This window comes from Rhinatrema bivittatum, chromosome 7 (assembly GCF_901001135.1).
Source record: "Rhinatrema bivittatum chromosome 7, aRhiBiv1.1, whole genome shotgun sequence".
Taxonomy (NCBI): domain Eukaryota; kingdom Metazoa; phylum Chordata; class Amphibia; order Gymnophiona; family Rhinatrematidae; genus Rhinatrema; species Rhinatrema bivittatum.
The window spans coordinates 164,105,496-164,177,584 of NC_042621.1; the positions used below are offsets into that span (position 1 = coordinate 164,105,496).

General features: G+C 43.1%; 1 protein-coding gene across 2 annotated transcripts; it reads left to right on the forward strand.

Moving 5' to 3' along the window:
• The first annotated feature begins 5,371 nt into the window (after positions 1 to 5,371).
• Positions 5,372 to 53,083, forward strand: RASGEF1A (RasGEF domain family member 1A). 2 transcript variants are annotated; one of them, XM_029609469.1, is made up of 13 exons: positions 5,372 to 5,647; positions 15,140 to 15,319; positions 24,605 to 24,733; positions 31,911 to 32,048; positions 35,753 to 35,974; positions 37,278 to 37,352; positions 40,008 to 40,100; positions 43,324 to 43,426; positions 43,829 to 43,908; positions 47,030 to 47,221; positions 48,476 to 48,599; positions 50,925 to 50,997; positions 51,679 to 53,083. In XM_029609469.1, the coding sequence occupies exons 1-13, from the start codon at positions 5,624 to 5,626 to the stop codon at positions 51,701 to 51,703; spliced, it is 1,458 nt and encodes a 485-aa protein (XP_029465329.1). In that variant the 5' UTR covers positions 5,372 to 5,623; the 3' UTR covers positions 51,704 to 53,083. The 2 variants fall into 2 exon arrangements, with proteins under 2 accessions (XP_029465329.1, XP_029465330.1); XM_029609470.1 differs by lacking the exon at positions 5,372 to 5,647 and adding an exon at positions 8,625 to 8,774.
• The last annotated feature ends 19,006 nt before the right edge of the window (positions 53,084 to 72,089 follow it).

The following is a 72,089-nucleotide window of genomic DNA, read 5'->3' on the forward strand; positions in this document are numbered from 1 at the left end:
CATCTCTTCTCTTTACGCGAGTAGCCACACTTCAAAATTTGAGCAGCGCCGTCCTTTCTGGGTCCCCAAGGCCCGCAGCATGCTGTCAAGCTTGCTGGGCTTCATTTTTCTCCCTCTCTTTGCAGGTGGGTGTAAGTGTGGTCACTCGTTGCTGCTGTATGCGGAGACGGTGATTGCTCGGCCATCATTCTGGAGTTGGGATGCTAAATGTACGCCTTGCTTGGCTTTCAGTGGTGTTCTCCCAGTTTACGAAGTGCTTTATGGAAATTGCTGACTTTTGGTTGCATATGTAATCCTGTGCACTATGCGAATATTTTGAAATAATTTCAGATTTGTGTTCTATTAGTTGTTGCTTTTGAAGTTAAGTAAACTATCGAAAATGGCATCATGTGTCTTGAGTTTTTTGTAAGGGCCTGTCCACCCTCTCTTAACCCTTTCTTTTTGCCCCTTCACCCCCCTATCACCCCATACATTCTCTCCTTCCCCCTCAAATCCTCACTAGGTCCTCTCCTCATTAACCCCTTCCTCCCTTCCCCCATGCATGCCTCGATCATCTCCTTTCCCCCCACCCCCTACTCCCCTCACTAGGTCTCCCCTGATAAAGCCCCCTTTCCAATCTCTGAATGATTTGTCCCTTTCTCCCTTCTTCTGACCCTGCTACTTTTGCGGCAATTTCGTGGGCGCAGGACATAAGCGCATATAGGTCCAATGCACGCAAGGTAGCTGGATATTGTCTTTTGTGCAATGGTTGAGGAAAGGGTTGAGGAAAGTAAGGGTCTTCCCAACCTTTTTTTTAACAATATGTTCTACTTACCGAGGCACCTAGAGGGCGCAAGACGTAAGCGCTAAAGTTCAGTGTTCAGTAGATAGTATACAGTGTTATGTGCGAATATATGTGCACGCATCAACCACATATAGCTGCGTGCACAACACTGCTCGCGCACATGGGTTGCGAGGCCCGCTTCAGGAACACACAACTTCCGGACCTGCAAGGGCATTGATCAGAAAAATGCCTCCTCTTGCAAGGCAACCCAGTTTCACCACCAGGGACATCCATCAGCTGGCGGCCCTGGTGGGTGGAAAATGAAGAGAGGCTGTACTTTGACCCGGGAGAGCGGAGGAATCTCCAGAGGAATAAAGATGCCTGGTGAGCGCTGTGTGCGCCGTGTTTCATCTCAGTGCCTCTTACCTGTGCAAAGTAAGTAGATTGGGGAGGAGTGGGATGGGGTAGCTGGGCAGGAGAGGGTCAGAGAGGGTGGAGATGGTCTGGCAATGCTGGGAGGGGGTTTATTGGGGAGGGGGTAAATGGAGGGGTGGAAAGGGTCAGGTGCTCATCTTTTTTGCCCCTATAAATCGAGGACCTGCAGAAGAAGGCCGGGAAGCTGTGCTTCAAGAGGAGGTGACTGATGGACTGGCTGCGTGCTCAGCAGGATGGGGCTGGAGGTAAGATATTCCACAGGAAAACAAGGAATTGTCTCCATCTATGACCCTCTCTCCATTCACTACCCCCAGCCCTGCCACACCCGGGTCCTCGCCTTCCCCTTACACTAACCCATTTTCACACATCTCTCTGTCACAGACTCATCTCTCCTGAAGTTGCTAGGGAAAGACGCCCTCTAGCCTTCCTGTCGTGCTTTGAGGGACTTTACTCCCACCCCAACAAGCATTTCCGTCTAAACATCACAGCTCTTGTCCAATAGCAGTCACTGTCAACCTATCACACATTCCTTCACCTTCCCCTCCACCAAACTGCATGCATTTCACCTCAAAACTCTGAATGTCAGTTCACCAAGCAGCCTGGCAGCCAGCACCTTGGTGACAGCACAGTCCCGTGCCTAACAAGACTCCCCTTTGTCTTCATCTCTCCCCCTCAAAAGGCAACTTCTTGAGGCTCCTCCCTCGCCCCGCGTATCACACTCTGCAGCGTGCGTGCACCCAACAGAGCGGACGGTGGCGGCAACGCCCCAGCCTCAGCCCCCGCAGAAGCAGCAACCGAAGCCACCACTGGGGAGAAGCAAGATGCTCCTCCCCCACCCCCTCCACTACCAAGGGAAGAAGCAGTGGTGGTCCTGCCCCACCACCCCCCCAAGAGGCGGTGCGCCTCTTGGGGGGGTGGTGGGGCAGGGCCTCCTCCTCAGTTTGCCCAGGGAGTTAGAGATGCATCAACCCAGACTGGCCAGGCTTTGTCGGTGAAGGGAGGCCTGCATCCCCCCTCTGCTTCTTCATCCCCCTCCCCCCCCCCCCCACCACAGCAGCCGGATTTTACGCTGTGGTGCAGCAGACGGCAGAGATGCAGAGAGCAACACGGGTCTAGATTAGGAGGGTGCTGAGGTTGTTGGATGCCCACAGTCAGGCAACACAGCCCCAGATACTGGCAGCCAGGTTCCACCCATCCTGAGTGCCCTCCTAATAAGTCTGGGTTTTCAGGTGTCCCTATCTACCTGGGTTCTTTTTTATTATTTGTGACTTCTTTGCTCCCTAGTTTTCCCTTTCCCATCCCAATTTTTTTTTTTTTTTTTTTTTTTACAAAGTCGTGTTTTCAAAAAATTTGTATATAGTTTAAAAAATAATTGCTTTGAAAATAAAACCATTTGTCTGTGTGTTACTGTGTGCTGTTTACTTTTTCGATGCGGTCAATAATCAAATGTCAATAACTTGTTTTCACATGTGCCTCATTCTATCGAATTTCAGGAGTACGTGGCACAAACAAGGGAATGAGCAGCCATGACTTGCAGCCATACTGAGCATCATCTGTAAAAAAAATAAAAAATAAATAATTTCTATTGTTATCCAAAATGAAAACTACTTTACAGAAAGTTCCCAGCCTTTATCACCCACCCCTGCAAGTTGACAAGTGTAGCAGATCCGTAGTCACATTGGCACCCATCTACCAGACAGTAGGGGATGGGCATTCATTTGAAACCAAATAGGAAATACTGACAATATTTCCTATTTCATTTCATTTTGGAATTTAAAAAAACATTGAGAAAAAAGCACAAAATTTCATGATGTTTTTTCTGTCTTTTTTTTTATATATATGAAAATGCTACATTAAAAAAAACAAAACCCTCTAACCCACCCCACACCTTCCCTTTTAGTAGAATATTGAGTGCCCCTCACCAGCTGAAAACCCTAGCCCACTCTCCTGAGCCCCCCCAGGATTCACCAATATTGTCCTGCAAATCCCACTCCTGGGACCGCAGCTGCCATTAGTCAAAATGGCACGGGCCAACCATTGCCCCTATCATGTGACAGGGGCTTGCAGGGGAGGGTATCCAAAGCAGAACAGTACATGCTTTCTGCTGCATGGGAGCAAAAACGCCTACTGATCTGCTACACATGTCAGCCGCAGAGCTGAGTTCCAGATTAGTCAGCGCTTAGGCACCCATGTACCAGAAAGCATGAACTATTTTGCCTTTGGTACCCTCTCTTGCAAGCTTACTTTTAACTAATATTTTGGTAGTGTTATAACCCACCCCTAACTACAGAGAGCTGATTACAACTTTAAAAATGTGTTTTGTATGGACTTTCGTATGTAACTTACCAAGCAACCAGCTTTTGCCATATTTCCTGTCCGTGAAATTTTGTGCCAGTGCTGAGGGATTTTTATTTGCACCTTACAAACAGCTCGAATGTTCAGGGAGTGGAAATGCTTCCTTTTCCAGTATGCCATTTCTTTCCCAGGTGGGAGGGTGAGAGTGACATGGGTGCAAGCAATTGAACCCATTACATTCGGCATGCCAGCTATGTCAAGGAACGCGCGCGTCATCTCCTGTCACGCCATACGCTGCTATGGGTACTTGATATACTGCCTGAGCCATTTCATCATGGCCCTCAGTAGCTAGCTGAAATGCCTGGAGTACACTGACTGCTCCATGCCAGCCACCACAGCCACTGAAATGAGAAAATGCAGGGCTCCAAGAAGCTTAACCAGGACCGGAATGGAACATCTATGCTCTGTCAGAGGATCTAGGTCCTCTCTGATTTCTTCATACAGATTGAGAATAGCTCTGGAGCTCAGTCTATAGCATGCACTACATCCGTCTCTGGCATCTCCAGCAGTGTTGTCCTCAGGCATTATATCCGCTGCCTGCATGCCCTTCTGTAAGCAGCTTGAGCCAAGACCACCTGCTCCTCCTGGGCTTTCCTCTCTTCCTCAGCAAAAAACTGCCTTCTGTCAACCTGTTCCCTCTCCGACCTCTCTCTTCTGCCATGTTGTAAGGCTTCTACCGCTGTTATTCTTCTGCTGTCAAGCAAAATGTACCAGAGCATCAGGAAAAAATGCATGTAATCCATGATTACACCAGAGCTGCATGGACATACAACCACACCAATGCAAGCAATGGAGTAAAATGACCTCTAGTGTTGGTGCTTCCACTTAACTCCTGCCCTGATCCAAAGGCTAAGAAACCTGCTTTAAAAAACCCACACTAACCGTTCTCCCTGCTAGCGCGGCTCCCTGCACTGCCTATCAATAGGTAACTGCCTCTTTTCCATGCCATTTGCATGCACTCATGCAAAACCAGGTGCCAGTTTATAAGCTGGTATGTGCAAATCATTTTTTTGCACTGACACATTATATACACTTGTACCATCGACACGGTAAACTGCATGCCAATACATGTGACAAGCTAAGCGCAGTTTATTACATTGGTCCCGTTGTCTACACTGGGAAGCATGGGGCTGGAAGAGGAAGAAGAAGGCTGTTTTCTGTGGACTGATTCAGTGACACAGGATCTAACTTAGCAAAGCTATGTTAAAATATCCTCAGAGTACCCTACACTCCCAAAATTTGTCAAACAAATTGTGAAGTCTCATCTGCACCGTAGTTTCTTCTCTTGTTCTTCTCTCCTGTGCTTGATTCTCTGGCACTATAACTATCACCATTACCTTAGTTTTCTACTATCTTTCCTTTTTCTGTTCCTTGGAGGGTCCGTTTTTTATGTTCAAAGTGCTTTGGGCATCTGTTACAAAAAAAAAAAAAAAAAAGAAAAGAAAAAGATGTTTTGCAACAACAGAAAGTCAAAGAAAAGTATGAATTATTTTTTTTTGCTTCAAATTGTTTTCTGATCATCCTTTGCTTAGTCCCAACCCCCTCAGCGAAAGAAGTAAAAAAAAATAAATTAAAATAACCACTTCCTTGCACAAGTCTTGTGCGGTAGCCTGAGCCTACACAGTCCCCCTCTCTCTCTCTCTCTCGCTCTCTTCTAGCTGTCAAGGAGCATCAGTTCCGGGGGGAGGGGCCGCCGCCCGGCCGAACCTGCTTCGCGGCTTTCACGTCCAAAAAAGGGAAAAGGGCGGAGCTCGGAGAGGGAGGGGGGGGGCAGGGGGCGGGGTTCGCGGCTTATTTACTTTACAGAGAAAAGGAAAAGCTGCCAACGAGACTTGGTTTGAATCCTGAGCCGAGAAGCGCCAGCCGGAGATTGACGTAAATCAGGGCCGTGGGAGCCCGGGGGGGGGGCTTTGTTTTCGCTCAGGCTCTGGAGTTGCCTCAGATCTGGCTTTGGCGGGAATGAGAGCTGCAGCCAGAGGATTTTCGCTGTCACTGGGGGAGTGAAAGCTTTTAGCGGCAGCGTGAGCACACGGCAGCCTTCGGCATCCTGCGGACCGTCCGCGCCTCTTTATGTACATAGTGCAGACAATGAGGGTGAGGAATTTCTGCGCCTTGGCTACTTACCTTGATGGCTTTGCATTGAGAAGGAAATAATGCTGAAAGTGTGTGTGTGTGTGTGTGCATGGGCAAGCGACAAGGAGCCTTGAAGCGCAAACATGTTGTTTAAAACGGCGGAGCCCACCCTAGAAGAAAACCGAAAGAATAGCATTTAAGTGACTTTATTACAAAGATTGAGCTTGGATTGAAGGGGATTTTAATGTTCATTTCAGCTTCCGAGCAAGCGGATGGGATTTTTTTTTTAGGAAACTTCAGCGAAGTGTCTGTTACCAGTCGGTGGGGTGCGTGTCTTGGGCATTGCGGATCTAGGAGAGCGTATTTGCTGGTTTCGCGGGGGTGACTGTGTTTGGATATCAGATGCACGGCAGCTCATCTCACCTGTCCCACAGGGAGGGAGAGGGAGGGGAGACCTCAGGTGTATTTTGCACCTTTCGAACCCAGGCGTGATCATTTCCCCCCCACCCAGGTTATACTTCTCGGGGGAGCCGCAGGTCAGACGCCTTGGAACTGGACCTGTAATTTACTCCTGAAAAAGACAGAATCCATTCGAGCTCGGCGGTAATGATAACTCAGATCCCCCCAGCCCAGACATCAAGCGAGTGCTTACATCACGAGCAGCTTTAGAGATTAATGTCTTTCCCCCCACAGCAGATAACTTCCTTTCTCACAGCACTTCCTTCTACTGCCAATAGCGACTGGCATTACAAGCGGGAGGCAGCGTTGTGGGGCAAAGGGGGCCTGTCAGATCGCTTCCTTGGAGTAAAGTGTCGGGGGACTGAGGGGCTGATAACCCAGTACAGTAACAAACACAAATCCTCTCTTACACCAAAGCGAGATTGGCAAACAGGAACAAAAAGGTCATAGATCCATTTTTCGGCGAAGGAAAGTTTCCCCCTCCGATTTGTAAAGTATAGCAGTTAGTTGCTGCGTATTTGTTTCCTTTCAGTGTCTTATCGTGTAATTGTGTTAGCTGTATGACAGGATGGAATAGAAAGTGAACAATTTTTTTTTTTTTTAAAGGAATGATTGGGAGGGGGGGAGGCTGTGCGCGTTTGTTGCACGGGGAAGTTGCTTACAATGAAGTTTGCTCTCTCCTTGTGGAGGAAGCAGGTGTGAAGGAAGGCTGAGGGATGTCAGATGAGTCACCCAATAAGTCCTGCTGCTCAAAGGATTATAAAAACAGGTGTTTTTGTTGAGGAGGTGCTCAGGATAGGAACTTCAGGATCCACGACCATTAAGTTGAATGTGGCTGGTTCCTGCTGCTCAGAGGCGATAGGGTTACTTGCGGTCAGTTTGCAGGAGAGCACATTATCTTTCCCTGGCTGGGAAATTCGATCCCCTACAGTCACCTCTTCCCGGCAACACTGCCTTGGGAGAACCCGATCTTGTCAGATCTTGGAAGCTAGGGCCTGGGCACTGAGAAAGCATTGTGGAAGACCAGCTGTTGTGATGCCAAACCACCACCACCACCGTACTCTGCCAGCAGGGTCGGTCACCGTGGCGGGGACCACGATAGCCCAAGACTGTGACCAATAAAATACTCTCTCCGCTACAGTCATCTCTATTTGCCTAATAAAAGTTTTAGAGGAGAGACTTCCCATTCGCACTCTCCAAAATCTAGAGATCTAGAGACAAAAGGAATACAGACTGGGTTTAAAAAAAAAAATAGGTCAAGTTGATGGGCTGTGAGAGAAAGGCAGGCCAAAGTATTTATTGTTGTAAGTCCTCATTGCCATCCTGATAAGACAGTGCCTATTTTCCAGTGGTTCGAGCCTGACTGCATGCTCTTTAAGGCAGGACAGACAGAACGCATCACTGTAAAGTTTGCATCCGTACCTCCCCCCCGAAATAAAAGGCTTCTGCTTGTGTGCTTCGGGCGAATGACACACTTTGTAAACTGCATCCCTGGGAAGTGCCGTTCGTTGTTATGTTGTGTGTGTGTTTTTGTAATTCCTGCGGCACTGATTCAGATTGCATTTGGTATGCATGATTATACATCCCGTGATTAGATATAGAATGTTGTCATGTGAAGAAGTGAAATGTAATTCACCGCTGTTGTTTTTGAAATCATATTGTGCAACCCAATGGTAATTCAACAGCTACAATGAGTTACTTTCATTAGAAGGTGTTTTTTTTGTTTTGTTTTTCAAAAAATGCATAATTTTGATAGTATCCATCCTGTAATGCCTGATCTTTAGCCAAGTAAGAGGTTGCTTCTTCTGACTTGACAATGTGTGCGCCTTCTCTCCTGACAGGAAGGTTTTACTTACATCTTGTCCCCATAAATACCTGGAGACAGGATAATGTGCTCGATGGAAGTTGAGTCTGACCCAGTATGTTTTCTAAATGTTTAGCAAAAAATATTAAGTAGTGTTTCTGTAGAGGATAAGATTTCCATTAATTCCCGACAGCTTTTGTGCAAAGCCGGGGCTCGACAGAAAACACAATTACAACTGAAATGTGATCTTCATATTGTTATGGAAACCCCGCACTATTCTAGAATGCGTAGGGATATTTAGAGACCACCATATTTAAAAACTGGCACGTATCTCCTAAAATGAAATTTGTAAAGTCTGGGATCTATTTATAAGACTTGCCTCACCCACTATGTAGATTTTTGTACTGGACCAGACCTGCTTGGGGTGCCATAATCTATAGGGAGCATGGATGTGGGTATAGGAAAGAGACATTGCATTCACATCTGCTGATACACTAGCTGGAATTCTGGTGGAAATATCTCTGGCTGCTCTGACTTTGCCACTGAGAGGCAAACGGGCTGATGTGTGGTCCTGCTCCTGCTGTGCAGTGAAAGGTCCTTGCGCTCAGAAGCCTGTTGTAATCTTATTGAATCTCTGCCAGGTAAACAAGTGCAGGGGGAGGAGCCCAGGGAGTGTGTGGAGTCTCTTTACAACACAAATGAAACCTCAAGTAGTATGTTATCCAGCACAGGTGACTGAGCAGACAGCCCTGCCTCTTCTGTGGGCTGCTGACCGCTGTTAGTGGCAGAAGTGGACTGCAGGTAGCTCTCCCCTACAGACAGGCCGATGCAGAAAGGTGCCTTCAGGCCAACGCACAGATTTGCCTGCATGGGAATACTCATTTTGTGAGTATTAACCTTATTGCTGATTCAAGGAGTCTTATACTCACAAAATGAGAGTGCTACGTACTACTTAGTGCCCTCGCATGGAAAACCCATGCAAATGAGGGCATTAAGCAGCACTCCCCAATACAGAGAGGTGCATTGGTCTTAGTGCTGGAATCTTAACTCCAGGGTCAGAGATGGAGTTAAGTTTTCAGTGCTGCTTAAAACCCTCTAAAAAAAAGGACAATGTCTGGACTTTACCAGGCTTACCGCTGCCACTTAACTAGATAAATATGGACTTATCTGCCTGAGTGGCGGTGGCTGCAGCGATGCCCCGACTAACAGGACTGTGAGAGATGCTGCACTCTCCCCCTTTCCTGAGTTAAAATGTATTTGCATGGCATTAGCTTACAGCATCTGGAGTAAAAAAAAAAAAAATAATAATAATCTGGACGTTAAAAATGTGCGCTGAAAACCAGTGCAGAGTTTCTTAATGCCCAGATTACTGCATCATAGAGATAGCACCACAGGGAGCTGGCAGCAATCTGACTGACATGTTTAGTCTACATATATAGCCATGAGGGGATTGAAAGGCATGGCTCCAAGGGCTGCATTTTGCCCAACTTTGAGGGCTGATGTAATAAGATGTGAGTACAAAACTGTGTGCTGAACTGCAGTGCACGTGTTCTTTACCCCTGCGCTAAAAAAACGTTAGCTAATAGTAAGCTAATGCATCTACAGGCCGATGCAACATCAGCACACATTAAAATGGGCGCTCATGATTGAACGCCTGCTCCAGTGACACTCACCGATCCACCTCTTTGGGCTGCCGCGGTAAAAAGGAGGCGCTAGGGGAAATTGTGCACCTCCTCGGCAGCGGGCACCCAGGAGAGGTGGCTGTCAACAGGTTAGGAAAACGGACGCTCATTAATTGAGCGTCCCTCTTCCTAACCTGACTGCCGGCACCCTTTTTAAAAAAAAAAAATTTATGGGACATTTCAAATTTTTTAGTTCCTCTGACTTAATATCACCATGATATTAATATCACCACGATATTAAGTCAGAGGATGTACAGAAAAGCAGTATTTTCTGCTTCTCTGTACACTTTTTGGGCTTCTCCAAAATTAACTCTTGCTTGGGGCAGGCGTTAATTATGGCGAGTAAAAATGTGCATGTCAGGCGCACATTTTTTTTTTTTTTGCATTAAGGGGAATAGATAATGATGAGCACTATTACCTACGCGTGTGTTTTGGACGCATCGGGACTTGTTTTGCATCGGGGGGGTTATGGACACGCATCCCATCGCGCGTTGAGTTGTGAGCTGCGGCCAGCACACGGTACTGCATCAGCCTGCTGAAGTTTACAAAAAAAGGGCTCTAACTCAAAAACGTGCTTTGTATGCATTAACCATGTTTTCGGAACATAAAGCATGATCTGTGCAGAAAGCATGTTTTTTTTTTTGATGCATAAACATGATTGATGTGCAGAAATCCCGAGTCCAGGACCCCCCCCACACCACCCACACTCCAGGTTCAGCCCCGTAGACTAACCCTAGCCCCCCAGCAATGTGGGTTAAGTGTACTCCACCTCTGACTGGTAGTTAATTTCCCAGCAGTAAGAAAACATGAGTTAAACCTGGGCACATCTGTGCATTGGGAGTAATGGCTAATCCCTTGATTACCATGGGGTTTGCATGAAGCAGTATTAATCTGTGCACACAGTTTTTTGGGGGTTTTTTGTATGCAAGGCTAATCTGGTTGCATTGGGAGTAAAGGTGCACATGCACGTAGGTGAGCACACCTTTATTACATCGGGACCTCGGTTATGTAAAATGTCATCATAACCAGCCTCGAAAACAAGAATTCTGGAGGGAAGAGCTGGGTGTTCCTTCTGCAGAACAAATGACGTCTCAGAGCAGACTTTCCCTAGAGGGGACTGGCAAGGTACCATTCTGTTTGCTTGTAGTTCTGAGCTGCAAATAGCAACAAACTGTTTTGTTTTCTAAGGGCGAACCTGAGTTGCAGCCTTGGCCTTTGTTTTAAACAGTAGTTGGTAGGGATAATCTCCATGTTATGTCAGCTGGTTAAAAAAAAAAAAAAAAGATCTGTTCCTTGACTTCTCTGTAGGTTTGCTATTGCAGGAATTTCATATTAAAAGCCAAATAAAAAATTGTTGCTTCCCAAAACTGGATAGAATGTAGCACAGGATTGAATTGGTACTGTAACAATGCCCTGATGTTAACTGATTGAAATATTCAACCTGATAAATATTCTGTCTGGAAGAAAAGCCATGAGCTTTACCCCAGGAGATGTTAGCTACGAACAAGTCTCCTCTCTGTGAGAAATTATCAATTTATTATAAACTAAATTGGAATTGTGCCCTGGGCTCCCAGCCGAATTGTTTTATCACTGGAATAAATGTGACTTTACTATTCAGAATTTTCATCTCTACTGCTTCTCTTAAAAAAAACAAAAATGACAAAATCACTCAAACTCCGGTAAGATGTCATTCAGGCCCGATTTAGTAAGCCCCCCTCCCTCCAGGATAATGCTTTTTCTGGATTGCAGATCCTCTTTGCTTTACCCCTGGCCTTCAGTTCCAGACCCAGTATTGATGGGGGATTATTGAAGATCTCCTAGTCTTCATGCCATGGACAGAAAAGGTTCTAGCTTGGAGAGGCATCCCAACTGAATGCAGCAGCACAGCACCCATTACTCAGCAAAGAGATAACGAGGTTCCACGTTACTTAAGACCAAGACGAGTCCGGCTAGTTCCTAAAATTACAACATGTACTAGAAGTTGGTTTCCCTTCAGGATTATATTTAGCACTCACATCATTCAGTGAGAGAGATTAGCACATCGTTATTCATTCTTCTCTTCTGAGCACACATTCCTCAGATGGGTACAGACACAAACCCAGTTATATAATGGGGTTCACCAAATAATGTACTTTGATGAGCAGTCCCTTACTTGCCTTGTCAGGACAGGTGGAGCCTCCAAGCAGTTTTGTGGTGACTGGGAACCCATTCTGTTTCCCTGTAGCTTTCGGATGTACAGTATAGAGCAACCTAATGCTTTTCTTTTCTTCACGTCTACATTGCATTATATATATTTTTTTTTGCATGTAGTCTTCAACACTGATTTGCTGTCAGTTGGGAGGTATGACTGCTGGCTGAAAGAAAGTGCCTGAGTTTAATGTGTTCCTTAAGCTTCTCGCTTTGGTTTGCAGTTTCGTTACTTTACCCGTCGGTGTTTACTAGCCCCTTCAGTTGTGGAAACAGAGTGCATTCCAGAAGTGATGCATCTTGACTCTTGTAGGCGACAAAAGGGGGCAGCATTACACATCAGGCACCAGCCTACCAAATGTGCATGTGGGCATTCGTTTCAGAGAAAAGCACTCAGCGGTTGCCAGCAAGAAGGACTGGAAATAACAAAATGGACAGTTTAGTAAGCCAGCCCTTTTTCCTTCGAGACCTGATGGGAAAGCAAGCTCTTTCTTGGTTTCACAGTGTCTCGTAACTGTTATCCTGGTACATTTTACAGTTATGATGCTTGTTCAGCTGGATTACGGTCGCTGAATGAGAGAGCTAACTTTCTAAATGTCTGTTGAAGCTCCTTTAGAAAACATAAGATTTGCCTTGCATGTCTCTGCATTAATTCAGTCCTGGAAAGCTGGAGCGGGGAGCAAGTAGTCTTTTTACTTCTTACCTGTTACTGTGCTGGCTCCATCCCTAACCCTGCCCCTTACAAAAAGGGTTCCAGGACTTTTAACAGAAATACTTCAGGGCCTCAGTAGTTGGCTAACTACAGTATTAGTTACATCACCCGATAGCCATTCAGACACCTAATTCAATTAGTCAGTTTACTAAAGTCATTTTCAAATTTATGACGGCACCTTACCAAATCAAAGATATTTCTACAACAGTGTATTGTAGCCCTGATCTTGTAATTTTGCTTGCTCTTTTCAAGTCATGTCCTCGGTACTGTTCAATAAGTCCCTGGGGGCCCTAAGAGGCCAGATGCCAGGGCAGTAGCCTTGCTAATTTTGGTAGCTATTTACAGGGCCAGTGCATGGGTATTAGCACCCCTAGGTAAATCATCAGCTTTGTATAATGCCCCCTCCCCCCCCCCCAAAAAAAAAAAAGCTATAATTATCCCATCAATACCCTTCCCAGAATGATCTTGTAAAAACACATAATTTGACTTCCTACTTTTAAATATTTAAAATGTATATTTATTTATAAATGTGTGTATATATAGAGAGAGATAATGAAGTTCAAATTCAGCCATTCAACCGCTGGCAAGTTAGGAAAGCTATTTGGATGATATTATCCAGCAAATCTAGCCAGGATATTCAGTTGTGCAGGCATGCTGATGAATGTACCTGGCTATCTTAAAGTTAGCCAGATAAGTTTATCTGGCAAACTTTAGGTTTGTTCTTTGCTTTAACTAAAGTTATCTGACTACTTTAGCTGGATAACACTGAGCATCGGGGCTATTCATCTAACTTAGCAGAATAACAGCGCTTCATCCCAGAATGCCCTTAGACCATCCCTGACTAGCCAAATAGCTTCTTATCCTGCAAAAAGTTATCTGCCTATGTCAGGAGTGTCAGATTGGCAGGATTTTTAAATCATAGCATTTGTCTGGCTAAATGCCAAACTCAACTCGACATGTTTCAGAAATCAAGTCACAATGTCTGAATATGTCATCTGTGATTTATGGGATAGATTGCAAAAAAAAAAATAAAAAAAATCAAGAAATGTATACATTTTTAAATGAAAAGAAATCCATACCTGATTGGCTGAAAGGATGTTAGTGTATATTGTGTGTCTGTGGGTGTGCATAACCCTTCCTCATCCCTCTGCCAGATAGCCAAGTTTATTTGAATTGTTGACTTCAGGCAGATGGGGAAGGAGATAGCATTCACCTTCTCCTTGTGCAATCCCTAGCTGTCAACCTCTTGCTCACATCCTCAGCATTCACCCACTTTCATGCAACCTACCCGAGTATTGGCCTCTTCCCCCATCTCTCCTCACTTTTACCCCTCTCATACTGCCCAGATTTGTATTCCCTTATCACCAGAGGCTAGATTGGGGAACAGAGTAGGTTCTTTTCTTCTCTGTTGTCTGCTGCAGGCTCACCCTCTCCCTTCCTGTTCCCTACACAGGACAGGGGGAGAGGAAAACTGACACAGAGAGGGGCTGAATTAGGGAGCAGAGTAGCTCTTTTTAAATCTGCTCTGTGCTCTGCCCACTTCAGTCACACCCTTTCCCATCTAGCCACGTGGGCAACCCCCCTGCTTCTCAGCTGCTGTGGTGGCCCATGGCAGCCTGGCTCTGTGTCTTTCCAACTTTCTTGCAGCACTGTCTTAGAGCAAGCTGAACTGAAGTAGCCCCTAAACCGTTTCATTTCAGACCTTGTTCTGATACAGTGGCTTGTCTATATTTCCTTGAACATACAACATAGACTGCATCTGGCAGTACAGGATGTGTGTTAGTCTAAAAGTTTGTAATTATTTGGTACCGCACATTCCCCTTGGTGCATTTATGCGACAATCATGCAGTCACTTCTGGGGCCAAGATCAAATGCACTAGCTTGTGTGCTGCATGCTGACAGCTGCTGAGATGGAAAAATAAAATGAATTTCCTATTCGTAGATTGATAAACTGAGGCCTAGGGAGATAGGGACTCGTTGAAGGTCTCATATAGTTGGTGAAGAAAGTGGGATAGGAAACCAGGAATCCTTAATCCATGCTCTGTACTCAGCTTCTTTTTTCTTGATTGTAATATTATACAGTACGATAAATCAGGATGTAGATCACTCATTTGCCTTTATTGCCTTCTACATGACCGTGTTATTGCTAGAAGTCACTCTCCCAAAAAAATATGCGATACTACAAAACACCAAACATGCTAAATAAAAAGTTTGCCATATTATTCCATAGCTTTTTCCCATTCCAATCATTGTCATTAATATATGAACAACTTTTAAGAGCCACACATCTTAACAAGTGATCGCGTGCTTTAACTAGCAGAAGTGCTATGTTTTGCATCACAATTCTCATTCTTAGGACTGAGCAATCTCTTACAAGCACAAGAGACCCTAAAGAGGCAGCACATCATGGTTATGCAGGACAAGATGTAAAAAAACCATCTCAAAACAGGTTTATATAAGCTGTATGGCTTATAGAAAATGTGCATTTTCTGTACTTTACACAAATACTCAATGCCTTATTGATATATAATACTTCAGAATTCCGAGTCTGTGAGAAATTGTCTCGGAATGGTGATTTTACTAAAATACACAATCCCATCGTGGTGCACTGAAAAATTCAAACTTTTGTACAGGAGTTATCTAACAATATCTTCATCTCTTTACTACAGGAAACTATGCCCCAGACTCCAATATTTCCCAGCATGCTTGGTTCCAGTTGTAGTGGCCAGGTGCAGCCAGATATGGGGGAGAGATGTGGCGACCTGGTTTATCAGGATGGGAGTCTGGTCTCTGGATCATTGGAGGCATTAATCGAGCGCCTTGTGCCAACTGTGGACTATTATCCAGATGTAAGTAACCTATTTGTTAGCCCACTGCTGTAAAACAAAATCAGCACATGCATTATTGTCTACGTTTAGATCCTTTAAATTTGTGATAAATGATACCGAATTAGATTCATAATGTGTGCACAGTCATTCTGCGCAAACTGGTGTGATAACACCTAACCTAAATCCAGCAATGTTTACTCTTTCAGTTCAGTTCCTGTTAGATTTTCTGAATATGAAGCAATGAGAAATGGTCTCAGTAGTGTTTCTGGAAGCTGCTGTTTCCTAATGCAGCCCAGATTAGTTATTAACTGTTTTCTATCCTTGGTAAGTAGATCAGGTCAGCTATAATTCTGATACGTGTTTTATGTATCCTTTAGTCAGACTGACCCAAAAGACAAAGAGTTTAATCAAATTAATCTCCCTTGGCGCTCTCTTGACTGGTTACCGCTGGCTATAGTCCTGGTTTCTGCAATAACATTTTGTACAGAGGCAATATTTTCTGATCACAGTTTTGCTCTTCAGAGCTACAAGCTACCTCAGGTGATAAAACTAAGGCTTGGTCTTTATTTTAGGCAAGGACAGAATTTGATGTATGATATTTGGCTATCTCTCCTTATTTTCTGGACGTTGGATCTTTGAAGTAACAATTAAACGTCTTGTTTTCGGTGAGGTCAAAAATACTGTATTTTTAATATAGGCTTAGCAGCCTAATGCTGCTGATCTTCACTGAAACTTCTGCAGGGCCAGAGTGGTGTAGTGGTTGGATTGAAATTGCATTAGGGATTCTTTTAGCTTTAGGTTCACATCCAACCCAGAGCAGCCGGGATCAAAAGGGTTTTTAAACCGGGGGGGGGGGGGGGGGGCAACCTTCTGCCCCAGCGGCAGTGCTGTGCGTTAGATTCCCAGGTCAGCTCTTTCACCCCCCTGGCTATCTCCCCCTCCCCCCCAGGCCCAGCCGGGATGCTGCAGAGGCAGCGCTCGTAGCCCCCTGGAGGGGGTGCATCGGCAACACCCAGTGACGTGATTTAGGTCCCGTGATCGCAGGGTTCTGAAAGGAGCCCCCGCTGAATGGCGCCCGACTGAGGAGAGTCACTGCAGTGACTTGATTAAAGCAAGCAGGGAGGGGATATGGCGGGAATATATCCAAGTAGTTGTGAGTGAAGGTTCATGGCGCCTTGATTCCAATTGGCCTGGAAGCCCAAAGAAGCAGCTCCTCCCACCCTGAAAAAGCTCTTCAACAACTGATAGAACCATGGCCCCCCTGACTTTAAAAAAAACAACTCAAAACATGGCTATTTAGCCAAGCTTTTCCCCATGCGGATGATCATTCCTCCGTTTAAAGACTGAAATATCCTGACCACTCCAAATAATCATCTCTCCTCTTTTGTATATCCGCTCTCCCTCACCCTCCTAAGACATCTGTTATCTCTCATAACCGATCTCCTTTAATGCCCCTGACCAGGGCACTCCTACATTCGGTCTGGACTTTTTACAGCTCCTTTCCAGAGTTGACGACAGCTCAATGTATGCCCCAATTTCATTTATAAATATTTATTATTTGTTTGTTTGCTATTATTGTCTGTTAATTTATTGTTATCATCTAATGTTTATCGTTATGACGCTTCTCTTGAATGTTGTTTTAACAATTTGTATTTAACCCAGATTTTATCTTATTGGACCCAAGTTCCATTTTATCCCCTGTTCCATGTAATGCTCTCATGCAACTTCCATTTTTCATGTAAACCGACGTGATATGTACCTGGTACATGAACGCCGGTATAGAAAAATTCAAAAAGAAAGAAAGAAAGAAAGAAATATTTTGTGGTCAGCAGTTTTAGCCTGAGGAGATTTGGACTGATACCACGTTTATAATCAGTGGCAGCATCACATCACAATAGATATTGATAGTGGAGAGAGAGAAGCCAAGGATCGATCAGGAAGCGAGGCTGAAAGACCTTTCCCTCTTTAGTTCCAGTTACTCCAGAAAAGATTTGTAGCACCGCTGGCAGGGGGAAGGCTCATTGTTCATCAAATCGACAGGCTCGAGAAAGTGCTGCTGTCGACATTCCTGTTCTGTTATTTATTTTATTGTATCTTTATAAGAATCTTATAGACTCCTGCCTCAAATAAATTGTTCGGTGCGGGTAACAGGAATCGTGCGCAGTGTACATAAAAACTCTCAAATGTTCTTTAAAACCTAAAAGCATTGCATCTTCGGTTCATCTGTCCAGTGAGCTGCTGATGAGTTGGTGGATTTTATGCGAGCCGAAGCCGGGAGATGTGTGCGTGTCTTGGGCCGGCGGGCGCCGCGCGGATTTAAGAGAGAGCGTATCTCCCGGTACGTGCACAAATCCAAAAGTTAAAGGGGTGGGGCATGGTCTGGGTGGGGCGAGGGCTTGTCGGGGAAAGACCAAGCGATGTGCACGTTATTACTTGGGTGCGCAAACACACGCTGGGGGTCCCCAGTGTGTAACTTTGCTTCTGCTATTGCTGGCGTGCAAAAATTAAAAAAAAAAAAATCAGGGCTCATCCGTAGGGAATGTGATTCGGCCGAACCTTTCGGTTTGGCCTTCGTTTATTGGCCAAACCGAAATCGGTTCAGGCCGATTTTTTTTTTTTTTTCAGCCGCCCCGATTTTCGGGGTTAGCGCGCGCTTCGTTTTTCGGGGTGGCCCAACCAGGACGAATGCACATCCCTACTCGTCAGTGGGGTTTTAAGGGTCTGGTCTAATGGGGGAGAAGGCAGCCTTTAAAACTAGGAGGGTTAGGAAGTCTTCTCCCTACACTGAGCGAACTGGGAAATGGCCCGCACCCCTTATAAAATTCCCCCCACATACGCGGTAGACGCGGCATTTGCGCGCGTCTATATAGAATTGAGCGCACGTGTATGTGTGTACAGCTGATTTTTATATGTGCTTTTGTTATAAAATCACCCTGTTCATGTGTGCACACACACGCGGGTCTTAACATTTTATCTCAAGGGCTTCCGCGCTGCGAACTTCTTTACCGGCGTAAATTTCAAAATATCTGGAGGTATTCAGCCTCTGTCATTTTTCTCATGTTCCTGAAAAACATTTTGTGGTGGCTTAGGGTGGGGATATTTGACTCTGTCTGCATTCACTTACTCCCATATACATATTGCAGCTCTCCAACAGAGACCATGCTAGCGTTTTAAGTAGTAGGAGAGTTGTTCCCCTTGTTAAGTTCAGGACATTACAGTTGCTTTATGTTTTTGACAACTAAGTTGAAAACATTTTCAAGTCTTCCATTTTATGAATCTGTTTTCCCATCCGGTATGCAGCTGGAATAACCACACTTGGCATCATTTTGTTTGTATCTGGTGCCATCTCTTTTGCATCTTAAATTGCCATTTCAAAGCACTTTCAGACTTGTATTTCTCTTTGGTTTTTTTTCTTCAGTTAAAATTATTTTTTGAGATACAACCTGCTGAATTTAATACTAATTTACAAAAATATCCTGGTATTCTCTTTTGACTGGATGAAGAGTATTGCTCCCAAAAGCTAGTCAAGAAATGTATTAAGTTAGTCCAATAAAAACAGATTACCTTATCTTTTTTTGTTGGCCTTTATTTCTGTGTGTTGAAGTGAACTGATACAGCAAGCCCTCACCTTTATCCAAATTGCCCTGAAATAGACTAAAGCAAAACGTCTCCACAGCCATTTAGAGCCACGGATCATGAAATGCCAACCAATAATACCCATAGAAGCCTACGTCCAGCCATGGGTGGTGCCCCTGGATTGGAAGCAATCAGATTTTGGATTTGGTCTGATTGGGTTTTTTTGACAGCTGACACTGCATGCAAGCTTCTGTTGACACAAACTGAGCCTACAAATCCAAATTGCTCTGAAATGAGAACTACCAAAAGAGAAAAAGTAATCAAACATTTCTTATTAACCCTGAGTTTTGTGGTTATACCATTCTAACAGCTCAGGACATTGCTTCTCTCAATCACTGCCTGCCTGTATCAGTGAGTCTCCATCATTCAGTAACCAAATCTCTGCTTGTCGCATTGCTGCAACTGCAGTTTTTAAAAAGAAGTTAGTGTGTATTTGGTATGGAAAGGCTGTCATTTGAACATATATAAACTAGGACTCTAAAAGCAACTTGGAGGCACAGCCTTGTGGTTAGTGCCCTGGTTATAACCCAAGGAAACCAGTGTTCAGATCCCTCTGCTGGAAAATAAATCAAATGCGAACGATATGCAGATTAAGTAGCTCCTATTTTCCTAGGAATGTGTTTAGAGAGACTGCGTCTGTGAGAGGCATTTGCACCCAACAAGCACAATGCCCTCCTTTCAATGTTGTGAGCTTCCATGTTTATAAAGAGATCTCCGCCTTACCACCAACTGTCCGGTAAAGAGGAATTTCAGCGTCTCCTGGCCGTGGAAGGGAAATTCCAGTCCCTGTCCCTCTTGGATCGGCACATGCACACAACGACCTTGGCTTGCCTTCTGTTTGGGGGACAAGCACGCGCTGAGGGCCTTTCTCAAGCTCTTGTTTATCCAGGCATGCAGGCTTGTTTCTTTCCATGGACAATGCCTTGCTGGAGACGGCGCTTCTGGAGGTTAGGAATGGAATGTACCCTTCTGCTGCTATCGTGTCTGAGTAAGCGTTCCAGTAAATATTCCCCAAGCAGGAAGATCCAGCGTTGAGCAGCTGAAGCACGAGGAGCCCCTCTCCTCTCACCCCCAAACATTCCTTTCTTCCTGTTTTTTTTTTTCTTAAGACGCTGCATTCTTGTGCTGTAAATTAAGTCTTCTGCCTTTAGTTTTTGATCTTTTTTTCTAAAGATGCTGCTTAGCAACCATTTTAAGCACGAAAGCTATTCACCACCTCCTTTTTCTCTTGTAATGCACAAACCTTTTTTTTTTTATGTTGGGATAAGTCAAAATGCTGAGATTTGTTTTCCTTTGCTTCCCAGCACCCAACAACTGATTTTGTCAGATGCACAGTGGATGGGCCCCAACTCAGCATCATCTACAGAAGTTTCGGTACTTTTATTGTTTGTTTTTGAACATTTTCCTCTTGTGGTTGCATATTTCAGTCTTAAAATGGAGATGGTGGTTGTGGCCCACTCTAAGAACCTTTTTTTTGCTACAAATAAAATCCTGCTGGTGCCCCCTTCTTCATGTCTCAGTGAAATGTTTCTGGTGCACACGTGACGTACTGTACTTCCAAAGGAGATATGGCTATCACGCATGCAGCTCATCTGAATTTCCAGAAGGGAACATTCACGTACCAAGCAAAGATCTTTCGCCCATGAACTGGAAGAAGATTATGTGAGAATTACTTTTTAATAGAGTACCAGCCATAAGAAGCTGAATTATCTCATACGCAAAAGAGCGTGACTTAGCCCAATTGGGGGAAGGATGTTAAAGGCAATATGGGACAGCTGACGATGCAACCCTCTGGTACTTGCCTAATAGATAAATGCAGTTTTGTTATTGTCTCTCACCCAGTCAACCTCCACTCACATAGTACCTGTACCTATCTCAGGATAAAAATAATTCAGATACATGAGTAAATTATTCTGAAAAGGCCTTCTGGTTCTGTGTTTAATAAACCCAAAGATCTTGAAACAAAACAATGTTTATCACATGTTGTTGTGCCGTCACTCATCTAGTGGGATGTGTTAGAATGTCAAAGCATTGGGAGATACTTGACTTGTTTTCTGAGTTTCTAACCACAGACATTTATTCTGACATGGCCGATTCAAGGGTACAAAAGCTACACAGTGAGAGGTGGATTATGAGGAAATTCAACCATGCATGTGTTCTACAACAACAAACCACTTTCTCAGGCTGGGATTCTGGATTGTCAGCACTGATGTCAGGCTGAAGGGGTTTTTTTGTTTTTTTTATCCAGCAGTTGTCTGTGTTGCTTTTCAGAGCACTTTTGAGTGGCAACTGGGAACTTGCCTGGCTGCAGTTGACTGTGCATTCTTGTCAGTGAAAGGCATTGTGGCTTTGTTCCCTCAAAAAATGGTGTAAAAGTTATGGTTCATGTCCTGCCAGCAAATTATGCGTCTGAGTTTCCGTAATGGATTGCTAGAACAGCAGCACCACTTGCAGATGTTTTGGTGGGAATATGCTTGGGTAAAGTAATCAAGCTGTGGTTACTCTATCTCTTTCTGCTCCTATGCAGGGTGTGTAGGTTTTCTTCAGTAATTGGGTTTCAAAGTTGATGGTTCAAATAAACTTGAATGAAAAAATTAAAAATAATTAGAGCCCACTCTTTGGTTGGAATTTTAAATCTACAGGCAGCTACAAACTGTATGTTTGCTGACTGCGTTACCAGCAATTAAAGCAGAATTGTATATTGCTTCAATTTCAACTTGGGGGAAATCCATTTTGAATGTAGTGCTATTTAATTTCCCTAGCATAGCTCCAGTGTCGGCTGGGGAATATCGTAGGAATCTCTTTGCACAATAGTACTTCGAGCCTGTCCAGTTTTTGCTGTGCCTTTAACCTGGCTATGCTTTCAAAAGCTCCTAGTTATAACCTTTCTAGCTTAAGAAGCTCAGGTCTTTCTAATTACACGCACAATAAATGTGACCCAAACTACTAGGCAATGGGCAGGGCTTAGACTGTGCCAAACACAGAAAACGGTTTATCAAGAAAAAAGCAAGCTCCTGCATCTGCTTCATCATAGGCTCAGCAGGAGGCACCCGAAGAAGATGCAAAACATACTTTATCCTTCTGAGGGCGTTCAGTGCCGGTTTGGCACGATGAAGGAGCACCGGTAGAGGATATTTCGGCACAGTCGGATTTCTTAATCTGTTAAATTAAAGTCTTCTGTAAGAGAGAGTTTTAAACTTTGAAAAATTAGTAAAGGCCAGACTACTTAAAGATGGAAAAGCCCTCGTGCAACTTTCCATAGATGTGAAACCAGTTTTGTGTGTAGTTTGACAAAGCTGAAGGTGGTTTGTTTTTCAGTATTAAACCTGATTTGGTGAAAACATTTCAGGGGGACTATAGGGATCCATATTCAATCACTGTCCACATAGCAGAGTCACTGCCTGATTCACTAAGGCTTTTCTCCCATTCTGTATCTGTGGGAAAATACCTTGATGAGTCAGGCCCTTAGCCAGATAAATGTATCTTGCTAACTTTGGAGGTATATTCAATAATGCAGCCACACTACTGAATATAGTTGGCTGTCTTAAATTAGCCGAAGAACTTTTATATGACCAATCTTAGGACAGGTTATCCAGCTAACTCTGAATATCGGAGTTAGTTATCTGGCTAACGTAAATCACCCCCAAGAATGCCCCTAAGTTATCCAGATAATATGTATCCGGATAAGTGCCCAAATATTTATTTAGCCAGATAACTTAGTGAGTTATCTGTCTAAATGCCTCGGAAAAAGGACCTCATGTTATCTCCCTTTTCCCTGTCTACTGCTCTCCAACCTGCTGATGAGGAGCAGAACAGAAATAACAGGGGAGGTCAGTACAGACCTTTATCCCCCATCTGCTTTTCTTCCTTAATTTCAAAAGCCGAAGAGCCACGCCATTCACAGCTCTTGAGGGGCTAGGGGAGTCTCAGCCACCAGCTTCTGCATACGAGCAACACCTAGTGGCAAGGTTCAAGGTTCTGACCCAGGGCTGCCGCTGCTGCGCTGACTGGACTACTAAATAGAAGGGGGAAAGGGCTAAACATGAGGGGAAATCCTGGGTAGTTGCAAATGAACGCTCTCGGTGCTGTAGGCCCTACTAGAGGCCAGGACACACTGAGATGGAAACTCAAATGAGCAGCTGGAAACCACTGGAACAACTCCCCCATGCCTGCCCTCTCCCCCCAAAAAACAATGCTGCTTATTATTGGACAGATTTTGGCAGCCTATCATGAGGACGTGCAGTGTCTAAAAATGCATTTTTCTTTACCTCGCAGCAATTACATCCAAGTGTTAAGAGTCTCCTTTAAGAGGCCCTTTGCCTTTTGACCTAAAAGGAATGATAAGGTTTTCACCAAATAGTGTGAAGCAAATGTCAAACAGCAGATAAAGCGGTGTGGAAGGTTTGTGCCGGAATTATTTGGAGCTGGAAGGTGCTGTGTTTTTAGGAGACCATGCAGGGCCCCGAGCTGGAAACATGCAGTATGTGCTGCGTATACTTTAGGAAACAGAAAACAGAAGTTGGTAAACCCACCCCACACAGAGGGAAAAGAGAAAATGTTGCAGGACCTAATTGGTATCACATGGAAGTTAACGGCAGCCAAGAGACATGGCCCAGATTGTGGGAAAAAGCATGGAAAGCAAAGCCCTAGTGAAAGAGAGAAACTGCTGGGGTTTGAAAGGCAGAAGGCAGTCGTTCAAATTTTGCAGCAAAGATGGACTTGTTCAAACGCAGGCTGGCACAGGAACTGCTTTTCAAGCGTGCGCCTACATGCACGCTCTTCTCTTCCCAAAATACATCATCTCTGTGCTTGATGACCATTTCTGCATGTTTTTGGCAAAAAAAAAAAAAATACCTTTGCATCTCCTAATGACGTTTCTAATCCTCTTCAAATATGACACTCTGTCTTCTTTTCAGCTTGGTGTGGTGGGTTTACAAAGAGCTGCGAGTCGTGGGTCTCTAGGCCTGGTAGCATACTTCTCTGGGGTGTCATTAGTAGTCCTGGGAAATATCCAGTTTGTTTCCCACTGCTCTGCCATCCTTAACTCTTTTTATTATTGTCAGTAAAAGCCATTAACACATTTGCATGTCAGTGGGAATAAAGACTTAGATTGATTCTGGGGTTTGGTTTTTTTTTTGGGGTGGGGGTGTTTGTTTTTTGTTTTTTTTTATAGTGACCAACCAAACAATTGGGTCAAACATGGATTCAAGCAAATACTTTGTGCTGATGGACCTGTAATGCACCCACTCCCAGATACATTTATTTAGAGCATTTAATATCTAGACTTCCACTTTACAGGCTCACAGTGGATTACATAAGCAAAACATAAAATTACTATGTAACAAAAACAACTAAACTAAAATCAAGATCAATATAACAAACATAATATAAAAGATAAAATAACAAAATAGTGTCCATAAAGTATTAACAGTATCTCAAAATGTAACATTTCATAGCTGCTATATCTGATATTCTTCTATTGTATGCCTTAGGCAGAAGATCTTTATTGACAGCTTGCATGGGTTTCTGTCTGATGAATTAGCGAATCTTTGTGGCGGTGAATATTTACACTAGTTTGTATGCAGATGTTGACAAAAAAAGCTTGTCATTCCTGCCTCCCACTGAGACATGTAACTATTTCCCTTTCGTGTTTCTGCTTGCTTTTCCCAGAGAACCTACATCTTTACTTTCCTGCTGAGCTCTCGTGTCTTTATCCACCCTGGTGAGCTCCTGGCTAAAGTGGGGCAGATCTGTGTCAGACAGAAACAGCAGCTTGAGACTGGCACGGAAGCGGAAAAGGTAACTGAGCACATTCAGCAATTTCCATATCTTTGATTACTGTGCATCTTCTCATGTAGTCATCTGTGTTTCTACAATAAAGGCTTGGCTGCACTTTCTCTAAAATGCCATTTCATCATCATCATCCTCTTTTTTTTTTTTTTTTTTTCTTTTATTTATGTCATGCTTTTCCAGCTAAAGAGTTCCAAAGTAGGCAAAAGTTGACATTCACAGTGAAAAATTTACTTTTGTAGCAGTTTTCAAAACCCCATTTCTCAATTGCATATATAGTAGCACTTAATGCGGGTAAATGTCTTCTGAAAATTACTGCGATGGTATGTTACATTTACATTTTCCTTGGAAAATTACCTCCACAGTATTTAAGAATACCAAAGCTGGGTAGTGGCTAATATTTACATTTACAGACTCCTGGGAATAAGCTCACAAGTGAGAAGCTCAAATTTACAATTTACAAAGTAGCTTAGGTACAGCACCACAGAGAGCATCGGTCATGGTATAGGAGGCGATGTCCTTTCGTGGATTACAAACTGGTTAAAAGACAGGAAGCAGAGAGTAGGATTAAATGGTCAATGTTCTCAGTGGAAAAGGGTAAACAGTGGAGTGCCTCAGGGATCTGTACTTAGACTGGTGCTTTTCAATATATATATAAATGATCTGGAAAGGAATACGACGAGAGAGATTAAATCAGTAATTAAATCACAAGCGGATTGTGATACATTACAGGAGGTCCTTGCAAGACTGGAAGATTGGGCATCCAAATGGCAGATGAAATTTAATGTGGACAAGTGCAAGGTGTTGCATATAGGGAAAAATAACCCTTGCTGTAGTTACACGATGTTAGGTTCCATATTAGGAGCTACCACCCAGGAAAAAGATCTAGGCATCATAGTGGTTAATACTTTAAAATCGTCGGCTCAGTGTGCTGCAGCAGTCAAAAAAGCAAACAGAATGTTAGGAATTATTAGGAAGGGAATGGTTAATAAAACGGAAAATGTCATAATGCCTCTATATCGCTCCATGGTGAGACCGCACCTTGAATACTGTGCACCATTCTGGTCACCGCATCTCAAAAAAGATATAGTTGTGATGGAGAAGGTACAGAGAAAGGCAACCAAAATGATAAAGGGGATGGAACAGTTCCCCTATGAGGAAAGGCTGAAGAGGTTAAGGCTGTTCAGCTTGGAGAAGAGACGGCTGAGGGGGGATATGATAGAGGTCTTTAAGATCATGAGAGGTCTTAAACGAGTAGATGTGAATCGGTTGTTTACACTTTCGAATAATAGAAGGACTGGGGGCATTCCATGAAGTTAGCAAGTAGCACATTTAAGACTAATCGAAGAAAATTCTTTTTCACTCAACTCACAATAAAGCTCTGGAATTTGTTGCCAGAGGATGTGGTTAGTGCAGTTAGTGCAGCTGGGTTCAAAAAAGGTTTGGATAATTTCTTGGAGGAGAAGTCCATTAACGGCTATTAATCAAGTTTACTTAGGGGCAGATTTTCAAAGGGGTACGCACATAAGATACGCGCGTAACCTCCGAAAAGCTGCCCCTTCCACCCCCTGCGCATGCCGGGCCTATGTTGCATAGGCTCGGCGACGCGCGCAAGCCCCGGGACATGCCTGCCTGCCTTGGGCAGGCGTAACTTTTGAAATAAAGGTAGGGGGGAAATTAGTTAGGGCCGGGGGGGTAGGTTAGTTAGGGGAAGGAAAGGGAAGGTGGGGGCGCCGGAAAGGAAGTTCCCTCCGAGGCCGCTCCGATTTCGGAGCGGCCTCGGAGGGAACGGAGGCAGGATGCGTGGCTTGGCGTGCGCAGGCTGCCGATTTTGCACAGCCTTGCGCGTGCTGACCCCGGATTTTAAAAGATACGCGCGGCTACGCCGCTTGCACGAACAAAAGTACGCACGTGCGTTACGAGAACAAAAGTACACTCGCGCGTGATTTTTTAAAATCTGCCCCTTGGGGAATAGCTGCTGCTATTAATTGCATCAGTAGCATGGGATCTTCTTAGTGTTTGGGTAATTGCCAGGTTCTTGTGGCCTGGTTTGGCCTCTGTTGGAAACAGGATGCTGGGCTTGATGGACCCTTGGTCTGACCCAGCATGGCAATTTCTTATGTTCTTATGCCCTGTCAAACCGGGGAGCCAGATAACGGTTAGCAGTAGCCATTTCCAGTCTTATCCTCCCCTAGCTTTCCTTCCACTTCATTTGAAATGGATTATTTTGGGAGTTTCGGATGCATTTGGGGTGATCTGTACACTAAAGCAGAAAAGAATGTACAGTTGACCTCAAATACATTTAAAGCTGCATAGGAAATGAATTTGAAACCAGCTTGAGAGAGAGTTTAAAGGGCTGTGCTGTATTTTATTCAGCCAAGAAGGTAGCACTGTGTTTCTGAATACTGGGTTTTATCATGTTTTGATTGTAATGTTGTTTGTTCTGTTCTATGTCTTGAGCACTTTGGCGGTAAGATGTGTTAAAAATAAAATGTTATGAATTCACGTGCCTTTCTCCTTCAGCATTATTAATTCAGATGTTTTTTTACTTTTTCCATCACTTCCTGAAATAAGGTGTCTGAATCACTCATCTCATATATTGTATTCCCCCTGTAGCCCTTGTCTATTTTTAGATTTAATAATTGAACTATTACAAGTGTCTAAAGTAATGTTCCGATGAGACCGATGATGGGAACCTTCTGTTGATATTTGTTGTCAGGGCCTTGTGCTTTACAGGGCAAATTTGTGTCTTGCATCCCTTTCCCCTCATGGTGGTAACGAGTTGAAAAAGCAATTGGGTACTCTAGGAAGTGATGTGATGTGTTCGTCATCAGAATAGGATTGTGACACTGCGAAGAGGATAAAATACGCATGCGAGAAGATTCCATGAGCCTAAAGCTTTCACCAGCTTCTATCTCCAGGGCGAGTAATCCAGGGACAGTGGTTAACGCTTGCTTTCAAAACCATCTACTATTCTCTTTAGAAATGGTCCACAACTAATTTGACATAGCAACCAAAATCCTTTAAAATTTCTTTTGTTCCGGCTCTTGAAACTTTAAAGATTCTTATGATAAATTAAATATACGTTATGTTCTGTTTCTGGAACAATAAACGAAGGTGGTAGAGCGCCTAATGAAAGCGTCCCGGCTGTGTGTTCTGCATATAAATGGAATGAAGTGGACGAGCTTTGCCATGGAGCCTGAACTTGATGTACACTGGGATATTTTGGGAGGTCACAGAAGTCCTCCACAGAATGCAGCTCTCACGGGTTCCAAAATATCTGTGTGCCTCCCCTCCAAATTCTGTTTCTATCTGGTAACATTTAGAGAGCAGGACTGTGACACAGCAGCTTCTGCGTCTTGGAATAGGCTGAAGGGGTTAATAGGTGGCGTGCAATACCTCCTGCCCTTTGCATATTTTTGCCAATTTCAGCCTCCATAAATCTTACAATGAAAGTTCATTCCACATACTTGACTTTGTGTAATGGGTCTGCACTTCAGTCATGTTACCAATTCACGATGCTATTAATAGCATCAGCCAACACCTTCCAATTACGTTTTTCTGCATAGAATAAATAACAGCGGGTGTGAAGAGTTAAACAAAGGCTCAAACCAGTTTTTATATTATTTGCAAAACAAATTGGCCCAAAAAAAGACTGGCTGATTATCTGTCTAAGTAGCGTGTGAGTGATAGCTCTGGCGGCAAGCCATGTTTTGAGGTCATGTACCACAATACTTATCATTCCTGCTGCTTGGACGTCACTAGCTAGTAGCGCAGTTCTGTCAAGAGCATCCTGAGAATGAGAGACTGGATGGAAAGTTAATTCTCCATGTTGGTTGAAGCACATTCCTTGAGTCTTTACTGCAAGCCTTTAAGGAGAAAGGCAATTACTACTGTCAAAGCTAAACTCTATGTAAAATTTTAATCAGCAGTCATTGGAAGCAAAAAAAAAATAGCTTAATATATCTTAAAATAGTTTTAGGGCCCTATGCACTAAGGGGTAGATTTTAAAAGAAGCACGCGCGAGGTACATTTGTGCGCGCTATCTGACGCGCACAAATGTACACCTGATTTTATAACATGCGCGCACGCCGAGCCCTAGGGGAGCACCGATGGCTTTCCCTGTTCCTTCCAAGGCCGCTCTGAAATCGGAGCGGCCTCGGAGGGAACTTTTCTTCCGCTCTCCCCCCACCTTTCCCCATCTAACCCATCCCCCCCCCACCTTGTTTCAAGTATTTACGCCTGCCTCTGGTAGCCGCTATGCCGGAGGCCTCGGTCCCACCCCCAGACCACTCATGCCCCCGCCCCCTTCCCACCCCTTTTTCAAAGCCCTGGGACATACGCGCGTCCCGGGGCTTGTGCACGCCACCGAGCCCATGCAAAATAGGCTCGGCGCGCGCAGGAGCAGGTTTTCGGGGTTACGCGCGTAAGTTATGCGCATAACCCTGAGAAAATCTTCCCCTAAGCATTTTTCTTATAGACTTAAAATAGACGAAAACCTCTACCTCATAGATCCCACAGAGACATGACATGAGTGCTTCCATTTTACTCCAGCAATAGTACCTAGCAGAGAAAATGGTAATGCTGGGGGTAGGGAGGGGGAATGGAGTCAGCTCAGCATGGAATATTGGACTGTAATAATCCAAAGGCCTAAGGGCCCATAAAAAATGTATTGGGGAAGCGGAAAATGCATTTGTGTCCATATATTAGCTCCCCTGTCCTTCCCCCACCTCTCGGAAGGTCGCTTTTCTCAGAGGCTGGAAGTACAGTGCTTAGATGTATGGGTGCCGTGGGCAGCGTGTGCTCTTCTCTCAGTGGGTAAAAGTAGCGCGTGTCGTCTTATGCAGTGTTCAGAAGGGCATTTCATGCATGCAAACTCAGTTTTACTCACACAAAACGTGTTGAAAATTACCATCTCTGTGCATCTCATGAGAAATGCGTTTTTATTGTGTTTAATTAAGGGGGTTAGGGGGAAATGTTTGGTACAATACTGTGAGGAGAACTGAAGGAAATGAGTCAGTAAATATCCAGAAAAATCAACACATATAATGGTTTCTGGAGTGTGACTGACAGAATAACCAACATATACAGGTAGCAGATTATTGAGCGAAAGATAGAAAAATGATAGAAACCCCCCTCCCCCCCCCAAGAAAGCTGTTTTTCTCTATGCTTTCAAAAAAATTTCAAAACAAGCATGCTGTTCAGGGCGTTTGCTATTAGATGATGCCCCCTTCATAGCAACAATAGTAACACGTGAGTCATATCTTGAGTTTCTTTAAGTTTATTATAAATATTATCATCATAAACCTCACCTCTGATGTAGAAATGCACACTGTAAATACTTGTTGATAATAATAATAATAAGCATGGGCTCTGTTTGTGAAAACAGCTTTAGTTTGTAACCCGATTTCTTTCTGACTGCAAAAGTCAGGTCCGATAGCCTTGGCCCCCAAATACCAGTGGTGAGGCCAGCAGGGTTGGTTCATCTTACACCCATGCCCTAGGGTTCTAATGAGTGCTGGCAGTCCTGCATTCACAGCTTGGCATGGGTTTTTAAGCCCGAGAAGGGAGATATCTGGGCATTTCATGCCTCGATGGCACCAGTTAGGTGTGCCAGCGCTGCTCCCTAGCCAGTTTTACTAGTTGGCATTTCTGTGCAATCTTCTGTCTTTTTTTTTTTTTTTCTGGCATATGTGCATCAACAGAAACTCGTTTCACTGTAGTGGATTTTGGTGGCAGCATGGAACAGGAATGCATGCTTTCTTTTTGTTGTTGTTATGTGGTTTTACCACTGCACTCAGAAAGGGAACATCTTGTTTACTTCAGCTATTGTACCTGCTGATAAAATATTAATCTTTGCACCACCTGCTGACGAGCTGTTGAGGTTGGTGCATGTACAAAGGGAATGGAAAAAAAAATTTTTTGCTGGCATGCATTCTTGCATACCGGGCAAACTTAAGCTCAACGTAAACATTGTACTTTGGACATTGTTTCTGTGTTTACATGAAACCAACTTCTAGCGCACAGGTGACCTGCTAACAGAACAGAAATACGAGGCGTTTCGTTTAACGTGAGATTGTCAAGCCTGAGGACAGATGGCAAATAGAGAGGGAGGATTTTATTGGACCTCGGGCATGCCTGCTACCCCATAATAATTCCTATTTGAACCGCCTCTCCGTGACGTTTGGAGAGTAACTGTTAGGAGTTCTACCTATTGCCCTTTCCTGGAGGTCAGTTGGGTTTCTAAAGAAAGCCAGTGAGAAAAAAAGACCCAGCTCCAGCTGGGATTTCCTCTTGATCTTTTATAACTATACAGTAGAAGTCCACCTTTAAAAAAAATAATCTTTATTTTGCTGATATTTGAATTCTCTGCTGAATGTTTTGCAAATTGTGCGAGACAGGGAGGCAGACAGAAGGGAAATAACCAGCACCGTAGGGGGAACTTTGCTTTAAATGACATCATTCACCAATGCAGCCATTTTCAACTTCCCTTTTTCATTACCTTTCTTTTTCTCAAGCATGAATTAGAGAGACAAAATTAACAGATTTGTTTTCCTGTTGAGTGGATTCCTGTGGAAATAAAAGTGATTCACCATTGTTGTGGCTGTATTGAGGGGGGGGGGGGTCCCTTTGGATTCATAATCATAGCGCACAAGGCCCTTGACACAATGCTTACAGAGCCACAAATGTCAACGGCTGAGACTATTTTCAGGGTCAAAACCACAAGGCAGTTGATGCAGAAGTCTGCTCTGTGGTTGTCACGGAGACCAATGCATTCGTAATCAAACATTTAGCAAAGCCCAGAGAAATCAAGTGACTTCTTTTCCCAAACTGAAATGTACATCTCATCAAAATAAACTTGCCTTTTGAAGACTTATCAGTTTTCTTTGGTCTTGTGTTTCACTTTTTGGACACCTCTTTTTCTCTCAGTTCTGCTGAAGTTGCTGGGACCTGTTTTCAACTAAGTAAAGGACTGGGGTGAGAGAAATGCTATGGGCCAAAAAAAAGCCACTGCCATGCTTCTTCCAATCACATTCTCCCTTAATTAGTTCCCTGCTTGACAGTTCATTCAGCTACCAAAACCTTACACAAGCTGCTGGCAGGCCCACTTTGCAACTGGGACTCTGTTCAGCCATGGCACGGTCTCAGAGGTACTGTAGCTCACACTGTCTCTCGTTCCTTTCAGGCCAAGCTGAAGTCATTTGCTGCCAAGATCATCCAACTGCTGAAAGAGTGGACTGAAACGTTCCCCTATGACTTCCAGGATGAGAAAGCACGGAAAGAGCTGAAAGAGATTGCTCATCGGATCACACAGTGTGACGAGGTATGGGAAGTTATAGGGTCAGAGCGTAAATTGTGCAAACATGCCAGCTCTTCATACGCGGGGCGTATGACACTTTTTATACATACCCTACCACTCTAGGCCTTATTGTAGCTAGGCAACTGTTAATCTAATTGGATAACTCCAACATGCAAGAAAAGCTTATGAAACAGATATAATGCTTTAGCAACTGAATTTCTAGTAATGGCAACTTAAAACAAAAACAGTGTAGCTGCCTACTTCACTCTATATTACTCATTGCATAAGTCTGAATACATTTCAGGCCTTTAATCATTTTGTCTCTTTATAATGACTCAGAGTGCGGGCGTTGACAGATTCTTCCACATTTTCCTGTAAGCCCTGAACTGATGTAAGGAGCATTACCTTGTTAGTCTGAAAAGAAAATGTGTGTGTGTTTTTCCTGTTATTCTTGAACCCGGGCTTAAACATGAACTGATAAGGACCATTTACATCTCCAAAAGAGAGACAGGGACTTTGCAGAGAAAACATAATACGGGCTGGTGGAAGAAACAGAAACTAGAGATGGGCAAGAAGCGAAAGGGACTGGCTAGGTGCAGAGGCCAGCAGAATGGGCACCCAGCTCATAGAATCGGTCCCTGATATGGCAGTGAGCCTTTATATTCTTCAGGCAACCTCCCAGGGAAAGGGTAGCTTCAGTTCTTTGAAAAACAGGGCTCTGGTTGGGCAGGGGGTGCTCATACAGTTTTGCTCGTTGTGCTGCAGTACAGTTTGCCTTCCGCACAAGCATGAACCCGCTGACCGTGCTGGAGACCTGAAGAAACAGCAGGAAAGAACAAGAGAGAAAATGTGCCCCAGAATTAGGATTTGAACCTTATGTAAAAGGCCCTGAAGTTAGCATATGGAGAGGAAAGCAGGGACAGTTGAATTGCGTATTGAGCCTCGTTTGATTTAAGCAGGTAAGGTCGATGGGAAGCAGGTTTGGCAGCAGCAGGAGGAGGATGCACTGGGATCTGATGCAATTAGACACATGCGGGAGCTATCAAAGAAATGTGTTAACTTCCATTATGGCAGGAGTGCAGGACACTTGACTAATAGAATAAAAAGGAGCCCTTACGTTGATAAAATAAGGCCAAGGATGATCATATAATGATTCTTCGGCCGTGTTGACAGTGATGCTAGCGTGGACGGAGGAGTGCTAGTAATGTTTGATGCTGTGAGCTGGGAAATGCGGATTTTGAGCTGCTAGGATGTGAAGCTTTCAGGTCCTTATTATTGAACGTACATACACTTTTATTTCATCCAGTGTACAAGCGGACATGACCAGCTGGAAAGAACAGAAAGTTTGTTTTGTTCAAGTAATGTTTCATAGCACAATATTTCTTTTTTGTGGGGGTGAGGGGGAAAGACTGTAGTTGACAACACGTTCCTAGCACTTGTTTTAGTGCCCATCTAAATGTAATTCTTTTTCTCTTCACTATTTGTTGAATCAAACGATATTGGACCACTGGAGGGGGTACTTTTAATAAGAGCCAGCATAAACCTCAACTCAAATGTGCACATAAGCTGTACCAGTTTTCAAAAGGAAAGGACGCAGTGTAAATTCTCTTTGAAAATGACCTGATCAAATTTTCTGGCACACGAGATTGCTGGCACGCAGATTTTTTTTTTTTCTGGGGAATTTACACGCAAACTTTTTTTGTAAAATGCAGAAGTGTGTGCGGAAGAGCAAGTCCCCGGCCCCCAGGAACGCCTCCGCTCTAGGCTCTGCGCTCAGACGTGCACCCGCATATCAGGCAGGCAGGCTGGCTTATCGCTGGCCACTTCTGCCAGTAAAGCAGTTTTACCCACAGAAATGCCTTTGAAAGTCATTGAAATGCTGAAATACAGAATGAAGCAGCCTTCTGCCGCTGTTATTTTCCCATGTCTTATCTTCTAATTTTTGGTTAATCTTTGTAAAATATGTGTAAATTCCCTCCCCTCCCCCTACAAGTCTTTGACCTTTTATCTTGGATAGAAATAAAAGATAAAATGCAATCATTGTGGGCAAAGCACATTCCTTGCACATTAGACTTCCTGTGAATATACTTTGAGCCTTACAAATTGTAAAAAAATTCAGCTCCATGGATCCTGACTGGTTCAGGGATACAAGATCATATCACCCATCCTTGGCTCCCAATCCAATGGAGAATTAAGTTCAAACCAGCTCTGCTTAACCATAAGCTATGAAATAGCATCTCATTGCCATGAAGTAGTTCAATCCACATGTTTTCAGCCCATCACAAGCCCTGAGATCTGGAGAGACCCTTCCCACATTTAGCCTATCTTGATGAAAAATATGACGAGGGTTCTCTGTCGCCAGCTCCCCGTTCTGGAACACAGCACCTGAACAGTTGCAGACTAAAACGTCCCCCCAGTCATTCAAAAAGCATTTAAACCATTTTTGTTTAAGCATGCTTTTCAACTTGATTCTTCAGACTCCTTGAGTACCACAAATGTTGTGGTTTTCAGACTTGTTCTTGAGCAGGCTGTCCAGGGTATCCGTTATGTTTCAGATTGGCTACAAAAAAGTTCACTTGTTTCCCTTCTGTCCTGAGTTTCCCTTCTCCAGCCAGCATTGTTGAGTGGTCACTGACTGAGGGTATCCTGTGTCAGGCCGATACAGTATGTCCTCACTCTTTCCTCCAGCATGTTGACAAACTGCTACCTTAAGATTGTCTGAATTCTTTGGCTGTATGTTTTCCAGACATGTAAATGTCTGTTTTATATTTTAGTTTTTTATGTTCACACATTTCTATTATGTGTGTGTTTTTTTTTTTCTTTTATGTCTTTTCGTTCTTATATTTTTTTTAATCTTGTGCATGTCACATTGTACCTTGCCAGAACATTTTGAAGGTGTGCGAGTTATAAATTCTAAAAATAAATAAATCCGAAAGGCAAACATCTGAGAAGAAGAGGAGTTTGGTTATGCCAGTGGTGTGTCAAATATTACTCAGAGCCAGGTCCACATCCTGGGTAGTAAAACGTTAGACACTATAGACAGCAGATGTTCCCATTTTTTTTTTTTAGGACTACACAGACCACAGCACATCACAGATCCTCAAAACCCTATTGAGATGTCCATATTAAATGACCTTGGTCCCTGTATCTGGGAGATCCTTATACTCTAATCAGTTAAGGGGGGGGAATCACAATAGTCAAAAGATCTAGGTTACCTAGCACCTAAATCAACCCCTTAGAAAACTGAGTGCTGAAACTTAGGAGCCTGAAAAGTGGGGGCAGATGTGAGGACCAAGATGGGGTATAGGGCAAATTTTCAGCACCGAGCACATGGTTTCAGATGTGTAAATTTAGGATCAATTTTTCAGACAAAATTTTGGGTCCCTAAATTTGCCTGAAAATGTTGGCACCTAAAACTTAGGAACCCTAAGTGAAGCACTGAGCATGATTTGAAAATGAACCCCCTCAGAGGCTGGAAAGGAAAACCAGCAAATCAGAGTATGGTAGCGATGCAAACAAGAAAACTGAATGTCTTGAGGCGTACTCTACTTACTGTATCTCGCTGCACGATAGGAATTTCCTGCTACTTGATAGCTAATATGCGCTAAATAAAACTGCTTTACGCCAGCTCAGAATCACAAGTAATGTTCACGCTTATGAGCACGTGTTCATGGGGGGAAAATATTTTTTCCTACTTCTCATTGTCGGGTCTGCTGTCTTCTGGTTAGGAAAACGGAACGGTGAAGAAGATCATTAGTCAGATGACTCAGAATCTACACCTGACCCTCTCGACTCGCAGTCAGTATCAGGAGATCCGAGAGAAAATCCGGCAGCCGGTCACAGATAAGGGAACCATTCTTAAGAATAAGCCTCAGTCCACCCAGAAGGACATACTGAGCGTGTGTGGCGACCCCTTGATCCTCGCACAACAGCTGACGCATATTGAACTGGTGAGACTTCATTTTCCTTGCCAAACGCTCGGAGCTTTTTGTCGGCTAAAGCATTTACCTGAATGATTTTACTGTTGTGTACTCGGAGTGTTTATAGCATTCACTTAGTCTAAGTAATGTAATGAAGAGAAAGAAGTCCAGCAATATTAAAAGAATGGAGTGATTAGGGAATAAAATGGCAGTATTAAGTCAATTATACTTTATCATGTTTTATTGAACCTATTAGTAGACTGTAGGGATGTGCAGAGCAAAATTTTATGTTCATATTTTTTATGTCCGAAAGGGGGTCCCACTTGCGGCCAATATGGACATAAAAAAAATCCAATGAGTTGGGTATATGTACATATGTGCAAAAAAAAAAATTAAACCCCCTCACCCTCCTTAATCCCCCCCCCCCAGACTTACCACAACTCCCTGGTGATCGAGCGAGGAGTGAGGACGTCATTTCTGCAATCCTTGGCGAGAAGCATGTGACGTCGGTGGCACGTCGAGTGACGCGGCGTCACGTGATTCCCGGCTCGTTCGCGCCGGACGGCTCGTTCGGCCCAAAAAGAACTTTTGGCCAGCTTGGGGGGGCCTCCTGACCCCCTCAAGCTGGCCAAAAGTTCTTTTTGGGCCGAACGAGCCGTCCGGCGCGAACTTGCCGGGAATCACGTGACGTCGGCGTCACGTGATTCCCGGCTTGTTCGCGCCGAACGAGCCGTCCGGCGCGAACTTGCCGGGAATCACGTGACGTCGCGTCTGAGTGACGCGGCGCCACGTGATTCCCGGCTCGTTCGCGCCGGACGGCTCGTTCGGCCCAAAAAGAACTTTTGGCCAGCTGGCCAAAAGTTATTTTTGGGGCCGAACGAGCCGTCCGGCGCGAACGAGCCGGGAATCACGTGACGCCGGCGTCACTCGACGTGCCGCCGACGTCACATGCTTCTCGCCAAGGATTGCAGAAATGGCGTCCTCACTCCTCGCTCCATCACCAGGGAGTTGTGGTAAGTCGGGGGGGGGGATTAAGGAGGGTGAGGGGGTTTATATTTTTATTTTGGCTCAACAATCGCGATTTCCCACATATCGAACATATCTATGTTCGATATGTGGGAAATCCGATCGTTTATGTCGAATCAATTTTTTAAGTAAAAAAAAAATATGAGTTGCGTTTTACTAATGCGGTCAATCCGAATGCACACCCCTAGTAGACTGCACTTTGTTGCTAACTGCCAGAATGTAGCTGATATCTTATACCTTAATGCACAGGTTATTAGTTTTTCAATTTTATATATTTTGCATTTTTTTTCTTTTCTTTTTTTTGCAGGAAAGACTGGGAAACATTTATCCAGAGGATCTCATGCAGATTGTCAGCCATATGGACTCTTTGGAAAACCATAAGGTATGCGAGGGTGTGTGTAGTAGGAGAGGGAGAAGTAGGTCAGGCAATTAGAAACCCACACTACACCAGAGTCTTTCACAATTTCAGTCTCTGCCATCTCTTGCCATATAAAGTCATGGGAAGTTAAGTAAATCAAAGGAAATGGACATTTTATCTGGAATTCTCAACAGTGGCCAACTCAAATTTATTACTTTTATTTATTTATTTTTAATGTTTCTATACTTTTTAAAATTTTACTAGGCAGTTTACAGTGAAACAAACGGCAAGTTTGACAGTCATAGACATTAAAACACAGTTAAAACAATTAAAAAGTAATAAAACCAAAACAATAATTGACTATAAAATAAAAAATATATATATCATCTATGGCATCAGGTCATCAAAAGCTTGATTTATCAATGCAGAATCTAGCAAGATTTCCATTTCTGACTGATACACGTGCCAAGATTGTTTTGTCAATCTGGTCTTTAAATTGCAATGTAGTCCGGCTGGTATTGCATCATAACAGAGCAGGCTTGTCAGAGTTTCTCTTGCCACAGACATGACATCTTACATGTTTCCTAATCTCAGGGCTGGAATTCCTGCTCTGGAAGGAGAGAGTAGAGTTGGAGCCAAGACACCTATAGGGCATCTATTGACCCGTCTTCCATGTCCCTTAATTTGCTGGTCTATAAAGAGCTGTTCTTTTGGATTGACAGACAGGAACATAATTGTGTGCATGCGCAATGAACACTTTTATTTTTCCTTGAAGTAGGAATGAATGTCTTATAAGTGACAGGCCATGAGTTACCAAATGATTCATTCATAATGAGTGAAATAAAAATGTGTGGAATTCCATGCAGTGATATATTTTTCTTATGACACATGCATGGCCAGTTAGTATGTGGGACCTTATGATGAATGATGACCACATTTTGTATACATGTTACATATACATACATACATACATACATATATATGTGTACCCGGACAAATATCCACTGACCTAGTTTAGATCAGGCTACTACATGCAAATATTTTTACTCAGATTTGCCTGAATTAATCAGTCAGTTTTCTTAAGACTTTCGTAACTTGGATTATTACCGAATAATGGGTCCGATTTTAAAAGTTACGCATGTGGAGTACATTTGTGTGCGCCACCCAGCGCGCACAAATGTACACCCAATTTTATAACATCCGCACACTGCCGCACGCATGTTATAAAATCCGGGGTCGGCGTGCGCAAAGGGGGTGCACACTGGTGCACCTTACACGCGCCGAGCCCTAGGGGAGGCCCGATGGCTTTCCCCGTTCCCTCCAAGGCCGTTCAGAAATCGGAGTGGCCTGGGAGGGAACTTTTTGGTTCCCCCCCCCCCCCACCCCAACCTTATTTCGTCGAGTTACGCCTGCCGGCCAGCTGCCAGCATGCCATGCCCCAGCACAGGCCGCTGTGCCGGAGCACTCGGCCACGCCCCCGGACCGCCGCCACGCCCCGGGACAAAGGGGCGGTCCAGGACATACGCGCGTAACCCTTTGAAAATCTACCCCAAAACGAATAGTTGCAAACTGTTTTTGAAGAAGTGCAAATGCTTGAATACAAGTGTCCATCGGACAGTAACCATATCCAGTCTGGATCTTGCAAACTCCTGTGATTAAGGCTGAATTGATAAGTAGAAATTAAAAAAAAAAGTATATATATTTTCAGATCAGAATAAGTTTCTTCAGGTACACAATTATCTCTGAACTTTATATCTTTCTTATCTTTAATTTTGAGACTGGTTTTACGGTGAGCTAGGGTAATGAAATCCATCCTAAGAATCTGGATTTTTAATCCTTCACATTTTCTTTTCAAAACTTATTATAACTCTATAGAGAATTTGGGGTGTGGGGAGAAGGGCTTTAGTGCAAAACCTGTTCCTTCCCAAAGAGAGAGTTTTGTTTTTTTTCCTCTGGGATGAGCTGATTGGCAGGATGTTGCTGAGGAGAAGATGTCATTTCGAATCCCAAGCCTACTCCTTCTCTCACAGCTGCCCTTCCAGTCCTTGGAAAAGAGATGCCCTGCATCCTTCTCGGGGAACCCTGGCAGCGGACTCCCTGCCCTCTGAGCTGAGGGAAGCTGCTTGATATATACGGTTTTCTTCAGAGCCCCTAGTTTATGGCTTCTAGGCCCTAGGAGTGAGAGGAATGGAGGCTGAAAGGAAGAAAAGCCCCAAGCTCTGCTTTCATGGGTCCTTCCAGCACACACAGTTTAAAAGCTGCAGATTCCGGAAGGCAATTGGTCAATGACCACAAGAAGCTCCTGTACTTTATAAGGAGGTGCCTACAGATTATTCACACAAAACCGCAGCTGTTTAGCTTTCTGGGCTGCATGGTCCCCTACTCATCATAGTAAGGCAGGAAGGCGAGACTGATTCTAATTGGGTTCAGAAAGGAAGCATATATTTTTCTCTATCTCTGTTATCTATATATATATATATCCATGTGTGCCTGCACGTTTTCATTTTTTTTTTGCTTTTCTCTTTTCATGCTGCTGGCCTGGAACTATTCAGTAATGGTTTTATCACCATGGGCAGCAATTAATGAGTGCTGACAGGATCCATTTACTTTAATCTTTATTGGGGATTAGAGTGAGGCTAAACTATGCCTGACAGTTTTGGTTTTTTTTTTCTCTTTTAGTGCCGAAGTGATGTTACCAAGACCTACAACTTAGAGGCGTACGACAACTGGTTTAACTGCCTCAGCATGCTGGTGGCGACTGAGATTTGTAGGGTACGTTTTGAATATCTGTCTACTAATGAGCATCTCACCGTGCTTGTGTAGATTACTTAGGGCAGGTCCTGTGTGGTGCCTTTAGAAAGAGGAAAAGCTGCATTTATTTTTGAAAAATCACAATTTTCTTGCCAAAGGGGGAGCACATGGTCCAAAAAGGAACAAAGGAAAAACGTTATTGACCGTGGCTGTTATATAGCAGCGGCTGCAAAACAAAGCAGCCATGGTAGGGTGCCCTCAAGGTTTCTGTCATGTGGTCAGTGCAGGGCTGGAGATTCCCTTCCCAGGCCCCAAAAACACTTGGGTGCAAGCCCAGGACCCTACCCTGAGGCACAGGAAGAGAGATACAGTGATCATGGATCTGGGGACCCCTTCCAATCAGGCCTATCCTGTAAAGTGCGGCCGTGTTTACCCTGCTCCTAAGCCACTTCTAACTCACGTTTCGGCCGCGTTAGCCCTTCCTGCGATCCCGAATCCCCTTTAACCTACTCCTACCGCGTCCTAAATTCCCCGGGTAACCCCTTCCGCCCGCGTCATGCATATTGCATGCAAATGAGCGAATTAGCGCGATATTGCATGCAAACAAGCCAATTAGCTATTCCCCTAGCATCCCATATAATTAGGCTTCAGGATCGAGCGGTAGGTGAGCTGCACTGTGCGGGCGGTAACCGCGGGTGCCGTAGGCACTAACGCAGCTCTTCCTACCGCTGGATCACCCTGAATGGGAGAGAGAGAAAGTTTACACAGTCAAAAAAAATGTAAAAAAAAAAGAAAATAAATTTGGTGATTTGTATGCATGCTTTTATGTGTTTAATGCCATTTTCCAAAACAGTCCCTTGAGGAAATAGTTACCGCCATTGGTGCTGTACCCCTTTGCTTTTACTCCTCCTGTTTTGGTGAAGTAAAATAATTTTCATTGCCCAAAGCCTTTGGGGACAATACCTTCGGCTCTTACAAACAGGATTTACTGGAGTTATCCATAACCTAAAGCTTCAGAGCTGAACCCTGCACCTTCCCAGGGGCCTCTCAAAGGGAACGAGGTGGGAATGGTGAAGGAATCTCCATTGTGAGAAAGGTGGGGGCTTACGTTTTCATCTCTTTATGTCATGGGTCCTCTCTCCCCTTGGCATCAGACCAGCAAAGCTTGGTTGGTCGTCTGTGGTAAAAAATATAAGGTTTTATTCTTCCACAGATGCAGCCACATTTAAGGATAATAGTGGCCTCTGCTCTTTCACAAATAACATGAAATGATTACAAGCAGGCTAAAAATGTTAGTAAAGCCTAATTTATTATAAATCCACATTCAGAAAGGCACTTGTTGGCCTGCTCCTTCATGCATGCCCCGCAGTGGAAGGCAGAAAGCAGGGTCCCTTCAGGAAACGGCTCGTTCTGCTGACAAATCCACCCTGAGGAAATCAAATTGACCCTGCAGGACTTTAGACCAGGAAGCCAATGAATGAACAAAAACAACATTGCATAAGTGTAATCTGTGGTATTTAGGCTCTGAAATGTCATGGTGAGCGGGTGAAATTCAACGGCCTCGTTTAGTGAAATGCTGTCAATAGTGCAAACAGGCCTCCCTTATCTTTCTCGTTAGTCGGAAAGAACTGATATACTTTATCATTCCCATCCTGCTGGCCCGACTTTATATCAGTTCAGATAGTTTGGGAGAGAGAGAGCGATTTTAAACCCGAGCCTTCGGAGGGTTTTTTATATTCCTGCTGCTCTTGCAATGGTTCTCATTTCTGTGGCAGGGCGGCAGGGCATGTTGTACACACTCCCAGTCTCAGCCAAAAGGTTAAAGAAGGGCCATGGTCAGCAACTAGCCCAGACCCAGCATGAATATTTGCCAGAAAGAAGCTGAGAAGCAATCATTTCTAAGAGCCAGACCCCCAAAACCCCAGTTCTATCTTCATAGATACAGAAAAAAAAAATGTGCTAATTGTAGCAGGAAGTTTAACCCCCGTCTCCCCACTTTGTCAAGGATTATAACATCATTGTGTCCTCAATGGGGGTTGGGAGGAAGGGCGTTAAATCCCTCCCCCCCCCCCCCCATCCTATGTTGTACAGATATTTAATCTCAGCCAAAGGGCCAAAAAGGGGACCATTCTCAGCTCATAGTCCAGACCTAACACTTGGATTTAGTAAAAAAAAAAAGGGGTTTGGGTATTTTTTAGCAGGAGGTTTAATCCCCCGGCTTTGGCAATGCTTGCTACATCATTATGTCCCCAGTAAGGCTGGGTAGGCAGATGTTAACCCCCCACCATCATCGTCATCATCGCCATATTCTACAGGTTCCCAGCCTCTGCCCGAAGGCCGTATTGTCAACTTTAAGTTTAGTACCAGAACATTTTCGGAGTATAGATCTTACTTTGGTTAATTGAGACCTTTCACCAAAAGTCAGTGCGAGCAACATCTGGCGCCTATAGTGGGAAAGATAAAATGTTAATATTTAAAAAAAAAATGTCCGTCTTTCAAGATGACCTGGCCGTGCGTGTGATCGGCGACGTGCGTAGCCGAATGTTTGCGTGACCAGGACGTTCTTCTCAGCTGAGGCCAGCAGCACTTGCTGTGGGCTGGCACTGGAAGGGCCGCCTGGGAGCTTGGGGACGTTAGCATGTCCATCCCCGCCTCACTGGTGCTGAGGGATGTGGAAAGTTGAGCCACCCATGCCGATTTCTGTAAAAGTTGCATGTCTATGACTCCTGATGGAAAGAGCTGGAGTTTAATATGTTTGTTGGGTAAATAAAAAAAAAAAAAAAGGTACAAAGCAGGAAACTTGCTTAATAAAGTCTGACCTTTATGAGATAGCTGGCCCTTACAAAACACTTGACCTGTGACAGACATTTCACTTTATTATTAAATACATTCTGTCATTGTGGCAGCTTCTGTTGAATATGAATGAGAATTGCATTGGCCCTGTCCAGTTGCCAGCTTCTCCCAGCAGGTATTCATGAGACTCCTTGGTGAAACAAGCTATACAGATCATGGGCAGCAGAACACCTTTTTGTTTTGGGGGGGGGGGGGTTTGAAGGGTGGGGGCCAAGCCTATTCTCATTTGCCTTGTATTTTCCCAAAACTTGGAGCGGGCCTGAAACTATCTCCCCCCCGAGCCACAATACACCTTACGTTAATAACAGTGTAGGGCTAGTCGAGTTCCCATAGTTACAAGTCACACTTTTCTCTCAAAAGAGTTATTAAAGACACTCGCGCTTTCTTCCAGGTGGTGAAGAAAAAGCAGCGAACTAGAGTGGTCGAGTTTTTCATCGATGTGGCTCGAGAGTGCTTCAACATTGGCAACTTTAACTCCATGATGGCCATTATCTGTGAGTATCTCTGTCAACCCCTTTTGAACATTACATGAAGGACACTCGAATCTGCATGCACCGAGAGAGAGGAGGCACATCGTGCGGATTAGTTTGCTGACTGTGCATGTGTCCTCCCCCCCCCCCCCGCCACCCCCACTGAGGCACCACTCACAGGCTGCTTAATGAAATGTGAAAATCCCTCCCACCCACAACCCATTCTTGTCATCTGAAGTGCTGCTCAGACTCTGTTTACAATATTAATGTCATATGGCAAAGAATCAGGAAAGATCTATTGCTATAACACACACAATGTACGGGTCATAACAATGGGAATGTTTGGCCTTTGAAGGAGACTATTAAGAGCACAATATATAAGAGCACCTTTAGGGTTTACATTTACAGAATTCCCTTTCTTTTTAGCTGGTATGAACTTAAGCCCGGTAGCCCGATTAAAGAAAACCTGGTCGAAAGTGAAAACGGCCAAATTTGACGTTTTAGAGGTAAGTGGCTTTGTTAATTGCGTGCAAGAGTAGGAGTTGGGTCTAAAAGTGTCACGCTGACAGGAATATTCCCGTATTAAGCATTAGTTTTTCTCTTTCCCTTAAAGTCACTTTTGTAAAAATGAATCTTTTTATCCTAGGGAGGGTGATTTTTTTCAAAGTCAGTTCTGCAATAAAGCAGGGTTTTACTCTCAGAGTTGGGCTGCTAGAAACTTGCCTGCCCTGCAGGGAGGGGTCTCTCTGAGCCTGCTCTTAACCACAGCAGGAGGAGGCATTCACAGGGGGGGGGGGGGGGAGGGGCTCGTATGTGTGGGCATACCTTTTTTGACTTTTCAAAAGTATGCACTTTTTGTTTTCCTGAAAAACTTTAGCAGATGTATTTGGGTGCGTTTTTTTTCTGGGATAATTTTCAAAGGGAAAGTACCATTTGAAGATTAGTGTACAGCCCACGGGTGAAAGATATCCACGGATTTTACACTAAGGTGGGCAGTTGGAAAATATAGAAGTTGTAGCTGATACAGTTAAAGAACTGAAGCTTTAAGGTACACTTACACTAACTGAAGAAGGATGTACAATGCTCAAAAGCTAGTCACAAATATATGCAGAGTTTGGAACATATCTGTCCCATTGTGTAATGACAGCAGAAAAGGAAACCGACCATAGGGCTTGTATGTCATCTTTTCTCTTTATAGTTACTGACTGCAAAGGAAAAAGGTGACTCTGTAGAGCATGGACAGTATGAGCTGGAAGTCATAGAGTGATTTCTTATTTATTAGAAGTCTATTGGTTAGAATAACCGACTGGGTTCATATCTTGTTTCTCCTACTGCCACTCATTGAGGTATTCGGTCAAGTTACACTGGGGCCTGTTTACTGAGCTGTTATTAAAATAGTCCATTAATGGACGATTTACAGATGATTTACTAAAATTTACTAAATCTTGTATTAAACCAAATGTTTTCCAGGAGAGAACACTCGTGCACTTCCATCACTAGTAGTGCAAGCCCTGATGGAGGCTCCAATCTCCCATGCCTGCTAAATGAACTGTATCACCCCCCTCCCCCCACCCCTAAATTAAATTCCTTCCAACCTCCACTCTCTGGAGACAAGAGTAAGGAACCTTCCCCAACTCTGGGCCAAAGTCATCTCACTTCCAATTCTCTTGAGGCAAGATCAAGGCCCCTCTGGGCCAATTGATCCCTCCCCCCCGTCACCCTGCCTTTTCCTGGTCAGGTAATCCCCAACCTATCCCACCAAAAGGTTGATGCCCTTCTTCCCCAATGTCCAACAGCCAAAATGCCACCAGCTTACCTCATGTGATCATTTCCTAAGGATTAGGGGTGTGGGCATCTTCGGTCTGGATAGGGGCCCTTATTCTTGCCTTGGAGGGATCTGAAGTGAAGGGATTTCAACCTGGGGGTCTTTTCTCTTTCCTCAGGAGGGTAGGAGACGCTTCAGCCTGAGAGTCTCTTACCCTTGCGATTTCTGTTAGCCCATTTTAATGCTAATAAGTTATCTTGCATTAATTTGCATGTGGCATTTTTGGAGGAGGTCCACTTTAAGGTTGGCTAGCACACTGAACTATATTAATTGGAGCATTAACGTGCATTAAACACATATTAATGCATTTTAACATTTGCATTAGTTTTAACACACTTTAGTATATAGGCCCTTTTATCTTCCATTGCCTCAGATACACTGCAAGGAACTCATTGCACCTATATTTAAATTGTGGTAAAGAACCCTATTTTTGGTTACTATATAAATGCCAGAATAATACTAATAAATGAAGGATCTCATGACATCACTTGAAAATAGCTTTAGTGGGCCCTCATAGTTCACACGAGTAATAAACCACATATTCCATATCTACCAGGATCTGCTCAGTGGGTTATCTCAATTACTGACACCTGTAGCAGCTAAAGAGTGCATTGGGCATCAGTTTAACAGTAATTAAGCTGATTATCAGAGAGAGCCAGGCTCTGCTGTCAAGATCTTAGAGTATTGACACAGAATGCAGATGGGATCGCAAAGTGATTTCTCTAAGACTGCACCTGCAGTTTACTGAGTGCTCTCCTGCACCAATCTTTTTGAAAACTATTCAGAAAAGCATCGTGGACAAGTGTTAAAGTTATTTAATGAAACTCGTTTTCAAGCTGTGGTGGCAGGACCTACAATTCTTACCACGGGGAAGTATACTGGACGTGACATGGCTATGCTGAAAAGTGTTGGCTCCCTGTGTTGCGAAGAATCCCACTCTCACCCTCTCTGCCCTTTTCCAAAAATGACTCATGGTCACACAGACTTCCAACAGTACCAAACAGTGTTTATCCGTCAGGCCGCAGCTGCATGTGGTTGATGAGGAAAAATAGCATTGTAAAAGGAGGTGACGACCTGGGTAATTGTCAGCAGTAGGAAACGGTGTCCATGGACTCCCTTAGCACACTCACAGACACGCAGAACAGCTGTCTTTAGCAAGGAATCTGTCCCTGGCCTCACCTATGATGATTAACAGCCTGTAGTAAAAGTGCACCATCCAGTGGTAATGATGCAGTATCACACCATAAACTATAAGGATCATCTGCTTAAAAAAAAAAACCAACTTAAAGTATTAAAGAGTAGCCATTGCATGTTGAAGTCAACAAGAATGTTCACTGCAAAATTTCTGAAAGAATTTTCTAAGCAGTTTTCCTGAAGTGTGTCATTTTATTTCATCTATTTTACATCCACTCTCCTGTTTACTATTTAACAGTCAGTTTTTGAAGCTTTAGGCATAGTTTTGTATCGGCGTTTTATCTATTCATAAAACATTCACATTTTCATCTAGGCAGCATACCTTACGTCGTATATGTTGATCTCACTGGGAGGGTTAAGACATACAAAAATCAAGGTTAGATACAATGCAACTGTGGTTAGGTTAAGGCCATGGTTTCCATGGTGATAACAGATGATAGCGACAAAGATGACCCTCTTATTGAAAAGCTCAACAAGCTGATCTGTGTACATCTGCATGCATCTATCTACATACAGTACCTGAATGTAATCCGCTTTGAAGTGTCTGAAAGGCGGATTATAAATCAAATAAATAAATAAAAATAAAATGTTCATTTTGTTTTAAACAGCATCACATGGACCCATCTAGCAACTTTTGTAATTACCGCACAGCCCTGCAGGGGGCAGCACAGAGGTCACAATCAGCAAACAGCAGCCGGGAGAAAATTGTCATTCCCATTTTCAACCTGTTCATCAAAGATATCTTCTTTCTGCACAAAATACATTCAAACCGTTTACCCAATGAGCAGATAAACTTTAAGGTAAGGTTGGTAATCAAAGCATAAAACAAGGCCTTGGCAAATGCTCTGTGTGTAAAACAATCAAGTGCCCAGTTCACTAGCCATATCTTAGAAATAGAGGGCTCACCTACAGGCCGATACAGTACAGTGCACTCTGACGGAGCGCACTGTTAACCTGCCCTTGGACGCGCGTTTTCCCTTACCCCTTATTCAGTAAGGGGAGGAAAACACGCGTCCAACCCGCGGCACCTAATAGCGCCCTCAACATGCAAATGCATGTTGATGGCCCTATTAGGTATGCCTGCGCGATACAGTAAGTAAAATTTGCAGCCAAGTCACACATTTTACTTTAAGAAATTAGTGCCCACCCAAAGGTAGGCACTAGTTTCTGCCGGCACCGGGAGGGTGCACAGAAAAACAGTAAAAACTGTTTTTCTGTGCACCCTCCAACTTAATATCATGGCGATATTAAGTCGGAGGTCCCAAAGAGTAAAAAAAGTTTAAAAAAAAAAGAAGAAGAAAAAAAATTTAAAATGGGCCGGCAGCTGTCGGGCTGAAAACCGGACGCTCAATTTTGCCGGCGTCCGGTTTCCATGCCCATGGCTGTCAGTGGGCTCAAGAACCGATGCCGGCAAAATTGAGCGTCGGCTGTCAAACCCACTGACAGCCGCCGCTCCGGGTCAAAAGGAGGCGCTAGGGACGTTCTAGTGTCCCTAGCGCCTCCTTTTTCCCGTTTCTACCGCACCACCTAATTTAAATATCGTATCGCGCGCACAGGCGAGTGGCCTGTGCGCGCGCCGGGAGAGCAGGCATTCGTCTGCTCTCCCGCGGACTTTACTGAATCGGTCCGCTAGTTAGAGATAAGGCCACTCTGCTGAGTGCCTTAGGTTAAGCATGGACTCAAGAATACAAGCAAATCTAAATCCTTAGCCAACTTTTCAGAAAAGCAGCATTTTCTTAGCATTTCATAAACCTCTCATTCACTAACATGCTTTCTTATGCACTTATGCAAAAATGAACTGATAAATCTCCCCAGTTAGCTAGTCTCATATTAACACTGACAAATATTGCCGTGCAGGACATAAGTTATTCTAGAATTTCTTCCTTCTTTTATTTTATTAAAAACTGAGGTACTCTTAGGGAAGATAGCTTTAAAATAAATGCACACAATGGCATATACACAAGTACACAATTTCTGCACAAGGAGAATAAGAAAGTGAAGCAGCCATAGTTGAAGAAATTACATACTGGAATTGTTTTGGTTTCTCTCTGCAGAAATACTGGGAAATTTCAAGGCAGATCCATGATTTCTTGACATGGAAACAAGTGGAATGTCCTTTTGAGAAAGACAAGAAGATCCAATCTTTTTTGCTCACAGCACCCATTTACACTGAAGAAGGTAAACATCAGTGCCCTATGCATTTTAGAACCATGATCATTCTGGAAAGATTAGGGGAATCGGGCAGGAAGAGAGAAGGAGAAAAGTGGATTTATGGATTCAGCTTTCTTTCTATGAATCTCAGGATAGGAAGACATTTCTAGAGGTCAGTATTTAAAATCCTGGAGAAAGGATAACTTATCTGGCTAAAGTTAGCCAGACAAATTATCAAGGATATTCAGCAGGATAAATGTCCTGCTGCATATCCCCAAATAAAGTTATCCAGGTATACCTACCGAGATAACTTTGAAACCTAAACCGGCTACTTATGAATAATGTCCGTTAGATTTCAAAAGTTATCTGGACACTTGTACCCAGATAACTTTGCTTAACTGGCTGTATTCAAAGAATATAGCTAGTTAAGTGGTGAAGTAGAAGAAAAAAAAAAACATTAACGGCTATTAATCAAGTTGACTTAGGGAATAGCCACTGCTATTAATTGCATCAGTAGCATGGGATCTTCTTAGTGTTTGGGTAATTGCCAGTTTCTTGTGGCCTGGTTTGGCCTCTGTTGGAAACAGGATGCTGGGCTTGATGGACCCTTGGTCTGACCCAGCATGGCAGTTTCTTATGTTCTTATCAAGTGGGCCTGCTGGCCCAATCCCCACAAGAGTTGAATGCGGTGGATTGTCACCTCTTTCCTTCCCCCCCCCCTTCCTATGTGGCGCTGGGATCGTGGTACACTCATATCGCGATCCCCAGTAGCTTCCAGCAGTGCTCTGGCAGGAAAACTGGTAGCTTACACACCTAGCGTTGCCAGGATCGTGATACGAGGGTACCACAATCCCAATGGTGCAAGTGTGCTGGGTGTGGCGGGAGGGAGGGTGGGAAAGGAGCGGCCCGGAGGGAAATTATTTTCACCTAACCAAAGGAGAGGGGCGGCAGTCCACCACATTCACCCTTAACTGTTGCAGAATCTTTGGAGGGGGAAAAGGGCGAACATATGGCTCGCTCAGAAAGGGGGGTGGGTGGATCTTTGGTTATGTCTCCTACTCACCACTTAACCAGCTAGATTCTTTGAATATGTCCTGTCAAGGTTAATCATCTGGGTACGTGTTCCCGGATAACTTTAACCCTGTCCTTGACCACGCTTGGAGTTAGCCAAATAACTTTTCAAATGATGTCTTGAACATAGAGACCTTCATTTTTCCATTTTTATTTGGGGTTTTTTTCCTGGGAATTTCTCATGAACAAAAATGGGGGGAAAAAAAGATCAGTGGGAAAAAATGAATTTTCTTTTTTCATTTGAGAAATGAAAAGAAAAATAAAAAAAAACCAAAAAAAAATGAAAATGAAGGTCCCTAATTAAACCATGCTCCGAATAAGGAGTTTGTCACTGTTGTGAGGTTAACTATAGGATACCTCATGAATGACCATTGTTATGCATTTCACTTGTTTGAGGTTTTATTGTCTTGTTTCTGTTTTTGCGTTTTTTTATATTTTTACCAATCAATGCTGTCAATGTTTTATTGTATTCTGCCTAGAAAAACATTTGTTGCATAGGCGGAATATAAATCTTTGAAAGTAAATGCATTTTTCGGCTAACTCAACTGCATCCTGGGATGCGCCCAGAATGTCTCCTTACTTATCTGGAGAAATTTTACCTGGATAAGTGGCAAACTCAAGATTAACCAGGGTAAATCAGAAGTTATCTGGATAAATACTTTTGAATGTTGACCTCCTAAATTTTCACTTCCAATGTGGAGATGGGAGAAAGGATTGCACATAAAAATGAAACGGGGCAGAGATGGAAATTTCTTGGAAATTTTGAATCAAGGAAAAAACATTCGAGAATTAGGAAGTGATGGAAAAATTGAGAAATAAATAATTGTAATTGAGTAGCAACATACTGAATGGTGCGTGTGTGTATGTTTATACTTTAATATTTTTGCTTGACCACTTATGAAGTAAGCTGTACAAAATTATTTCTATCAAAAGCAATCTTACAAAAAAGTGAGCAGGCATAAAATGTATTGGGGTCACAGGATATGACAGTACATTGCTGTACCTGCTTAACCATAGGGAGAGCCATGTGTTCAACATGGTTAAAGCTGTGCCTGTGAAGTAAACAAATCGCACCTCACAGCTTGCACCCTGGTGAATTTTGATACTTAAATACAGTTTTTAATTTTAATTTTTATTGGGAAGAAACATCGTCAGTCAGTAAATCCCGCACAACAGCATGTTATGGAAGGGGGTCTTGCTTTTACTGAATCCACAAATCTGCCAAAAGTTTGGAAAGAAAAGGAGAACTTTCATGTTTGTTTCCTTACCATTTTTGTTTAGCTCTGTATCTGGCATCGTTTGAAAACGAAGGCCCCGAAAATCACATGGAAAAGGACAGCTGGAAGACACTCAGGTATGAAGCTCTCCAGATCTCGCATGTGTTTTGATTCCTAGCAAGAACTTGTTTCTTTCCTTTTGGATCCACTACTGCTGTCTCAAACGACGTGACTTATACTCCTGGCTGAGCCTTTCCTAGGTGGAACAGCTCCCAGCACTGGTCCCTCAGAAGAAGCTGGGAGCAGAATGCTATTTGGGCTGTCTTCAGTCTATTGGATATTCAGCGTGCTGTGTCTCTCCTGAAACCACAGGGTCCTCCAGTAGGACTGCGCTCGCTCCTGACCTTGTGGCTCAATATTCTTTTGGTAAAATAAGGGCTTGCAGTGTCACAATCAGCAAATTCTGACTTCAAGTGAGGCTGAGCAGCAGTGGCAGATATGACGGGAAAAACTTGCTTTCGTACAAATGCCTTTTAGTGAAGAGCAAGAAGATGATAAATGCAGGAAATAAGAAAAATTGCAGTTGAATGGTGCCTGAAATATTACTGTTAGCAAATTAATTTTTCCAGACATTAACAGCTCTTTAAGCAGTCTACTGTTCTGCTGATTTCCCATATGTTCACCGCAGTTAAACTTGAAGGGACTTATTAATAGCTGTACTCTGGCATCTGGCACACAGAAAACCGAAAAGCTTTCATTGTGCTGAAACCAGTGAGCGTTTGTAATATACACGTTTTGTTTCGCTTTTTCTTTTGCAGGACATCCCTTCTCAACAGAGCCTGAAAGACTCAATCAGCTTCATTTGCAGAGTATAAAGCACAAGGAAAAGCTTTTTTTGGTTCTGAAAGACTTGAGTTAACATGTACAGGACCTCACTGGCTGGGGTCTGTTTTGCATATATCTTTTATGAAAAAAATGGTATATATATATGTGTGTGTATATATATATATTTCATGCTTGAACCTTGAGGCACTTACAGCAAAAATGGAGACCATTTTTGTTTTGCTTAACTGAAGACACCAGGGCAGGACCCTGTTTTCTGAGACAAAGTGTATTATGGGAAATGGAGTCCATGATGGTCTTATCTAGACTTTGCTGCATTTCTGTTTTGGTCACTTACAGCTTACTTTTTAAAATGAAATGAAAAAAATATATATGTATTGCAAATGAAGACACTGGGTTCCAAAGAGCAGTTTTCTTTGTGAATTCACTCCCTGCTGTTGGGCCTTTTTCCTTTGGCAGAAAGCAGGATGCGCTCCACAACAATGGCACTTGAAAGGTCCTGCACGCGCTCTTTTCCCCTTAATAAAAATGGAAACAGAAATTCCCGATTGCCTTGACTGCTCAAGCAAACTTCACAAAAGGCCAGATCCGAACTGTTTAAAATGGTCAGTATGTGATCACGTAGAAAGATCAGCAGAAAAATATGGATCCCATTGGCCAGCTCCAGCTTTTTGAGTATATAAAGCTTCAGTATGCAGCTGCTCAAAGGTTTGAATTGAACTCACAGTCAGTCTTATCCCATATATATCTTTTGTAGCATTTGCACAGTTGGAATGTTGATGAACCTTTTTTTTTTGGCAAAAACTGAATTTGTAATTATTTTAATTATTTTTTAAAAATAAATTCACTGCTAGGAATTTATATTGCTCAAATCCACCTCTCAGAAATTAAGTGCCAAATGCAATGTTTGTGCCTCTCGGAGCTCTCAGGTAGTGTTTAACTGGGTACTAAATTCCTCCAGGGCTCCTGCTTTCATTGTTTAGCTGAAAGCCACCAAAATAAAAAAAAAATATATATATATACAGAAATGTGGATATCCAAACCCCAGGTCTGTCTGTAAATAATCTTGAAACCACAGTGCACAAATGAGGGGAGAGTGCTTGCCTATCACTGGGAAGGTGCAGCTTGCGCTACTGTCTGCTGAATGGTTTAAACATGAAAACGGTGGAACCAACCTATGTTTCTCTTTCACATTTATTTTTTTATAATTCTTGAAACTGTACTATATAGCAGGGGTTATTGATGCCCATGTGGTTTATGTTTGATTGCCTTCTGTCTGGAATACTCTTCATATTAATACACTCTGTACAATAAACTCTATTGGTTGGATTGATGTCTACAATGAAAACTGCTTAAAAAAATAAATAACATTACAAACCATTTTTGCTGAAATTAATTGATGTGGGTAAGAGAAGTGAAACAAAATACAAACCATCAATTCATATGCCCCTACTACAAAAGACAAAGCACTCAAAACCAGAATATTCTAACATCGAAAGCCATCATTTAATGTTGCTGAGTAATGATGAAACCAGAATGATTTCAAAATCTATTATGCTAGCAATTTCTGATTCCTCCTTCACACATATCTACGGTTTAAGAAGCAATAAGCCATGACTTTCTCATGGAAACTGATCTGAACTCCTATCTGGTTTGAGTCTTGCTTAGAACAGTTCATTAGAAGGCCGAAACCTATTTTGACATTTTTCCTGCTGTTAGTTATCACACATATATATATATATATATATATATATATATACTCGCTAATTAAAGTCGGTATTTTAGTAGCTAGACAAGTAGAGGGTCTATATACAGTGAATCCAGTAGTGCTGCAGTCATCTAGTTGGAAAGCTCAAATCTCTTACAAAATTGTAGTGGGAATTACTGACCACATAGCTAAACTAGACCGTTTCGTATAAAATGTTTGGTATTTCAGGATTTCTGAGCCCAGCTGGTTCTGTGTTTCTTCATTCCCTTTAGTGAAATAAAGACAGAACTTACAGGGTCCAATCCCAACATTATACAAGTGTGACTCTTGAGAATTAAGTTTTATTTAAGGTCAATAGATTAATTCTGACATTTTTGGTAAGTAAACGAGTATCAAGTTTTCACTTGGTCCCAAGTACTTTGATTTTCATAACCTAAGAATATCCTTGTCAAGCTTTACCCAATACACCTTCAGGTCTCTGTGGGTTTTTTTTTTTATGTAGTGTCTTTACTGCTTGTGACAGCACTGATAACCCCAGTTCTCCGATTACGCACAGAACAGGCTTCTCCTCACTATCCTACCAATGTGCCTTTACTTTTTTGTAAAAGGACCACCCCTGGGATGGGGGAGGGGAGGGAATTCAGTCTCTGTGTTTTGTGATGCTTACTATCTCTGCTGATTAATAGTGCAGGTCAACAGTGCTGCCAGGTAGTACCAAACTGTGACAGTAGATTAGTGATTTGGATGGCTGTCCACTGCATTCTGGAGAGGACCATCAACTCGTTTCATAACGGAAGTAATTTTAAAAGGAATTACATTCGTATGTGTTATCATACTGTGGTATCAATTTTACAAAGTTATTTAGGCGTGTAAAGTGCACTTACACATGAATGTCCTATGGACAATTCAATGGCGTATATTGTAGCAGTTTTCTAAAGCCACTTATTTATTTTTATTTATTTATTTAAGGGTTTTTATATACCGCAGTACGTAAAGAAATACATCACCGCGGTTTACATTTAACAATAACTTAGCAACAAGCTTTACATTGACATTATTAATAGGTATTAAATAAAATAAATTCCATATAACAGTTTTGATGGAAAACAGACTGTACAGACTGTGGACCATCCAATAATGTATAACATACAATTAAAATATTGATGTAACTATTAAACCTTTACAAACCAACACAAAAACTAAATAGTATCTAAAACATGGCTAAAGTACATCTATTACATGGCTAAAGTATATCTATTACATGGCTAAAGTACATTTACACATGTAAAACTCAATTTCAAGCATGATGATGCTTTTCAAAATCAGACCCTAAGGGTATTGCCTCACAACTTGCAGGTGATGATGACTTTTGAACACTACCGACCTGAACTGCATTTGATCTGGGAACCTAGAGGCGAAAGGCTGCAGGGGATATCATTTCGATATCAAAACTCAAACTTTAAACAAAATGAAATTGCATTGCAAAGCCCTTTATTACGAAGTGCTTTACGTTGTGATCTGGCAGGTGAGCACTGTAGGATTCTGGTGATACAAGACAGCCGGGTTCCAAGGCATTTGATCCTCTGAAAGAGGAAGGCATTGGGGAAAAGAGAGACAATGACCTGTTTCCATAGCAGTGGAAGTCAGGAGAAAGCAAACTCACTAAAGGCATGAGCAGCTACCGGGCAGAGTAGGAGGAGGGAACAGAAATGCTAGTTTTGAACAGGCCACAGCCAAGAAGAAAGGCTGGCTCTGTTACTTGTCTTCTGCTGCTATTTTGCTAAACAATTTCTGGTCCTGGGGTAAATCAAGCATATTTATACTGTATTAATAGTGTTTTGCACTTTCAAAACAACAACAAAAAAAGGAAGGTAACGATATGATATTAGAAAAGGAAACATCTTCAGAGGGATAGCCATGTTAGTCTGGTGTAGCAAAAATGACAGGACTCGAGTGGCACCTTGTAGACTAACCAATTTATTAAGGCATGAGCTTTCGAGGACAGAGTCCGCTTCATTGAAAGCTCATGCTCTTACAAAGGGGTTGCAGCTTTCTGTATGTATTTTGAAATAAAAGGGATATACATATATATATTTAAAATATAATTTTAGAACACACTGCACATGTACTCAGAAACAGCTTTTCCACATGAGTGTACAATTCACTGGTCAATCAGTTCTAGTCTATACTTGAAACAGTGTCTACACTATTTTCTTTTCCGTTGTGATACATTCCTTCATTCTATGTTTTGCTATTCTGAAATTAATTGCGGACTATGAGCTGTACCAAAAAGCAGGATATTCTGTGTTTGACTGGATGAGCTTGCATTAATAAATACTAGGGATGTGAATCGTGTCCTCGATCGTCTTAACGATCGATTTCGGCTGGGAGGGGGAGGGAATCGTATTGTTGCCGTTTGGGGGGGTAAAATATCGTGAAAAATCGTGAAAAATCTAAAAATCTAAAAATCGCAAAACCGGCACATTAAAACCCCCTAAAACCCACCCCCGACCCTTTAAATTAAATCCCCCACCCTCCCGAACCCCCCCAAATGAGTTAAATAACCTGCGGGTCCAGCGGCAGTCCGGAACGGCAGCGGTCCGGAACGGGCTCCTGCTCCTGAATCTTGTTGTCTTCAGCCGGCGCCATTTTCCAAAATGGCGCCGAAAAATGGCGGCGGCCATAGACGAACACGATTGGACGGCAGGAGGTCCTTCCGGACCCCCGCTGGACTTTTGGCAAGTCTCGTGGGGGTCAGGAGGCCCCCCACAAGCTGGCCAAAAATTCCTGGAGGTCCAGCGGGGGTCAGGGAGCGATTTCCCGCCGCGAATCGTTTTCGTACGGAAAATGGCGCCGGCAGGAGATCGACTGCAGGAGGGTCGTTCAGCGAGGGTTCCGGCGCCTCGCTGAACGACCTCCTGCAGTTGATCTCCTGCCGGCGCCATTTTCCGTACGAAAACGATTCGCGGCGGGAAATCGCTCCCTGACCCCCGCTGGACCTCCAGGAACTTTTGGCCAGCTTGTGGGGGGCCTCCTGACCCCCACGAGACTTGCCAAAAGTCCAGCGGGGGTCCGGAAGGACCTCCTGCCGTCCAATCGTGTTCGTCTATGGCCGCCGCCATTTTTCGGCGCCATTTTGGAAAATGGCGCCGGCTGAAGACAACAAGATTCAGGAGCAGGAGCCCGTTCCGGACTGCTGCCGTTCCGGACCGCCGCTGGACCCGCAGGTTATTTAACTCATTTGGGGGGGGGGGGTGCGGGAGGGGGGGGGATTTAATTTAAAGGGTCGGGGGTGGGTTTTAGGGGGTTTTAGTGTGCCGGCTCACGATTCTAACGATTTATAACGATAAATCGTTAGAATCTCTATTGTATTGTGTTCCATAACGGTTTAAGACGATATTAAAATTATCGGACGATAATTTTAATCGTCCTAAAACGATTCACATCCCTAATAAATACAGAATTGCTTTGACTAAGAGCAACAGTGCCTGTTCTTTTGACTTCCTAAGGGAGCTACAACCTCAGTAGAACCATAGGGGAGTGCGGGAAGGCAGTATGGAGGGCAGGTCTTTAGCAATTTGATCTCCACTGGGAGAAACACTATGAGGCTAATGGACTACAGTGTTATCACTGCCATAAAAGTGCATTAACACTATCAAAAGCAGTTAACTCCTGAACAGCAATGTTAATGCGTAAACTAGTTTGTGATAGTGTTAACGTGAAGTGTATGCTAAGGAGTTAATGAGATGCTGAACTATGAAAAATAGCTCATTACCTATTATGGCAACAAAAGAAAAAAAAAAGTCTGCCCAAAATTCTTTGCAGGCTTAGTAATGTAAAAACCTAACTTATGTAAAAACCTCCCCTAAACTTTGGGGAGGTGTAATTTAGTTTGAAATATTATCCACATGTGTGCAGGTAGGGCCTGCCTCATGTGCATTTCATTGAGTGAAGGACTAGCCTAGTAGAGCAGTAGGCTATGAACCAGGAGATCAGGGTTCAAGTCCCACTGTTGCTCCTTGTGACCTTGGGCAAGTCACTTTACCCTCCATTGCCTCAGGCACAAACTTACGGGCCAATACAGTACAGTGCGCTCCGACAGAGCACACTGTTAACCCGCCATTGGACACACGGTTTCCCTTACCCCTTATTCAGTAAGGGGCCAAAAATGCACACCCAAACCTAATAGCACTTGCAAATGGATTTTGATGGCCCTATTAGGTATTCCGAATGATTCAGAAAACAAAATGTGCAGCCAAGCTGCACGTTTTGCTTTCAGAAATTAGCGCCTATCTTTGGCCAAAGATAGGCGCTAATTTCTTGGGGCACCGGGAAAGTGCACAGAAAATCAGTAAAAACTGCTTTTCTGTGCATCCTCCAATTTAATATCATGGTGATATTAAGTCGGAGGTCCCGAAACTTTCAAAAAAAAAATAATTTGAAGTTGGCCCGCGGCTGTCGGGGTCGAAAACCAGGCACTCAATTTTGCCGGCGTCCGGTTCCGAGCCCGTGGCTGTCAGCGGACTCGAGAACCAATCCAGCAAAATTGAGCATCGGCTGTCAAACCTGCTGACAGCCACCGCTCCAGTCCAAAAGGAGGCGCTAGGGACGCGCTAGTGTCCCTAACGCCTCCTTTTACCTGGTTTTTACTGCCGGGCCTAATTAGCATACTGAATCGCACGCACAGGAGAGTGGCCTGTGTGCGCACCGGGAGAGCGGGCGTTCGCCCACTCTCCCGCGGACTTTACTGAATCGGCCCGTTAGATTGTAAGCCTTCTGGGGTAGGGAAATACCTACAGCACCTGAATGTAATCCACTTTGAAGTGCTGAAGAAAAGTGGAATATAAATCTAAATAAAATTAACATTGGCCATTAATACGTGCAATGAACACTGCACTTACAGACAATAATGGCCAGTACTAGCACACTTTATTACATCCGGCCCTTTGGTTGATTGCTACTGTGGAAGTTTAGTTTGAAGCTGTGATCTTTTCCCCAATATTATGCTCTTCAATGCAAATTTTTAAAAATGAATTTCTTTCTTGGCTGATGTCCCTCTTATAGGTATAAAAAAACAATAAAGAGCCAAATTGATCCCACACAAAAGATGCAATATCCAGAAAAGGAATCTGCCAATTTATATCCAAAGTCACCACTCACATTAATACTTATTTATTGAATAATTTTTACTATTTTTCTTATTTTTTTTTTATTATTATTAATAACCACATCAGCAAGCCTGACAACATGCCTTCACAACAAAGGCCGTCCCGCACTATTCAATCATCTGCAGTTTTGTTGATCAATGGCTGTTTTCAAAAAATATTTTTCATCCTTATGATTTTAAAGTCTTATCCTGTTAATGGCTCGACCGATGTTTCGCAATGAAGTTGCTTTGTCAGGAGCCAATATATGAAGAAGAAACATTGTGCCCAAGAAACGTTGCAACAATGTACAACTATAACTAGCAACTTTTATCTTTCATTCCTGCCGGGCAAAACCAAACCAATATGTTGGCAATCACTTTTTTTCAAAAATAATTCTTTTTTTACTTAAGTAAAAGATAAAAGTTGCTAGTTATACATTGTTGCAACATTTCTTGGGCACAATGTTTCCTCTTCATATATTGGCTCCTGACGAAGCAACTTAGTTGCGAAACATCAGCTGCTGTTCAGCCATTAACGGGATAAGACTTTAAAATTGTAAGGATGAAAAATATTTTTTGAAAACAGACGTTGATCAACAAAACCGCAGATGATTGAGTAGTCCGGATGGCCTTTGTTGTGATAAGGCATGTTGTCAGGCTTCCTCTTATAGGTACACCATTTGTTACAGCAAATGGTTAGAAAGTAAAATATCTATTGTTTCCCAATATTTTCTAATTGAAAATAACCTTATTTCTCTTATCCTACTAGCTGCACTGTCAGTTATCTGGACATTTACACTTCTGTCAATTTTTGAGTCAAAAGCAAAGAAAACGGGTAAATGTGAATCGGTTATTTACTCTTTCGGATAATAGACTAGGAGGCACTCCATTAAGTTAGCATGTAGAACATTTGAAACTAATCGGAGAAAGTTCTTTTTCACTCAATGAATAATTAAACTCTGGAATTTGTTGCCAGGGGATGTGGTTAGTGTAGTCAGGGGTACATTTTAAAAAAGAATGCATGTGTGTACATAACAGGCGCACACACATGGACGCGCAATTTTATGTGTGCACCAGTGCGTGCATGTTATAAACTTGCGGGCGGCGCACGCAAGGGGGAACAGACATAGGCAATAATCGTGCAGCGACACATCATCCGGCTTCCCCAGTTCCCTCCCAGTCCGTTCCAATTAAGGACCGGACTGGGAGGGAACTTCCCTATCCTAACCCCCCCCCCCCTTTTTTTTTTAATTATGTTTTGCTCCTCCAAAGGAGCTACAGCAAGTTGCGTGTGCCGGCACAGCAAAAAATGACCACTGTACCAGGCGCCTCTAGCCCCTGCCCCTCCTGCCCCTGGACCACCCTTCTGCCAAGGCCCGCTCTTGTGCACGTAACAGGGGTTACGCACATGGCCGGGCCTTGCGCGCACCGCATGCATTTTAAAGGGGGCCCGGAGGCATGCGTAAACCCCTGCTTTTTTTGTGCTCACAGGCCATTAAAAATCGGGCCTTTAGTATAGCTCGGTTTAAAAAAGGTTTGGATAAGTTCTTGGAGGAGAAGTCCATTAACTGCTATTAATCAAGTTGACTTAGAAAATAGCCACTGCTATTACTAGCAACAGTAGCATGGGATCTACTTGGTATTTGGGTACTTGCCAGGTTCTTATGCCCTGGATTGGCCTCTGTTGGAAACAGGATGCTGGGCTTGATGCACCCTTGGTCTGACCCAGTATGCCATGTTCTTATGTTCTTAAATAACCCCCACCCCACCAGCTATGTAATGGTTCCAGCTGAACCTTTTCCTCTATGGAACAGTCATGATTCCCATTCAAAGTGCCGCGGTAGCACGATGCCAGAGGAGATAATGGTGCGCTGTCTTGAGAGATACTGAACAAAGTGCACTTTTGCAACCCAAAATGCTAAACCCAGAACAGTGTCCAATGTAACTTGTGTGAGACAGCAAATATTTCTCACAGGTTGGTGGAACTGCATCCTCCCAGCTCACACAAAGAGAAACTAATTAAGAAGGTACAGAAAATAAGAGACTCCCTGCACGCCTTGCTGAGAGACTAGTGATCGCATCAGTCATCAGCCAAGAATCCAGAGGGATGGCTATTAATCTTACGCTCAAAAAAATACATGAAAAGGCAAGCTGTAAAATTTCAATAAATTTATTATCTGGGTGCGATGTGCAATCGAAGACTCAGCAGTCAAAAACTTGAGGCTGACAGCGTTTCGAGACTGTGCTCAACTCCTCTCTGTTTCAGGGGAACTGCTGAGTCTTCGATTGCACATCTAGCCCAGATAATAAATAAGCTTAAGTACTTTTGGATATACAAAGTTTTTGGAAGAAAACATTTTTTTTTGTAACAAAAATATATTAAAAAAGTAATGAACTGAGTAACATCATTCCTATGATGGCAGTGTTTCCCTGCAGCATGTCCTGGCTGTTGAGGTGTAAGGTTTGAGGATTGTGTTACAATCTTTGAATGTAAGGCCTGTGTGCTGTCCTTTTTTAAAATGCATTAATCTTACACAGCATGGCTTGAGTGGGGCCTGGATTTTAAAGCCATCATGTATATAGTTCCTTTCTATCTCCTCGTTATTGCCCCAAGTTAGATAACCACTAGGATAAAAAACAATATATATTAAAAATAAATAAATAAACCAATCTTCCAGACAGTCATGGGACACCATATTTTACAAGGCTAAGCTGGGATAAATTTGCCCTTATTTTCCAACAACTGGCCTTTACTGTTTGTGTTAAAGAGATTTATGACACCTAAAGTTGTCTTCCTTGAAAATCAGTTTTCTTGTATTTTTCTGGAGAATTTCTTTAACATTGCCTTGGTAGCAAGATGCAGCTGTAAGACATGGTGCCTTATTCATGCAAGTTTTACTGAAATTATTCATTAATCCATGTAGGTGATCCTTTTAAAAGTGTCCACTGCCTCTATAATTAAACATCTTTCCAGAAATTGTTCTCCTTGTAGCGTTAGTCCTCTGTTAAGAGTTCAGATTTTTTTTTTTTTTTTTTTGCATTTGTTTATTTCATTGGATGATGCAAAGTGAATTATAGTGGGCTATAATTGCACAGCTGTTTTTGTAAATCACCAGAAACTAAATGAAAATAAACTACCTCCCCCCCCCCTCAAATGTAAATTAATATACATTTTTAATTAGTATTTAATTTCAGCTGCTATGCACCTACCTTTCAACTATTTGTAGCTATCTGCACTGGAATCTCTATAACTAAGTGGAATATGTCCTCAATTTCCTGAATATTTACCTGCACTCATTTAAAATTGCAGAGCAACTGAACATAGGCAATATGCTTAGGCATTACAACATAATGGGGTTGGGGAGGTGCTGGTGAGCCACTAGGAATGAGGGGCCACCTAATCCTTCAGCTCCCACCTGCATCACTCTGATATGTTTTTAATAGGTAGCTGTAGTGTATTTTTTATTGTTGTTCATTGATTTTTCTTTACCTGAACTGGTGCAAGTGAAGAACTGCAAACAAGTCACGGCTGAGATCAGAGTTTGCAGTTCATGACTGCAGTGCCTTGTGCAATTCAGCGGCAGCCCCAGAGTGTGGCGTGGGTGCTGTTCCCAAGGCAGCAGAGACTGACCCAGATGCCAAACATTTTTATAGCACAACCAATCACAAAATCAATCTAGCCCAAACGTAGCCCAAATGTTATAGCTCTTATGCAGGCCGATACAACACAGCGCGCTCAGCTGAGCACACTGTTTAACCTTCGGAATGGGTTTAGCGCGTCCAAAATGCATGTCCAACCCCTCGCAAAATTAATAACGCTCATCACATGCAAATACATGTTGATGAGGCTATTAGTTATTCTCCCCAGATCCCCCCCAAAAATGTGTACCCTACCCAAGCAATTTTTACGCTGTACATCCTCCAACTAATATCATGGCGATATTGAAGTTCCGGGGAGAAACAAAAGGTTAAAAAAAAAAAGTGTGCCGGCGGTCATGTTAGGAAAAGGGATGTTCGTTAATGAGCATCCTTTCCTAACCTGCTGAGAGCCACCAGACGAGCCACCTCTCCTTGGCCGCCTCCTTGGCAGCGTGATCCCTCATTTATATATTCTATCGCACGCCAAGGAGAGGTGGCTGGCACGCGTTACGAAAGCAGGGGCTCAACACGGAAAACACACCCGCCTTTTTCTGCGCGGTTTTTATTGCATCGGCCTGATTATAGGCTAACACTGCTATACAGAAACTAAAAAAAATTCAAATCACATTTTAATCATGCAAAATTCTACAACCAAGTCCTGCATTGCATACAGACAAATTGACAAAAAAAAAATCCTGCATCTAATAACTAGCGGATAGATTTTAAAAGTGTCACGTGGTGCGCCCATAAACGCACCACGCGTAAAGATACGCACTGTTTTATGAAGTGTATGCATAGGTTTTAAGATACTCTTCATGCGTGCATATGGCTGCAGCCTTTACACACATATGTTTGAGAGAAAGAGAGACTCTTGATAGGGCTCAGCCTGGCACTCAGTATATAACAACCATTTTAAGGGGACACTTTGATTCAGGATGAGTTTTCGGGAGGTGGGTTGGGGTTTTGGTGGGGGGTATTACAGGAGCATCAGAGGTATTCATTGTAAAATTGACATCAGAAAAGAATTTTAGACCTTCTAAGCGATGAAAATGCTAGACTCATCCCAAATCTGAGCAGCCCAGACCAGAGCCAATGAGGAATTATAGTGGGGGAGTGAGTCCTATTCTGTCTCATTAGCGGGCCGATACAGTAAAAAATCGCGGGAGAGCGGGCACTCTCCTGGTGCGCGCAATACAGTAAAATAAATTTATTTACATTAGGGTCCGTGGCAAAAGGAGGCGCTAGGGACACTAGTGCGTCCCTAGCACCTCTTTTTGGACAGGAGCGGCGACTGTCCAGCGGGTTGACAGCCAACGCTCAATTTTGCCGGCCGTCGGTTCTTAAGCCCCGCTGACAGCCACGGATTCGGAAACCGGACGCCAGCAAAATTGAGCGTCCGGTTTTCAATCCGTGAGCCGTGGGCCCATTTTAATTTTTTTTTTTTACTTTTTTAACTTTTGGGGCCTCTGACCTTAATAGCGCCATGATATTAAGTCGGAGGGTGCATAGAAAAGCAGTTTTTACTGCTTTTCTGTGCACTTCCCCTGGCATCGGCAGAAATGAACACCTACCTTTGGGTAGCCGCTAATTTCTTAAAGTAAAAATGTGCGCTTGGCTTGCACATTTTACTGTATCGCTCGGGAATACCTAATAGGGCCAACAACATGCATTTGCATGTTTCAGCTCTATTAGGTTTGGGGAGTTGGACTCGTGTTTTCAACATGCTATTACCCCTTACTGAATAAGGGGTAAAGCTAGCGCGTTGAAAAACGCGCGGCCAATCGCGGGTTAACAGTGCGCTCCCCGGATACAGTACAGTCCACCGGAGATACGGAGATACGATACAGTACAGTCCGCCGGAGCGCACTGTACTGTATCGGCCTGTTATGAGGATTGATATGTTAATTTCTTCTTTGCAGGATTCGAGCACCTCCCTTCTGCACTAAATGGAAATTATTAAAACCTGTGGTTTGGTTTTCGCGGGTAATTTTTCTACGGCCCTGATTATGTCCTGTAAAATGAACTGTGGAGATGGAGCCTCTGGCTTAGTTTGCCATGAATTCAGGTAGTTTTTCAGTTTACAGTATTAGGAGTGTAATTCTAATAGCTGTTTCTATTATCTCAGGTAAATGATGGGAGATTGTTGAAAGACATTAGGGTGGATTTGGCAGAAATGGAGGGATATGGTGATTTCTTGGCGAAAAAAAGATTTGGTTATCAACATGCTGATATTACCTTGATTATTGTTTCTGTTTCAAAACTCCCCATGTGGAGTCTGCATTGTTTATATTTTTTCCTTAGAGACACTTCTTCTTAAACATGTGTGGAAAAGGGAGGAGGGCCAGAGTCAAGCTACAAACAGTGGGCCGGATTTTAAGATTGTGTGCGGGCGTAGATTTGTGCATGCAACCCGGCGCGCACAATCTACACCCAATTTATAACATGCGTGCGCAGCCACGAGCTAGTTATAAAAATTCAAGGGTCGGGCGCGTGCAAGGGGGTGTACAATTGTGCAACCTGCGCGCGGGCCTATGCAAAATAGGCTCGGCGCACGCAGGAGCAGATTCTCAGGGTTACGTGCATAACTTTCGTGCGTAACCCTTTGAAAATCCGCCCCATTGGTTTCATCTAAACTTCAGTGAGCTATATTGAAGTGGTTTAGCTCTTTTCAGAAGAGATATCTCACTGCTTGCTATTAATAATGTCTTATCAGGCCCTTGTCCACTAAAACAAGGGTTGATACTTTCTTCTGTAACTACAATCTTGTGTGAATTACTTTTCCCTATTTGCATCATTTTGTACTTGCCCACATTAAATTTTATCTGCCATTTGAATGCCCAGTCTTTCAATCGCAAGGTCCTGCTGCAATTTCTCACAATCTGCTTGTGATTTCAAAATAATTTTATAAATGTCTGCAAATTTGATCACTGCATTCATCATCATTGCCATTTCCAAATCATTTATAAATGTATTAAAAAGCATAAGTTCCAGTAAAGATAATTGGGCATTCCACTGTTTAGCTTCCTCCATTGAGAAAACTGACTATTAAGTCCTACTCTCTGTTTTCCTATCTTTTAAACCAGTTCACAATCCACAATCAGGGACATTGCCTCCTATCCTTTTAATTTTCTCAGGAGTCTTTTCATGAGAGACTTTGTCAAAAGCCTCCTAAAAATCCAAATACACTATATCCACTGGCTCAACATTATCTACATATTTATTAACCCCTTCAAAAAAATGTAGCAGATTGGTGAGGTAAAACTTCCATGTTGGTTGTGCCCCATTAGTCCATGTTTTTCTATATGTTCTATGATTTTATTCTTTAGAATTGTTTCTATGATCTTTTTCCGGCATTGAAAATCAAGGTCACCAGACTATAGTTTCCCAGATCGGTGCTACATTGGCTACCCTCAAATCTTCAGGTACAGTAGCCAAGTTTAATGCAGCTTATAAATTACTAGTAATAGATTTGCAATTTCATTTTCTTGTTCCGGTGATTTGCTTTTCTTTAGTTTATTAACCTGCCCTATTACATCTTCCAGGCATCAACTTAAGGTGTTTCGAGTTATGATTCTAAATTGCATCATTTCTAAATTGTCATTTGTTATATAATGTACAATGTTTTGACTTTAAGACATCTGAATGCTCACAGCAGGTGTGCGCGGGTGCACTGAGGAATGTCAGACCTGATGAGATGACATCAGCAGGAAAAGCACTTCCACTCCTCATTACAACGGCAGTGCAGTGTTCTGTAAGCATGACTTGGCACTTTCCTTTTCAGACATAACTAAATGTAATGCTTTAAAATGTGTCTATGCTTTTTTACAATACTATTATATATCACTAAATTCCAGGTTGTTTTGGTGTAAATAGGGTATCAGGCCCTGGTGCTGGAACCAATCCCCCCTTTATAACATTGTTCTTATAGGACGATAGTTTCAAGTTACGATATTTTGACTTAATACACAGTTTCCAGTACTTAACAATGTCCTAAGTCTGAGGACATTCTGTAAGTGTGCGTTAAGGATATCTATTTCCTGTTGTTGGAACCCCAGCTCCTATCACTGGGACATTAATTGTCTGAAAATGTCCTGCTTGCTTATCAGCCAATACTCATTATAAATACATGCACTGAAATGTTAATACCAGAGCTGTCTGAATTAATGCAGTTGTAATAAAGTTAGACTCCATCAGAACTCTGGTGTCCTGATTTCTGATTTCAAATCCATGTTATTTTTTTCCAGTCCAATTTTAGTAAGTTTGAGATGTCAAATGATTAGAACACCAGACCATTTTGTTAATTTCTAGAGTAGACCCAGAATGTACAGTACTTCATATACACAGTGGAGTAGATTTTCAAAGAAGCGCGGGGGCATACATATGCGTACACTACCCGGCGCGCACACATGGACGCCTGATTTTATAACATGCGCATGCAGGAGCATGCATGCTATAAAATTGGGGGCGCGTGCAAGGGGGTGCACAATTGTGCACCCTGTGTGTGCCGACACCCACGGCCTTCACCCGCACCCTCCCCTCTACTCTTTCCTTCCCACCCCTTCCCCTAACCTTTCCAACCCCTAGCCCTATTCTAACTAACCTCCCGCCAATCTCTATCTTACCTTTTGCACCTGTCGGCACACACGATTCCCCCAGCATAGCTGCAAATGGCCGCTGTTAGACATGGCCCGGGGCTTTTTCGTGCGAAACCGGGCCTTTATAAAATAGGCCCGGTGGTAACTCCCCCTACGCTCATAGGGCTTTTAAAATCCGGCCCAGTGTGCACCAACACTTCAGGCTGTTAGTTTCATCTGCTTTCAAACAGGAAACAACATATTGTACTTGCAAATCCTAAGTGAAGGGGGAGTGAGGAGAAAGTATGGAATCTTCTGACCACTTCATTGCATGGTGTTACTTTGAAGTCTCATTCAACTTTCCCTTCCTCCAAAAAAGCAGAAGTGCTTTCTATTTCAGTTTCAAATAAGATGAGAATTAGCCCCATGCTTTACTAAGGCCGTGAGAGATTATCTAACTGTTCTGAAGCGTGGATTTCTGGTTGAAGTCAGCTTAAGGACTACCAGGCTGGGAAATCTACTTGCATAGTTTAAGATTCATGGGACCCTTGTGCTGTGGTAAAGGTTGCTCAACCTACAGGAAACTTCCCGTAGGTTCCTCAACAGCTGGCAGAGCTCCACTGGGAAGAGACATATCAGGAGCTTCACTTATAACCAATCCCTTTCTCCTTAGGTTGAGCCCTTGGATTCCAGGGGCTGGCAGGAGACTCTAAGGAGAGGGTGGGGGCCATAAGTCCCAGTACCAAGCATAGGGTCAGAGGCAGGTGGCAAACTGGAAGGGTCAAGGTCCAAGCATGAGTCAGGAGCAGGCAAGAATGGTCACAGTATCCAGGCAAAGGTCGGAGGCGGGCTGCAGGAAAGGATGGTCAGCTTTGCTGTGGAGCTGCTGCCGCATTTCCCTCTGCAGCATCTGAAGGTGGCCCTTTTCCTATTTCTAGAAGAGCCCAGAAAAAAGAAGGACACACCCAGAGCTGGTGCTAACATTTTTTGCTGCCCTGTGTGAAAAAACGCTGTGCTGCCCTCCGCCCGCCCCGCTCCGGTTTCTGTTTATTTTATTTTTTTTTAGACAAAAAACTTTGTTGTCTTCCACAATAACCAACACATCATAAAAACTGTCAGTCTCACGCTCTTTCCCAATGCCTGTCACCATCGAAAAAAAAAAAAAAAAGCCTTGCTCCCTCAGACAATCCAACTTTTAAAAATGGCACACCTCATCCCGAACCTATTTTAAATACCCCATCCACAGATCCAAAATGTCCTAACTGTACAGGAATGATCCCCAGGTTCTCCTGCCTGCACCTGCCAGTATATAAAATTGTACCAGCTGGGGCCCTGTAGCCTGCACCAGTCTGTTGTACAGAAAAAACATGCACTGCTGTGGTGCCAACCTTCTAACCCTGCAAAAAAAAGGTCACTTGGAACCCATATAGTACTAGGCCTATTGTAATGCATGTTAGGTGTGGGTTTGGGTCCTTGGACAGCCTGGAGTAAACTGAATGACAGCAATATAGTAAAATTTCTATAACACAACAGTACTAACTGCATGCATCCGAAAAGGTACCACCCTAAGTGTAACCCCACTCCGGGGTGCATGTTCGGCTAGGTTGAGCCATAAACTTATTATTGTTGTTTAGGGGCTGAGTTCTCTCCTGTTTACCTCTAACGTACCCTTTTCCCAGGATCAGGATCCTTTGTTGGTGGGAGGGAAAGTCTACTTCTCATGGCCCAGAATAGCAGGGGTGTCCTTATACACAGTTCTCTTCCCTTTGGGGAATGGCATGGGCCATCCATTGCTCCTACCATGTGAAGGGGGGCTGACCAATGGCACCGATAGCCCCCGTCACATGGTAAGGGCAATCGGCGCCATTTTGATTAGTGGTAGCTGACAGCCTGAGAGGGGGATATCACTCCTGGGACCCCGCTGAACAACCAGGGACTTTCGGTAAGTCTTGGGGGGGGGGGGGGGGGTCAGGCAAGTCTTGATGGGTCGGAAGGGTGGGGGGTTGCAATTATTACACTTTGAAGGGTTGGGGAGGGTTTGGTTTTTTTTATTTTAATGTGCCCTTTCTCCCCCCCCCAAAAAAATACGATAAGAAAACCACACAAAATTTCATCGGTTTTCTTATCGTTTCAGCGCCCTCCCGAAATGCAACAAAACAGGAAATATCGTCTCTATTTCCTATTTCATCGCAAACGAATGCACATCCCTATTATCCACTATGATGCCTAGATCTTTTTCCTTGGTGGTAACTCGTAATATGGAACCTAACATCTGTAACTACAGCATGGGTTATTTTTCCCTATATTCATTACCTTGCATGTGTCCACATTAAATTTCATCTGCCATTTGGACGCCCGATCTTCCAGTCTTGCAAGGTCCTACTATAATTTATCACAATCTGCATATGATTTAACTACTCTGAATAATTTTGTGTCATCTACAAATTTGATCACTTCACTCATTATACCCCTTTCCAGATCATTTATAAATATATTGAAAAGCACCGGTCCAAGTATAGATCCCTGAGGCACTCCACTGTTTAATTTTTCCACTGAGAAAATTGACCATTTAATCCTACTCTCTGTTTACTGTCTTAACCAGTTTGCAATCCATGAAAGGACATTGCCTCCTATCCCATGACATTTCAGTTTTCTTAGAAGCCTCTCATGAGGGACTTTGTCAAATGCCTTCTAAAAATCCAAATACACTACATCTATTGGTTCACCTTTATCCATGTCTATTAACCCCTTCAAAAACCTTGTAGCAGATTTCTGAGACAAGAATTCCCTTGGATAAATCCATGCTAGCTCTGTTCCATTAAACCATATCTTTCTATATGCTCTGTGATTTTGTTTTATAGAATAGTTTCCACTATTTTTCTGGTCTCTGAAGTCAGGCTCATTGGCTATAGTTTCCCAGATCACCATTCAAGCCCTTTCTAAATATCAGGGTTACATTAGCCACCTTCCAGCCTTCAGGTGCAATGGACAATTTTAATGATAGGGTACAGATTTTTACTAATAGATCTGAATTTTCACTTTTTGAATTCTTTCAGAACCCTGGGATGTATACCATTCGGTCCAGGTGATTTGCTACTCTTTAGTTTGTTAATTTGGCCTACTACATCTTCCAGGTTCACTGTAATTTGGTTTAGTTCATCTGAATCATCATCCTTGAAAACCATCTCCGGAACCTGTATCTCCCCAACATCCTCATTAGTAAACACAGAAGTATTCATTTAGTTTTTCTTCAATGGCCTTATCTTCCTTAATATCCCCTTTAATCCCTTAATCATATAATGATCCTACAGACGTACTTGCAGGTTTCCTGATTTAGATATATTTTAAAAAGTTTTTATTATGAGTTTTTGCCTCTACAGCCAACTTAATTTAAATTCTCTCTTAGCTTGTCTTATCATAGTTTACATTTAACTTGACAATGTTTATGGTTTTTTTTCCTATTTTCTTCAAATGGATTCTTTGTCCAGTTTTTGAAGGACTTTATTTTGGTTAAAATAGCCTCTTTCACTTCACTTTTTAATCGTGCTGTTAACCATTTGGCTTTCCTTCTACCTTTCTTAATGCATGGAATACAGCTGGACTGCACTTCTAAGATGTTTTTCTTAAACAATGTCCACTTTTAATCTTTGCAGCTGCACCTTTCAGTTTTTTCTAATTATTTTCCTCATTTTGTAAAAGCTAGCCTTTTGAAAGTTTAGTGTCCCTCTTCCAGTCATTAGTTCAAATTTGATCATGTTATGATCACTGTTGCTAAGTGGCCACACCACCATTACTTCTCTCACCAAATCCTGTGTACCACTAAGAATTAGATCTAAAATAGCTCCCTCTCTTGTTAGTTCCTGAACCAATTGCTCCATGGAACAGTCATTTATTCCATCCAGGAACTTTACCTCTCTAGCATGTCCTGATGTTACATTTACCCAGTCAGTATTGGGATAATTGAAAGCTATATCGAAACACGTGGTATAGAAAAGTTAAACCATCACATCGCTATGAAATTTTATCTTATGTATTTAGGGACCATCATACCACCCACAGTGCTCACAAGTCAGACTTGCATCTCATGCACTTAACGGGGTCACGTTAATCAATTGGTCCAGATGAAAGGCATCAATATTGAGTATTTTATGAATTTTTTTACTATATGTATTTAAAAAGAAGAAACTTCCCTTGTTTCTGAATTATCGGGGTTGCTTATCCCGTAGCTGTCGGGGAACTTGTCCGACGCGCGCGTTTCGCCACATCAGCTGCTTCAGAGACATCCGTATTCAAGCTCTCCTGATCCAGCACATCCCCATATCTTTAGCGGGGGTATAACCAAGCGAATTTCATGCAAGGTACCGAAGGTCCATCTATTTTTCGGACGCCGACACCAGCTCCCTGCCCAGTTAATGCTAGAATTAACTGGGCAGGGAGCTGGTGTCGGCGTCCGAAAAATAGATGGACCTTCGGTACCTTGCATGAAATTCGCTTGGTTATACCCCCGCTAAAGATATGGGGATGTGCTGGATCAGGAGAGCTTGAATACGGATGTCTCTGAAGCAGCTGATGTGGCGAAACGCGCGCGTCGGACAAGTTTCCCGACAGCTACGGGATAAGCAACCCCGATAATTCAGAAACAAGGGAAGTTTCTTCTTTTTAAATACATATAGTAAAAAAATTCATAAAAATACTCAATATTGAACTTTGATGCCTTTCATCTGGACCAATTGATTAAACGTGACCCCGTTAAAGTGCATGAGATGCAAGTCTGACTTGTGAGCACTGTGGGTGGTATGATGGTCCCTAAATACATAAAATAAAATTTCATAGCGATGTGATGGTTTAACTTTTCTATACCACGTGTTTCGATATAGTTCATTTTAATCGTGGGATTTTTCACTAAGAGAATTTGTGTGTTTGATAATTGAAAGCTCCCATTATTACTGCACTGCCAAATTGGTTAGCTTCCCTGATTTCTCTTAGCATTTCATCGTCCATCTCATCATTTTGGCTAGGAGGATGGTAGTATACTCCTATTATTATACTCTTACTCAGCACATATGGAATTTCTACCCATTAAGATTCTACTTGCATTTAGTCTCTTGTATGATCTTTGTCCTGTTGGACTCTATGCCCTCCCATACATAAAGCGCCTCCCCCACCACCACTACCACCATCAAGCTGATCAATCCTATCATTGCGATATAATTTGTACCCTGGTATAGCATTGTCCCATTCGCTATCCCTCCTTCCACCAAGTCTCTGCGATACCAATTTTTGTCTATCATCATTCACTGCTATACACTCTAACTCTGT

Coding starts and splice junctions, on each gene's coding strand:
- RASGEF1A (XM_029609469.1), top strand. CDS start 5,624: ATGTACATAGTGCAGACAATGAGG. Junction 32,049..35,752: donor GGATCACACAGTGTGACGAG/GTATGGGAAGTT, acceptor TCTTCTGGTTAG/GAAAACGGAACGGTGAAGAA. Junction 43,427..43,828: donor CTCCATGATGGCCATTATCT/GTGAGTATCTCT, acceptor CTTTCTTTTTAG/CTGGTATGAACTTAAGCCCG.